The sequence below is a fragment of the Nematolebias whitei genome, chromosome 5 (genome assembly GCF_014905685.2).
Source record: "Nematolebias whitei isolate Nwh7 chromosome 5, NemWhi1, whole genome shotgun sequence".
Taxonomy (NCBI): Eukaryota; Metazoa; Chordata; class Actinopteri; order Cyprinodontiformes; family Rivulidae; genus Nematolebias; species Nematolebias whitei.
Genome location: NC_056502.1, coordinates 13431131 through 13489283, shown reverse-complemented (window position 1 = coordinate 13489283; position 58153 = coordinate 13431131). Strand labels below are relative to the sequence as shown.

Here is a 58153-nt window from a genome sequence, read left to right as displayed (position 1 = left end):
CTTAAGTAGTTTTCTACATTGCTCTTTTTGAACTTGCTGCTCAGTTTCTACAAAACCTCAAATTTCACACCTTTTTTTTTTCACTATTGCTCATCGTGTTTGAGCAGCCACAGAGCCATGCAAACATGACACCTGTCGTCGCTGTGTTTAAATCTCTATTTCCCCTTTATGCATCATTGTGCAAATGGTTATGTTCATGTTCCTGTTTTTTTCTCACCTTTACAGTCCTTTTATGTTCTGCAACATCTGCACAGTTGATGTGGTGACGGGGCCGATGGAAATGTGAGGATCAGCATGTAGGAGTCAAAACAAGATGTTTTTTTTCTGCCTAAAACTATTAAAAAAGAAAAATAAGAACAGTAATACTTGTTTTACATAAAATGGAAGTTGCAGTCAGCCTGATAGGTTTAAGGAGTTTTATGTGAGCTCTTTGGTTTCTAAAGTGCCATCATAGCTTCCTGATATTTGAGGAAAGATGATACCCTCAGTGTGGTTTGTCATATCCACCAGTGCACTGCTGACACACTTTGGTTGAACTTGTCACAATGAATTAGGTCTTAGTGGTTTCATTTTGCAGGGTTAAATGTGTGCACCTGTACAATTCACCATCTAATATTGACAAACACATCACACCAACATCAAAAATCTAATTTCAGATATAAATAAAAAATTAAAGATCAGTTTAAGATGAGTTTGGTTTAAATCATATCTATCTGATAGATTCCAATTTGTAAATGTAAATAATGAATGTTCATCATTTTTTTTTCCATTTACCCTTTATTTATCCAGGCAGTCTCATTGAGCCATGATAACTCATTTTCAAGAGAGACCTGTTTAGGGAGCGGTTTAGGGCCTTGCTCAGGGGCCCAGAGTGGGGCGAATGAGGGTGGAGGCAGGTGTGGGTGTTTCATATTTTCCACTCACATTTTGATGTTGATGGTACCGGGAGGTGAATCTGCGACTTTCCGATCACAAGCCCATCTTCTAACCTCTGCGCCACCACTCCCCCCATCATACACCAAAGTTAGTCATGGAGTTCCTCAAGGTTCAGTGCTTGGACCAATACTCTTTACCTTGTATATGCTTCCATTAGGTAATGTTATTAAACAGCATGGGATAAATTTTCATTGTGATGCTGATGATACACATTTATATTTGTCCATGAAACTGAATTAATCCAATCAGCTACTTAGACTACGAGATTGTCTTAAACACATAAAAACCTGGATGACCCTAAATTTTCTGCTTTTGAACACAGACAAGACTGAAGTTTTAGTTTTTGGAGCATCTTAGGAATTAATTTTTCAGTCTTTCACCCTCCTTGGATGGCATTAATCTGGCCTCCAGCTCTAGTGTTAAAAATCTTGGTGTTATTTTTGATCAGGTCATGTCTTTTATCACCCACATTAAAAACTTTACTAGAACCGCCTTCTTCCACCTGCGTAATATCGCAAAAATTAAAAATATATTATCTAAAAATGATGCAGAAAAACTGGTTCATGCATTTATCACGTCTAGACTGGACTATTGCAATGGTTTATTATCTGGGTGTCCAAATACTTCTTTAAAAAGTCTTCAGCTGATCCAAAATGCTGCTGCCAGAGTCTTAACTGGAGTTAGTAGGAGAGATCATATCTCTCCAGTTTTATCTTCTCCCCATTGGCTCTCTGTCAAATCCAGAATAGAATTCAAAATGTAACTTCTAACCTACAAAGCTCTAAACAACCTAGCTCCATATTATATTTGAGATCTTATTGTTCCATATTTTCCTAACAGAGCACTTCGCTCTCAGACAGCAGGTTTACTTGCGGTTCCTAGAGTTTCAAAAAGCAGAATAAGAGGCAGATCTTTCAGTTATCAGGCTCCTCTCTTGTGGAACCAACTTCCAGTTTCTGTCCATGAGGCTGACACATTGTCCAGTTTTAAGACTGGGCTTAAGAATTTCCTTTTTTAAAAATCCTATAGTTAGGGCTGACTTGTTATGCTGCTATAGACTTCGACTGCTAGAGAACAAACTGAATTCATTTCCTTAAATGAATTGTTAAAATTGAATAGTTTTTAGTTGATACTATTTCTATGTTAACATGTGATTCTTGAAATGCCATTGTGTATCTGTTCCTACCAAACCCAGCCGGTCGAAGCAAATGGCCGCTTGTCCTGAGCCTGGTTCTACTAAAAGTTTCTTCCTCATGAAGGAGTTTTTTCTTTCCACTGTCGCCTTCATGCTTGCTCAAGATGAGAGTTCTGCGATGGAGTTAAATTTAAAGCAGTCTGCTCCTCAGATAAATAATGTTAAATTATTATTTTTATATATGAATGTTTCTGTTCAGTGCCCTGAGACGACTTCTGTTGTGACTTGGTCCTATAGAAATAAACTGAACTGAACTGAGGTTTGGAGAAGGTGAGCCTGTGATCAGAAGATCGCCAGTTCAACTCCTGGTATCAACAACATCAAAATGTGGGTGAGATAGGTGAAGCACCCACACCTGCTTCCACCCTCATTTGCCCCACTTTGGGCCCTTGAGCAAGGCCCTTAACCCCCACCATCTGCTCCTCAGGTGCCCTAGATAGCGGCTCTCTGCTCCACAAAGAGGGCTGTGGTAGCTCGAGGGTCTGTGGTTGCGTCAGAAAGGGCATCCAGCATAAAAATAACTGCCAAGTCTTCGTGCAACTTAGTTTTTGCTGTGGCGACCCCTGAAGAAGGGAGCAGCCGAATGATAAATATACGCTCTGTTGAAAAGTGCATTTTCGAAACTATTAAAAAATCAGCTTGAGGAACTGAAAGAACAAAAACTCTCAAAAGATTCCAGCCTGATAGTTTTGATTCCTAAATTCCTGTTGTGTTTTGAATCACGTTGCTAAAGCTGAATGGAAATGAACATTTTTACAGATAAATGCAGCCTTTAAAATTAAAGTTACTCACTGCTGGATGTTATTCTTCCTATACTGATATATGTGATACATAATAATAAATTATAATAATTATATAAATATAATAAAAAAACAAGTTTATTTTACTACCTTGGGAATTATGTGTAAAATGTCCTATATTGTATCACACTGAAACAATTTCCATTATTCATCTGCTGAACACTCTTGCACAGTGACTGCTGGATATGGGCACCAGTGACCCCATGACCCAGAAAGGAAGAAGCAGGTAAAAGATAATGGATGGATGGATCTGCTGAACACTTAAAAACTGTTTTATTCCCTTTCAAATATTCTTTTGTAGGTTATTTATTTATGACAGATATTATATAACATACACTTTCTTTTTAGTCATATGAAGGCTGAATGTTTCAAGCTTCACAAACATCATGACTTTATGTTTTAAATCAAAACGAAAGTTAAAATGCTTATGCAGAGTTAGTGAGGAGGTTCTGTTCTTCCACATCTGGTTTCAATATTACAGGAGGAGGGAAATGACCGTTTTTTTTTTTACTCTGATTTGAATTGCATTGTAGTTAGTTAGATTTTAACCCCTTATTTTATTAAGGTGTGTGTGTGTGTGGGGGGGGGGGGGGGGGGGTCATATCTTAGATCTTATTACTGTTTTTCTTTTACACACATTTTAATACTTTTGTTGGATGTAACTGGGACCCTGTGTACACAATTTCATTCACACCACATGTGGATGTGGTGTGAATGGCAAATAAAAAACCTTGAATCCTTGAACCCTTGGAGTGGTGGCACAGAACTTAGAGAAGACAAGCCAGTGATTGCAGGTTTGAATCCCTGGACCATTACAACAATATTTGGGTGGGAAGGTGAAGCTCCCACATCTGCATCCACCCTCATTTGTCACACGTGAGCTCTTGAGCAAGGCCCTTAACACCCTTCCCACAGCTGCTCCCCTGGCACTTTAGATGGCAGCCCTCTGCTCCACACATGTAGGCTGAGGTAGCTCGGTGGTAAGGAAAGACATCTGGCGTAATACAGCTGCCAAATCATTTGCTGTGGTGACACCTGAGGAAGACAGCCAAAAGGGAGAAACATAAATAAACCCAAAAACTTAGCTTGTAGTATAAACTTACTTTTGTGTACACCTTATTTATATGCTTTTTTTTTGTCATTTAGATTTGATCGTCACAATGTTCTTTTTTTTTAATTCAAAATCAATTTACTGAATTGCTCCAGCATCAACGTGTGGCATGGAGGCTGCACAGTTGCAGAAAGAAAAGCTTTGCAGAGAGTGGTGAAGGCTGCACAGAAGTCTGTTGAGTCGGTCTCCCCACCATCACAGACATCTACACCTCTAGATGCAGGAAGAGGGCCACCTGCATCATGAAGGATCCCACTCACCCAGCACACACACTTATTGCCTGGCTCCCCTCAGGAAGGAGGTTGAGGAGCATTAAGCGTAAAACCACTAGACTGAGGAACAGCTTCTACCCTGAAGCTGTTAGACTCATGAATCTCTAACCAGGATAATCACTGTGAAAAATCACATCATGTTGCTGCTGATCTGTTTCATGTTGCTGCTGATCTGTTTCATGTTGCTGTGTTCATGCATGCTCATCTGCGCACACAGACTCATGTTCGTGCTGCTGTTCAACATAATGTTTTTATGCTACTAGTGCTTAGTGCATTATTTAGCTGATATTTCTCTTAGTTCATATCTTAGATCTGTTTTTTCTTCTACATTTTATTGTTGGCTGTAACTGGGACCCTGCCTACATAATTTTGTTCCACCACATGTACCACATGAGATGCGAATGACAAATAATAAGTCTCTCTGACTCTGACAGTGGAGGAAATAGACAAAGGGATCTGAAAGCAGACTCACTTGTACCGTACAATGTCTACACAACTCCAAAACGTGCATTTTACTATAAAACCGCATTCTGACACAGAATCAGCGGCAGCAGCAGTTTAGTATATTTGTAAGAGCGTTGTCATACCAAAACCCAAAAAACACTCACATTAAAACTGTCCCTATTTGTACAACTTCGGGGGAAAGTGAAACTATTAGAAGGGGAAAAAATGTGATTTGTTGAGTTGTATTCTTCACGACAGAAACCACAGCAGTCCTGCAGTGTTCCAGTTGTCGTAGCAAAAACATATTTACACATTTTTTTTTTAACAAGGGTAGTTCTCCACTGAACAAACTACTGACATGACAACAAAGACATTAAGCTTTTCCCACTGATTTTGCAACATCAGTATTAAAATATTCTAAAAATCCAAACTAACTCAGTTGTAATTTTTTTAAATTTGGTTAAAGTTAAAGGGGGTTGTGTTTATTTACAGGTTCCTTTTATTTGGGGTGTTAATTGATATCTGCAATATTTTATTTTTCCAATGTTAGCTTATCTTACTTATACTCAGCCCTTCTGCATCTCTAATCATCTTCTGGATCAAAAACCCTTTCGTGAACTGGACTACAACAGATTCTTGTCATGGATTTTGCACAAGCTATTAATAATTTGAAACTCTGTGGGCCTGATGGAATGAGTCGACAGGCTAGGTTTTAATTGGCTGACATTATTCTTACAGAAAAAAAATTGTTGCATTAATTTTATTTATAAATTCAAAAAACAAGAAACAAGATATTTCATATGGTTTAAAAGCTCTCTGCTGCAAAATAAAACTTTATGTGATGATAGGTTCATGTTTGCAGTAATGCAAATCTTCCACACCCACAAAAACATCTTCTACACAAAACTTTTACTAAACGACAAATTAAATAAAAACGACAATGAAAAGAACAATAGGAAAAGCAGTAATATTTCCTTGATTCAGTTTACTGAGTCAAAACTCATTCAAATGTGGGAATGATTTTACATTTAAAACCTGCACCTTTGCAAAATACGTTCCTATTTGAGGAGTTATATTAAAATGATGAAAAACATGAGCAATATTTGACATGAAAAAGTCCCTTGTTTACAGTTATGACTTGGAGTCACATTTGTTTAAAATTAATAACTAATGTTCTTGGTTCTGGAAAATAAAAGGGGGCATAAAAGAGAAAGTTTTCATTTAGTTTAACAATAGTTCTTTTTTTTCTGTATTTTTTATAATTAGAAAGGACGGAGTGGTGGCGCAGAGGTTACAGAAGGTGGGACTGTGATCGGAAGATCGTTGGTTCAGCTCCTGGTACCGACAACATCAAAATGTGGGTGGGGTAGGTGAAGCACCCACATCTGCCTCCACCCTCATTTGCCCACTCTGGGCTCTTGAGCAAGGCTCTTAGTCTTAACCCCCACCATCTGCTCCCCCGGGCGCCCTAGATAGCAGCTCTCTGCTCCACACAGAGGGCTGTGGTAGCTCGGTGGTCTGCGGTTGCGTCAGGAAGGGCATCCGGTGTAAAAAAAAATAATAATAATAATTTGCCAAGTCTTCTTGCGACTAGTTCACTGTGGCGACCCCTGACAAAGGGAGCAGATGAAACAATAATTTTTTTTTTTTTTTAATTCTAAATCTTATTTTTTCATTTAGCCTTTATTTATACAGGTAGTCTCATTGAGCCACGAGAACTCATTTTCAAGAGAGACCTGTTTAGGGAGCAGATGGGGGTTAAGAACCTTGCTCATGGGCCCAGGGTGGGGCGAATGAGGGTGGGGGCAAGTGTGGGTGCTTCACCTACCCCACCCACATTTCTTGATGTTGTCGATACCTGGGTGTGAACTGGCGATCTTGCGATCACAGGCCCACCTTCTCTAACCTCTGCGCCACCACTCCCCAATAATTAAAATTATAATTCTGCACCGTCTTACAATCTAGCTGGGTTTTTTTTGTTGCTACTTTTCCTTTTAATTATCCTTTTAATTACCATTTTATTTTCATTTGTTAAAAAATAATAATAAATTTGTACGCATCCTTTATGATTGTCTGTTGTTGTTGTCCACTGCTGTCATCACTCTGTTAAAATTCAGATCTCTCTTGTAAATGAGTCCCGAGGCTCAAAGGATTAACCTGTCTAAATAAAGTTAGAATGAATTAGAACATAATACTGACACTTGTCTGGTAACAGCATCGTTCATCTTCAGAACAAGGTTACTTCCTTGTAAACTGAAACTACTGTAGCTCTTGCACTACTAGGAAAAGTATTATCTTCTTACAGTCTGTTTATGCTTACATATCTCATATCAAGATATTCTGTTTTAGTCAAGTCAGATTTATTTATAAAGCACATTTAAAAACAACAGTTTGCTGAACAATAAAAGACAAAGGCAGAGAGTAAAAGAAAAAAAACCCAATAAAACTAATTAATTTAAAAGCATCAGAAGATAATAAGCATAGAACACAGAACAATAACGTACTAAAACAACTCACGCTGGGTTAAACATCTGTGAAAATACGAGTTGTTAAAAGAGATTTAATAATAGGGAAAAGGTCAATCTAATGTTGGGGGCAGATTGTTTCAAAGTTTAGGAGCCACAACTGAAAGAAGCCCGATCACCTCTGAGTTTCAATCTTGTTTTTGGAACAGCCAAAAGCAGCTGATCAGATGATCTAAGTGCCAAGAAGGAACATATGGTTGAAGTAGGTCAGAGATATGAGGGTGTGAAGCTATTTAGGTGTTTATAGGTCAACAGGAGAATTTCAAAATCTATTCTGTGACGTACAGGGAGCCAGTGAAGGGAGGATAAAACTGGTGAAATATGCTCAAACCTATGAATTCCTGTTAAGAGCCGAGCTGCAGCATTCTGGACAATTCTGGATTTTACCTAAATACCAAATCACAATATCAATTTGGTGAAATTATCCTGTCTGTTAATTCAGTTGCTTATTGTTGTTATTGGTTTGGGTACTCAGTTTGGCAAAGCTTTAGTTCATCCTTAAAATGTAATCCGTTTGATCCGATCTGTCCAAAGCTTCAAGATTATTATGTTAAAAGCTGGAGCTGGAATGGGAGGGATTGAAATAATTCTATGATCTACTATTTCTGTAACCTTTGTCTTCTGGTCAGCAGGGCTAAAGCTAACGGATTAATAAAAAAGCACAACAGCAGCAAAACAAGCAAGACACTTCAGAGATATTTTTGAGGCTGTTCCAAAATTCAACATGAAACTGTGTTTCGACCCAGAGAAACATATGTTTTTTTTCCCACTTATATCTCTTTCAGTCTGTTGTGCCAATTAGTTTATCATAATGAGAAGCAGGATGCATCTAACCAAAGGTAATAATGCTTTTGTGAATGGGGTTTCACATTTCTGCTGGTAACAAGCTAAAATTCAAAGGTCCAAAGTAGCAAAGGTTCAGTGTTTTTACATCATGGACTTCACAGCTTTGGTTAGTTTTTTTAAGTGATTGCAGAGAACTTTAAAAATACACACAATGACCCAGCCAAAGAGAATGAAGGTTGCTATTCTCACTATCTTTAAAACATCTTTATGTGGTATTAGCTGCAAAGACACAGAAAGGTACTATAGCACCTTCTGCTGGATGAATTTACATCACAGAAACTGTTAAAACATCGTTTTTTTGAAAGTTTTAATAAAGCAATCATGACAAACTGGAAAAAAAAACAGCAACAGCAATTTACCAATGAAAACTTCAACATTTAGAAATACATTTATCACAACACATTTTTTATGTCTTTTCTGTATTTGTGATTTGTGGAAATGTGTTTTTATCGTATATTTTGTCTTAAAAGTTTTAAAGTGAGTTTTTTTTGTGTGCAGTTTTAAGTTTTTATTTTGTTACAGGACACAACTTGGACAAAAAACTAAGTTTGTTTGACAGCACAGAGGCTCAGAAGAACTCTGTTTAAAAGCATTGAATACAAATTCATGAAAAAAAGTCAAAATATGCCTAAAATACAAATATTTATAATCTTTGATAAACCATTATAGTTAGTTTTAAAACGTGAACGCTAAGAATAGAAAACAGCGTTGCAGAGTTTCATATTACATCAAAAATAATGTGTAGCAGATGAGAATGTCTCAAATAGATTTTTGTTAGAACCTCCTGCTCCGCTAGGGGGCGGTGTTGTACAAACAAGGGGCGTGTTTGTTTCTTACCGTCACCGAAGAAACACGGAAGTGAACTTTAAGTTTAAAAAAAAAAGAACGGCGCAAGGTAAAAAAACTATATTTATTTACGAGTTCTGTACTTTCTGTCTGTTCTTAGATAAATTATTTAACTGGTTGTAGGTTTTGGTAAACATGTGAGGGCGTAATAGACAACTTATTCGGTGTTTCGTTTTAAAGTAAAAGTACGCCTGAGCTGCGTTTGAAGCCATGGCTGACATGGACGAGGAAATGTCAGAGGACACGCTCCCCCTTCGGCAGGACCTCACTTGCCCCGTGTGTCAGGGCATCTTCCAGGACCCCATGTTGTTGCCGTGCACCCACAGCTTCTGCCGGGAGTGTCTGGAGAGGAGCTGGCAGGTCAACAAGAAGTGTCCGGTGTGCAGAAACCCGTCTGACGAGCGACAGGCCATCCCTAACCGCGCGCTCAACGACGCCTCGGCGAGCTTCCTTCGGCAGAAGCGAACCGCCCCGAGCGGAGCCAATGACGAAGAAATTGTCTGTAACCTCCATCTGAAGCCGCTGGCGCTTTACTGTGAGAAGGACGAGGAGCCATTGTGTGCGGATTGTGTGACCCAGCACAATACACACCGACTGTGGTCGCTGAATGATGGCACAAGCATCTGTAAGGTAAAGTGACCGAGTGTGCAAGTTCACACCACACAATATAATCATTCAGACAGATGTTTTAAAACCACGCAGTGCTCCATTAAACAAGTGCCGATGCAGCAGGCCGAGAAGACATTTGTAATTTCATATATTGCACAATTCAATTTCATTTCAGTTTATTTATACAGCGCCAAGTCACAGCAGAAGTCGTCCCAGGGCACTGAACAGAAATATTACGAAATAAGAATACTAACACTATTTATCTGAGGAGCAGACTGCTTTGAATTTAACTCCACTGCAGAACTCTCATCTTGAGCAAGCGTGAAGGTGACTGTGGGAAGGAAAAACTCCCTCATGAGGAAGAAACCTTTAGCAGAACCAGGCTCAGGACAAGTGGTCATCTGCTTTGACCGGCTGGGTTTGATAGGAACAGGAAACGACGACAAATACACAATGTAACAACTGGCCTTCCTAAACGGGAGTAATGAAACCTGCTGAGCAGAAATCCTCCAGTGCTGACTAGATTTGCTGCTGCTGAGCAACTAACACACTTCCTTCACTGTTTGACTCGGTAGAGGAGAGGACTGGTCCTGGGTTAATAAAAGTCAACGGATTATTTGTAAGACTGCAGTAAAAATTTAAACAAGGTTTAGTATTTTGCCATGACAAGAAGTACAAAGAATGGATAAATATAAAATGTTACTATCTGGCAGTTCATAATGAACTATTCTACTGTTATTTAAATTACAATAGGAATTAAATAGACCCGTATTGGATTTATTGTAAGAATTTGTTTTTATTTTTTGCATAATCCCCTGAGGTAACTATTGCTGTGAAGTGGCACTTTATGAATACTGCAAACCAAATTGAACTGATTGGCAGAGAATGATCATGCAATTTAATATGAAGACTGGTTGACCGAAGGTCCATTACGTACCATCAAAGAAGAACCCTTTGCTTGATATTACTTTTTCAGTGTGGATGTGTACTGTATGCTCAGTGTGTTTTCCACTAATGTAGTTTTATGTTAAACTGTCCCTCTTTTTAGTCCACATTCAATACACACAGCACAGACCTGACTTCTTGGTGACATTTGTTTCATTTACCATCCCATCTGAATATAGGATGATCGTAAATTTCAGTGTCACCAAATACTTAAGAGGAGAAAACAGAAAGTTATGCAAAGAAAGAGTTGTTGGTCACAGTTCATTTGAAAATATAAAACTTTTGCTTTCTTATATTCATTTACTTACACACAGTCAATGTTTAACTGGTCTACAGAACCATCAGTTTTATTATATCTACTGTCTTTGACTCAAGTCCCATGGGTCCAGTGAACCATGCCTATGAATGTTTTTTTTTTGTATTTATTTTTTGGACCAAACGCATGCAAATGGACTCCAATAATTGACAATTCTTCAATAAATTGTCTATCCGAATGGAGATTTCAAATATTATTATTTTTTAATTGCTATTCGTTTCATTAATTACGGTATTAGACCTTACACGTTTTTGTCTTCCTTTATTTTATTTGAGTAATTTTAATGGTCAAATACTTGAATTACAACAGGTTCACATTCTTATAATTTGTTCCAACAAAAAGCAAAACCTGAAATTCACCCTTCTTGTTAACTCGAGTAATATTTTAAATGTGAAACACTTTATGCCTGGATCAGAAATAGTTTTTACTCTTCAGCTGTGGTCACTTGTCTAAAGCAACTCGTTCTTTTGTGTACCGTTTGTAGAAGGAGCTTGGCTACAAAGTCCAGATTTTTGAAAAGAAAGTGGAATCATACAAAAAAATGACAAAGAATTTCAACAATGCAGTGGAATATATCAAGGTAAAGTTACTGTCGTGGCTCATGATGCTCATTTTACATTTGTGTGCCTGTGATTAATGATTCACAATGATTGTGTTACAAAGAAAGCAAGAAGACTTGAGAAGATGAATAGGAAATGGAAAATTTTTCACAGACTTTTAGCTTTAGTGTTATATAGTTCATATGTGTTAATGTATCAAACAAGGCAAATAATCTACATTGTTTTAATTTTTTTCTGACTTATTACAGTATCAGGCTGGAGAAGCAGACAAAATTATCAGGGCAGAATTTGAAAGGCTCCACAAGGTGCTTTATGCTGAAGAAAAAAGGCGTCTAAGTGATTTGGCCATTGAGGAGGAGGAGAAGATCAAATCCATACAAAGAATGAATGAACAGATGCAAAAGGACATTGTTAATATAAAACAGCTCATAGAGTCTCTGAAGAAAGAGATGGGCAATGAGGATCTGCCACTTCTGCAGGTAAGCAAAGGCAGCTCACCCCAGTGTTTATTGTGTTAACTTGCATTCCCTGTTCATTTCCAGTCCGGGAAAACTTTAAAAGCTCACCATGAAAACTGCAAACATTCACTATTAAAATCGCTCAATGGCAGGAGACCTCAACGTACCACTTGTTTTATTTTGAGCTAATGTCAATTTCTTTTTTTATGTTGCAGAATTTCCAAAAAATAAAAAGACAGTAAGTCTTCTCAACATTCCTTAATATTCATATAGGAATCATTTAGTTAATTATAATAGAAATCAATACATCCAATATAATGTATATTTAGAAATCATTTGCAATAATTTTTAAATATTGGAATAAAATCAATTTAGGGATTTGCTTAATACAGGTGTCCATTGTATTTGAGCGATATATCCTTGTGTCTGCTGTAGAGCCCAGTGGACTGAACCTGAGCCTGGCTTTGTGTTTGACTCGCTTATGAACATGGGCAAACACGTTGGCGCTTTGAGCTACAACATATGGAAGGACTTGAAAGCTCATGTCCAGTATTGTAAGTATTACACAGTGAGAGGTAATATTTTGTTTTTGTCACAATCCAAATGTAAAGAAAATAAAACATAATTGGAATTATGGTACAAAATATAAGTATTCTGCTGTGTTGTTGTAAAGTTTTTGAAATATTAAAGTATTTTTTATAAGAAACAGTATGACATGGTGTTTTTGTGTGTGTGCAGACCCAGTTGTACTAGACCCAAACTCAGCCTCTCCATGGCTCTCCTTGAATGCTAGTCTCACCACTGTGAAGGAGAGCTCAGAGCGGCTGACGGTTCCTGAGAACGCAGAGCGCTTTGATCCGTGCGTCTTTGTCCTCGGTGCTGAAGGTTACAGTTCTGGCAAATACAAGTGGGACATCATCGTTGGTAACAACCCCAAGTGGATTCTGGGAGTGTGCAAAGAGACTGTGGCTCGTAAGAAGAAGTTTACGCTCTCAACAAGTCGTGGTGTGTGGGCCATTGGCCTGAGTAAAGGAGTGTATACCGCCTTCACTGCACCAGAGCGGACAGAGCTAGTCGTGTCGCAGTGTCCTGAAAGAATTCGCATCAAGCTAAATATAGAAAAGGGAGAAGTGTCATTTTGGGATGGGGGGAGAGAAATTCACTTGGTCACTCTCTCACATAAGTTTGAAGATAGGTTGTATCCAATTTTTGGCCCTGGGCTTCATAATACTCCTATGATTCTGGCTCCTGGAAAAATGGCTGTGCACACGTCATAAAACATTTCACAAAAAGAGGCTTGTTTACCTGAAGCTGAATAGTTTAAAATAAATATTCAAACTTTTTTTTTTTTAGCAAGAAACAACTTGCCAGCTCAACAACACTTTACCAAATAGTTGTGGTTTACAAATATGTAAAACTACTAACAATGATTAGAACAAAAATTGGTCTTAAACAGAAAAACTTAATTTATGCTACAAATGCATAACATGCTTAAAACCCAACTTTAAAAACAACAGCAATTAAAGAAAACCAACATGAAACATGTTCTCTTGTTGTTTTAGAAGTGATGGTAACATTTTCAGAAGGAAATAGCAGAATTTGAGATGTGTTGAAAAGCATTCATTCAACCTTTATTTTTACAGGTCAGTCTCATTGAGTGACGAGGACTCATTTACAAGAGACCTGAAAGCATGACATTGTTTACTGGCCAATAATGATAATGAAGACGTGTTTCTGCTTTTGTGCCTTTGAAACCTTGTTGAACAATGATTTTGCACTTACAAGTGTTATATCCTCCAACATTATTTGATAAAATAGTGTTAAAATATAGTGATGCAGTTTGACAAAATGTTGATAAAAATGTTGTTGGTCATCACTTGTTTATGTGAATCAAAAAGTCTGAAAAATACTAAAAAGCATGTTTTTTAATACAATTGTGGGTGTTGACTTTCTTTAAGTTTCATTGTGTGTGTGTGTGTGTGTGGGGGGGGGGGGGGGGGTGGCGGTACATGTATTTAGTCGTTTTTGCATGTTAAAATTCTTTGATTTAATTAAGATAATTGATATGCAATGCTGTTGTCACTTTTTCCAAGTATGGCCTGGATTCACTCAGACTTACCAGGAAATGTCTGACTATATATATTAAAAAAACAACATTTATTGCTAATATTTGCTATCTCCTTTTTTTTTTTTTCAATTAATCGTGAAATAAATTGTTTTATAATTTTTACCCATTGAAATTATTGTGTGATTATTGCATTTCTGGAAATACTGTAATGCACTTAGGACACCAAATAATATGAAAATTGTTCAAAAGTATTAAAAACAAACTACACTGAGTCATTAACGTAGCTAAGTTAAATTACTAGTCAATCAAACCCTTTTTTTCTACATAGGACTTTTCATTATCATTCTCATTTTAATAAATAGAATAACATTCAGTCAATCAAGAGACAATGGACAACAAACGTAACTTCCGGTGTTCTCTTACGTTATGACGTTTACGTCCAGATGTTAAACGTTATCCCTACAGCCTTTTGTGTTGCTAACCGCGGGCTACAGCTAGCTCCACACCAAAACAAAGCATCGTGCAGAATATTAACAGTAGGAGTCGCTAAAGTCGGTGACATTAAAGTCAAAATATTAATGCGCGGCGTTATGGTCTGTGGATAAGCTGTTACGTCGCTAGCTGACAGATTTTCCTTCTAAAATGCAAATAATATACACTGAGGAATAATTTACGGTGCTCTGCAGCCGCTGACGAATGCGCATCTGGATTCTAGCTAGCGGCTAGCGCTGTGTTGCAGCCTCCGTCCTCTGCTCTGCAGTCAGTTACATTCAATAGCAGCTAGCTAACCTAGCAAGCTGTCAATTTTCAGCTCTCGCCAAAACAGAAGTTAGCCCATGCGGCTGCTTACCCTAAAAGATCCAGCGAAAATGTAAATCATCATGGGCCTTAAGAGACGGGAACTGGTAAGTTCATGTTCATGAAATCTGCTAATTAACAACATAACGGCTTCGAGCAGGTAACGGTTTTCTGTCAGCTAGCTTAGCCTACCCGTTAGCTTTGTTATGATAGTCTGAAGAGAGCCCAGTCGTTTTTTTTCCCCTTTCATTTGACTTACTGCTTTTGACGCGAGAAATGCAATTAGAGACAACTGTGTCTCTGTGCTTCCTTTTGTGATTTTAAGCTTGACAAAAAAATTTTTCCCCATATACTTTTCAGGGGTTGACATAAAGACAATTTCCAGCCAGGTTGTCAGTCCAGCAGAGGTTGTCTGGCAAAATTTTGGGTGCAACCTTTGCAATAAATAAGGCAACAAATCTCTAGAAACATGTGATATAATAAGTATATTGCACTATACACAAAGTTTACTATATACAAATGTTCTCAGTCAGCCATCTTGTGGACTGCTTGGAGTTTCCAAGCTGCTTAGTGCAAGACACAGGAGCTGCTGGAGCGGAATTTCCTCTTTCTCCTCCTTACCCTCTTCCTTGTCATAAGACTTTGCAGGAGAGGCACTTGCAGTATATTTAAAACAGAGATTCAATTCAATTCAGAAATACTTTATTAATCCCAGAGGGAAATTTAAGTGTTGTCATAGCTCATCATCCTGGTTTTATTCAAGAGTTGTTAGATGCTGATTGCTGTGGGAAGGAAGGATCTCCTGCAGCGAATACGAAGAATCTGGCCAAAGATACCAATCTGTCCACCCAGATCCAGCTTGCTGTCAGATCCGGCTGGCCTCTCGGTTCTCCTGGGCAACAGGGCTGCCCGAATGCCCGCCAGAACTCCTCCCAGAGCGATGGCCACTCTGCCGAGCTCCTCGTCACTGCGGACAGCCAACTGTAGGTGCTGAGGGACGATCCTGTCCTTCCGCTGTCATGAGCCATGTTTCCTGCTAGTTCCAGTATCTCAGTGGTCAGGCACTTGAGCGCAGCTGGCAGGTAGATGAGAATTGAAGCAGAAGAAAAATCTGTTGATTGAAATTTTTCTACACAAATGTTACCCAAGCACACTACCCAATCCCAGACATTTGAGAGCTTTTTCCTGCATACAGGTCACTTCTCAAAGGTTTTCATGTAAAGAGGAGAATTCAGTTCAAATTCAAAAATATTTTATTAATTCCAAAGGGAAATTAAATGTAACTCTTTATCCTGGTTTCATTAAAGAGTTGTTATACATGTGGGCAGGAAGAATCTCTTGTAGTGGTCGGTCTTACTGCGGATCTGAAGAAGCCTCTGACTGAAGACACTTGTTGTATGACAGTCTGATGAAGAGGATGCTCAGCATTGTCTATAATGTTTTTCGCTTTATGAAGAGTGCTTCTTTGTACAATCATCTCCAAAGGTTCCCTCCAGAACTGAGCCAGCCTTCTTTATGAGCTTGTTGATCTTTTTAAATATCACTTGCTCTGATGCTGCTACCCCAGCAGATGATAGCAGAAGAGATGGCGCTCTCTATAACAGACTTATAGAAGATATGCAGCATCTTGCTGCAAACACTGAAGGACTTTGGCTTCCTCAAGAAGTGCAGTCTGCTCTGTCCCTTCTTGTAGACGGCTTAACTTGTGTTTCCAGTCAAGTCTGTTCAGGTGAACTCCAATGTATTTATACTTTTTTTTTGCACCTGCTCTGCATCCTTGGCACCTCCTATTCAACTCATTTGGTATTTGGTGCTGTAGTTGAGGTATTATTTGAGCTTTGAGAAGTTAGTCAGCTGCTCCTGTTGTAAAAAAACACCGTCTTGTTATGGTTACACATAGGGGTGCATCAATTGCAGTTTTCTGGCCGATCATCGATTTCTAAAAAGTCTGACCTGCCGATTCCGATTTTGGCTGATACCAATTTTGTTTTATAAGCGACACTGTCAGGTGTTATAAGGTCACAATGCACCTTCAGTTTTCAAACATTATTTTATTGAAAAACATACCCTTGAACAATATCCTAGAAACAGTACAAACTTGTTAAGACTGGCCATGAGGTAGTGCTCTGAAATATAAATAAAGTTTAGACAATTGTTGTTAAAACTAAAAAAAAGTCAGTAAAATCGGTTTCTCGTGTAAGTATCGGCCGATTTCCCAAAATTAAGGAAATCGGGGCCGGTTTATCGGTGCACCCCTAGTTACGCATCATAACAAATGTCCAAAAATAAAGAGATTTCAGTAAAAATCCTTCCAGCTGCACAACATCTGATACCAGAGAAAACATTCATCCAAAAAAAGTGATTTACATCCAGAAAAAAGAGGAATTAAAGCTTTCAAAAGCAATATCAGCACTACTCCAACATGTTGCCACCTTGAGCGGCACAAGTCTAGAAGTATACTGTGCACATGACCTAAAAGTATAAAGTACAATGTTCTTTAATGAAACGTTGAAGTTGTAAGAAAACTTTAACCTGCACCATCTAGTTTCACAAGACCAATGGCATTCTGAAGGAAGAGAGAGGGTTTTGAACAGCTTTTCTGTAGATTACTTTTAACTTTTATATAATTTCATTGTTTTCATTTGAGGGATTATACACCAAACTCTAAATTGTCCCTAGGTGTGAGTGAGAGAGTGATTGGTTGTTTGTCCCCTTTGTCTCTATGTGGCCCTGTGATGGACTGGCGACCTATCCAGGGTGTACCCCACCCCTCGCACAGATTGTTGGATATGGGCACTGGCGACCCCCATGGTCCAAAATGGAAGATTCGGGTAAAGATAATGGATGAATGGATGGATGGAAATCCATTGCGAGGACAGAGAACTTTAATTAATGTCTATTTCACTTGATTGTCCATTGTACAACCATGAGACGAGATCTGATTGTCCAAGATGAAAATAGGTTGTTTTGGGCAACTGGAAATTACTTGTGTTAACGTCTGGGTAATAGCTATACCAGACAGTTGTTTTTATAGATGCTGCTTCAATTCACATCATGATAATTGGACCTTTTGGTAGTGCATTATTTAGGTAGGTCATCCAGATTAGAAATAGCATGTTGCAGTGAGATCAGTCAAAAAGACATTGTGCAACTGAGTGGGGGTGGGGGGGTGGGGTGTTCTTGTTTATGCAACAAGACTGGGTTTCCATCACAAAACTTGCCAAGTTTTGGTTTAGATCTTTTTCAATGGTTAACCTGTTAGTACATACCTGAAAACTGTAGGTCCACACATTTACAACATACAGTATGTGTATCATAATTTATTTATTTATTTATTTTAATGTGTTTTATTCTGTCCCTCTTTTTTCCCATCCTTCAGGCAGTGCCAGTGATGGCCTCCCCCATCCCTGTCTCCGTCCTCATTCTGGCGGTTCTCCTATCATCCGAGTCACCTGTTTGCCTGGCAGGGGACTGCAAGGGCCACAGACAGGTGCTGAGGGGACCTCCAGGTTACGTCACAGATGGACCAGGAAACTACTCTGTCAATGGGAACTGCGAGTGGCTTATCAAAGGTGGAGCAACTCAAAATAGCATGTTGTGCTTTTGGTTGACCTTTTTAGATGGTTTATTTTTAGCAAGAAATTTTAGACTGAGATTAATTACACTGGGAATTTGTCTTCTTTTTCAGCTTCCAGCAACAGTTATCACATAGTTTTAAATTTCACCTTTATGGATACGGAGTGTACATATGACTACTTGTTTGTGTATGATGGTGACTCCTACCAGAGCCCTCTTCTCGCCAGTCTGAGTGGCAACACTTTGCCTGAACCGATTGAAGCAAAGTCTGGCAAGGTGACATAACAGGAAATTCAGTCATTTTTTAGAATTTTCAGTTTTGATTGAAACAACTGTTCACCTATATTTATTTTTCTATTTATTTTTTTCAGATGCTTATCCATCTCTTCAGTGATGCTAATTACAACCTCCTGGGCTTTAATGCAACCTACATCTTCTCACTATGCCCCGGAGCCTGTGGTGGGCATGGCCGCTGTGATTCCACCACATCAAAGTGTCACTGTCATCAGGGTTGGGGTGGACCATCGTGTACAGACCCTCTGTGTTCCCAGGCTTGTTCCTTGAATGGCCAATGTGACAAGGTACAAAGAAAGCAGAAAGTAAAACCATAATTGTCTTTCACTGTAAGTCAGTTGTGAGATTTAGAGTTCTGTTATAGTTCTGCTTTTTCTATTTTGTTTCAGAAAGGAGAGCGCTGTCAGTGTAACCCAGGCTTCTTGGGCCACAATTGCCAGCTTGGTCTCCATGATGACAGTGGGGTAGGCCAGTGGTGGCGTGTGAGTGAAGGAGACCCCCACACACCTCTGAGGACAGGTTCTGCCGGCGTGTACCTGTCCCCAACGGGAGCCATGTATTTGTTTGGTGGTGGGTATAAAACATAGAAAAATATCAATATTGTTTCAATATTTAGAGAACACCCCCACCCCCCCATTTAACATTTATCAGAGTTCCAGGATAAAGCTGTTGTGGTTTGTGTGATTTCTACTGTTTTAAAGTATCTGACTGTACTTTTGAATTTTGAATATTCCTTATCTTCCATGTGCAGGGTTCGACCTAAACAAAGCATTTGGCGACTTAATCAAATACAATTTCACATCCAACCAATGGGAAAGCAGGTCCTATGGCCATTCTCCTGTAAGTGGTTTATAGTTAAAATATAGTGGGTCAAAAATCTAATTGTTGTCTCATAGTGTAAATAAAAACTTTACAGTAATTAGGTTATTTTAGTGCTTGTAAAACTGATACCTAATTTTCTGAAATAACCATCCTTTTTAGTAGCATATGTAAAACATCACAAATTTGAGCTCTCACTTATATTGTTTAATATTTCTGTTATTTCTTTTCTGCTTTCTTTGGCTCTTTTGTATTAGATGGCTCGTCATTCTCACACAGCTGTGGAGTACATGGGTAATATGGTTATTTTTGGAGGAGAACTAGCTAATGGCTCCCTAGCCAGTGATGTTTGGATGTACCGGCCACTCCAAGATGACTGGCAGCAGCTTGGATTTTCCAGTTCACGAGGTGCTCCTAAACTGGCTAATCATGCCGCAGCAGTGGTTGACACTAATCTCTATGTTTTTGGAGGTGAGCTTGATAGCGTTACTTTAATGGCTGTGTATTGTATTTAAACATTAGAGAAATAAGTCTTACCCATATTTATTTTGCAGGTCGCACTGAGGAGGATATGTTTTCCTCGACTCTGTATCGCTTTGGCTTGCAAGGTTCAGGGCGCTGGGAAACAGTTCAGTCCACCGGTGGTAAACCCCCTGCTTCTGCTGGCCACTCCATGGTGTTCCACAGCCCATCCAGGACACTGTTGGTCTATGGAGGTCACAGGCCTACCACTGCCAGGTTCACACATCTTCAAGCAGTCTAAAAATTAAAATACACATTGCTACATGACAGAGTAAAATAAATATATATTTTTTATTTTAAAACACATTTACAGATTTAATAATTTGTGTATGTCTATACATAATATCATAGATTGTTTAACTAGTAGTCAAATGAATATAGATGATATAACTTGATGAGCAGGACATGATTTTTAAAATCATAAACGGGTAAAAAGCAAGTTGTTAACTTAAACATGTTTTTGAATATTAAACTGTCAGACAAAAGGACAGCATCTTTTTATCCACTGTTGAATATTTTTCTTTTTAGGTTTAGTGTACGGGTCAACAACACTGATGTGTTTCATGTGGACCGGCGGTTTTGGACTTCTTTCCGTTCTCGTTTCCCTGCAACTGGGCCCAGAGAGAGAGCTTTCCATTCAGCCACCGTCATAGGCAACTACATGGTGGTTTATGGTGAGAATCAAGAATATTAGCACAAACTAATTTGATTTTTGTGATTTTCTTAATATTTATGTCTTTGGTTTTGCCTTTTTTTTTCTCCCAGGAGGGAATGTTCATATTCATTACCAAGAGGAGAAATGCTATGATGAAGAAATCTTTTTCTATCATTTGGGCTGCCACCAATGGGTGTCATCTGGGACAAGGTGGTCATCCAGTGAGTACTATCTTTTCTTTAACTTGTTGCTTAGATGTTCTTGATACTTATGTGGAATAAGTTCCTACTAAAGGTTTTTTTGTGTGTTTGTGTCTAAGACGGTGACGCTGTGAGGGGCCGGTACTCGCATGTTGCTGCTGTGATGGAGGGACGAGTGCTGCTGGTTGCTGGTGGTTACAGTGGTGTTGCTCGTGGAGACCTTGTGGCTTATAAAGTTCCACTGTTTGTTAGTAGCGATCAAGGTGACAGGGTGAGTTTAGGTGCCTTAAAACAAAAGAATGGAAATTGGTGTCATTTGTGATATTTAGAAATTTGTGAAATTTAAAAGCTTGCAAGTGATTGGATGAAAAGCAAAAGGCATTCAGTGATAATAATTAATTGCATTATACTCCTGTTTTTATATTAACTAATTTATTTTTACCTTTCCAGGATGCTGTTTGTGCTGAAGCCCTTGATGAAAGTATGTGCCTTAAGAACCCAGAGTGCAGTTGGTGTGAAGGCCGCTGTCGAGAGTACCAGCCCACCAACCCGGTAACGTTTCCACCAAAATAGTTTTTTGCTTTACTCTAAGTGATTTAAACATTTGTATAGATCATTAATAGTATACGTTTTCTTTTGTTAGGTCCTTTATTGTGAGATACTTTTTTTCTTTCATTGTTTTTTGTTTAAATGCTAGTCTAGGTTACATTTTCTGTGTATAACTTTTTTTTTTCCTTTCTTTTTTTGCTCCTAGTGTGGCAGCACTGGTTGCTTGGGCCTGGCTCGCTTCCTGTCAGACTGTCAGTCCTGCCTGGTGTTCAGTGGCACTCCAGCATCTCTAGCTCGTGCCCCTGGTGAATTTGGCTGGTGTGTTCAGAATGAGTCCTGCCTCCCAGTGTCAGGTGAGACCTAAGGAGGGAGGAAGGAGGGCAGAATGAAAGAAACAATAAGATGTTGGGAGTTGACATGGGAGGGATTAGACTTCTGTTTGGCGTGATTCTGAGATGGAGTTTAGTGACTTGACTCTACATCCTGCTGAGATTAGACAGGCTACTCAGATTGTTATTTGACCTGCCTGTCCAATCACACACTTCCTTCAGTGCAATAAAGTCTTGTCATTTTACTTTGTGCGACCATGTCACACAGAAGTCGCAAATCAGTCTTTTTAGTACAGTGGTATACTAAAGGAAACTGCTGTATAATTAAACTGTTAAGAGGTCAGATGTGTACTTTGTGTGCTGACCTCTCCCTCTCGGTCTCACAGAGCGAAGTGCGTGCCGTGTGGACCAGATCTCAGGGGCGTACGGCTGGTGGGGGGAGCGTACCCTTTTCCTAACCTCCCTCCACTCCTGTCGCACCGAGAACTATGTCCCGGGACTGCACCTGCTCACCTTCCAGCACCCCCGCAACGACTCCCAGCCTGACAAGGTACGGAGTCCAAATCTTAACTGATCAATGTACTAGTTGTTGTAATTACTTCCCACTATGCTTATACTTAATCCTCCTTCCTTCCTTTAAACATTTTGAACCCACTGAAGTTCTCCATCTTATTATTGCCTCTAATTTATATTTATTTTATGTTTATTATTTTCAAATTTCTTGCCTTGTACTCCGTTTTTCTGTTCTTTTTCTCTGTTTTGCATAGAAAATATTTTTCTCATTTAGATAGTCAAAAATGTGGAACAGTGTATAAAGAATAGAGCTCCTGTTGATGTGTTTCCACTTCCATCTATCCTCCACTGTGTTTCGTCCACTTCCCTCGCCTCCAGGTTTCTATACTCCGCAGTACCAACATCATTCTAAGTCCTACAACAGAAATGGATGTGGCCCTACAGTTCAAGGGCTTCATCCACCCATTGTGGGGGGGACCTCCACCTGCACCCCCTCCCACTGAGACCGTCTCCATGTGGGCTCGCATTCAGAGGCTCCATTTTGAGGCTAGAATTGCATTGGGACCCAATTCCACCCATCAGGTAAAGATGAATGCACCTCAACACTGGAAACAATTTCTCAAATGTAGAAAATAAAAATATCATAATTTGGATCTTTGGAGGTCAAGTATTGATTTGATATTGGGGATAAGTCAGGTTGTATTGGGGAGGTGGTTGGCATTGTGTGCGGGTGTGTAAACTGGTGTAAATGTGTATATCAGAGTGTGTAGTTGGAGGTGAATGACTTTGGGTGTGGGTTTACAACTCTGAAATTTACCAATGGAGTAATGTTGAATATATATAGTTTGTTGGTTTGCTGTTTTTTTTTTCTCATGGACTCATAAGACTCGGAAAACCGTATGGGTGTAAAATGTAACTATAGAGTACTGGAAGAGGGGTAGGATGAAAAAAGTTTTACTTCTTCCTACCCCTTTTCAGACATGTTAAATGAGATTTGTGTGTGTGCTTGTATATGGATATGTGTACATGGATTGGTCAATGGTTTTGACATGTCTGGAATGAATCAATAAAATAAATAAAAAAATATTAAATTGCCGCCTTATTATGGAATTTATACACTATATCTATTATCTATATTATCAGGAGGTAGTGGGTCGATGGGCAGCCCAGCAGGAAAAGGAGTTAAAGCTGCTCGTTCGACCCGATGGAAGTAGACTCTTCTCCAACCTGACCAGGGGAAACCATTACCTTGTTCAAGCTGAGGGCTACCTAAACAATTCTGGCTCAGGGCAGACCAGCGAAATGGCCCTAATCTGGAACAGAACACTACCTGGAGGGAGTGTGAGTAGTGATTTAAACATTTATACTGACAAATCTATTTTAGCTTGTTGTGCCAACTATGCTGGCATGCTTTTTTTTTTAAGAATAGTTTTCTTAGTTACATGAGAAAAATAATAAACTGATTTTGTTTTCCTTAAGGAGATCTCTTTCCTGTTCCTGGAGCCCTACCGCTCAGGATCCTGCTCTGGGTACATGTCGTGTCTGGCCTGTCTGTCTGACCAGTCTTGTGGCTGGTGTCCATCTTTGTCCCGCTGCTTGTTGCGGGACATCCCAGACTTTGAACATTGCCCTGAAACAGAAAAGGGTGAAGGTCAGCGTCATCTGCTGTTGGCACCACAACACTGTACCCTGTGTGAGGAGTACAGAGATTGCTCTGCATGTACTCAGGTACAGCCCAGATGTTATCAAAACAAAATGGATATGCTGCAAATTGTCTGTAGCTTTTTTTTAGTTCTACTAAAGTTCTGTATTTTGGACTGACACTAATTAAATTTTGTTTTATAGGATCCTTTTTGTGAGTGGCAGATAAACTCCAGCAAGAAAGGGGACTATCAGTGCAGCCGGCGGGGCAGGTTAGAAGGATCCATCCGTGATGCAAAGTGGTGTCCTAAAGTGTGCAACCAGTGAGCTGAAAAACTTATTCAAACTTTTGTCATTTCAAATGTTACATGATTTTATCAGAACCAACAACTCACTGCTATTCTCCCTTTTTTGACAAGGAGAAAATCATGCGGTGAGTGCTTGTCTAACTCCAGCCAGTGTGCATGGTGTGAGTCAGCTCAGACCTGCTTCTATTTTGCTGCCTATCTCACAAAATACCCCTATGGAGAATGCAGGGACTGGTATGACAGGTAAAATGTGCTCATTTGCAACACTTTTTTCTTGTATTTTTTGTTTATTGTCTTCCTTTGGTGTGAGAGTTGTTAAACTGAATAACAAAGTACTGCTTCAAATACAGTCTAGATTGCATCTGGAGAGGTGCACAATTATTATGGTACTTCAGATGACAAGTCTTTATTTTTTAATTTAACTTTCTAGTTAAGAGACTTTGTTTTAAAATAAATGTTGCACACTTTTTGTAAAAGAAAAAAACAGTTACACCATGCTCCCATGTAAAACTTGCCTTTGGGTCTGATTATTCATTATTTTAGTACAAATTCAGTTTGCTAAAGCACAGATCATCAGTACAAACTTAGCTTTATCATTTAAAAGCCTGAAGTATGAACTGTACAGTCACTAACACCAGTGATCAGTTTAGTTATTTTGTAACTTGAATACAAGTAGTTTTACAGTTATGTTACTTAAACACGTGTTGTTGGGATTTTTTTTATTGCTAGATAACATAAATGTGGGCCTTTTTACTGTTCTTCCTCATCAGTGTGCACTCGGTTCCCCAGTGTAAGCAGTGTTCCGCTTTAAACGTGTGTACTGACTGTTTGAGAACTTTCCAGTGTGGCTGGTGCGGTGACTACAACAATCCCACAATTGGAAAGTAAGCATGACCAATGACAAACAATATTTGATAAGTAGTGCATACAAAGAAAAGACATGGACTGTAAAAAAAAACAGTATTGGTAACTTAATTAAACACCATTTTAATTATTAGGTATGGATATGAAAAGTGTTTTTTTATTGTGTTTTTTAGATGTTTAAGGGGAGACTGGGCAGGAGTAGATGACCCTTCTGTATACAACTGCAGTGTGGCTGTGGCTGAAGCTAGAGCTGCAAAGTAAGGAGTTTCATTACAATTTATTTCAAGCTGTGTTAAATATTTCTCAAAGAAAAGGAGCTATTAAATCCAAAGTATACAATAGAATTACTGTTTTAGTGTTTATTTCATATTAAAAATCCATTTGAGATAGTGCTTGGTCATGAGGCTTGTTTAGAACTACTAAAATTGTAATTTTAGAAACAGTACGATTTTGTAATTATCTCTAAGACTTGTGAATACATTGTCAAAGTTACTGAACTGTTAATATAAGTGTTGTGTTTTCTAGTAATATCTGCAACTTTTTCTTTCAAACTTTGCTCGTTTAACCTTCAGATATTTTTGTTATGGTGTTGTAGCCCTGAGCCACAGACCTCTGCTCCACCCAGACCCCTAGAAATGGAGATAGAGTTTGAGCACTTTGATGATGAGGAGAAAGATGCAGTCTGGTCCTACTCCACTTGTCCTGATGTAGAAGAATGCAGGCTAGGTCTTCACAACTGCCACCCTTTTGCCACCTGCATCAACACTCCCACCTCTTATGAGTGCCATTGTGAGAGAGGGTACACAGGGGATGGCACGCTGCACTGTAACCAAACGTAAGGGTTTCTGCATCAAAATCTGTTAACACGTTTTTTTTAATGATTTAAATAGAAATGACCTGGTCTTTTATTTTTAACTTAATGTTGCATAAAGCTAGAAAAAATATTTATTTTCTTCCCTTTCTACAGTTGTTACAATGAATGTCGTGAGGGCCAGTGTAGCGGCAGCCCACGTTTTGAGTGTGAATGTTCCCTAGGCTGGACATCTGACCCTGCCACTCTGGTTCTGAGTGGTGTTGAGTGTGATGTAGACTGTGGCTGCAACTTCCATTCCACCTGCATCACTGCTCCAGGAATCTGCGATGAATGCCAGGGTGAGACCATCTGTTTTAAGTTGGTGTTATTTTTCCATCCATCCATCCATTATCTTTTACCCGCTTCTTCCATTTTGGGTCACGGGGGTCGCCGGTGCCCATGTCCAGCAATCACTGTGCGAGGGGCAGGGTACACCCTGGACAGGTCGCAAGTCCATCACAGGGACACATAGAGACAAACGAGACAAACAACCATTCACTCTCTCACTCACACCTAGGGACAATTTAGAGTTACCAATCAGCCTAACATGCATGTTTTTGGTCTGTGGGAGGAAACCGGAGTATCTGGAGAAAACCTACGCATGCATGGAGAGAACATGCAAACTCCACCCAGAAAGGCCCCCTGGACCGGGGTTTGAACCGGGGACCTGCTCGCTGAGAGGCAGCAGCTCTACCAGTTGCGCCACCGTGCAATTTGTAAAAACAGCAGAGGCGAATGTCTCAGCATATTAATATGATGTATTACATCTACATACTGTTTGCACTAATTTATTATTTTCTCTCTCTCTTTCTCAGATTGGACCACAGGGCCTCACTGTGAACATTGCCGTCCAGGCAGCTTTGGCTCAGCTCTGTCTGGGGGTGGCGGATGTGTGCCTTGTGAGTGCAATGGACACGGTGACCCTCTGCAAGGATACTGCCACAACCAGACAGGCCAATGCTATTGCACTCATAACACTCAGGGACCACACTGCGAGTCCTGCCTACTGGGTTATTATGGAGACCCCAGGTAAGGAGAGCTTCTCTGCACATCTCAACAGTAATGTACCCCTTTCATATTTTTGTATGTCTAAAGTGAGTGCTTTAAAAGACTAAACTGTGATTGATTTGGTTTGTTTGATTGGGAGACTGCCATGAAGTGAGGATTCAACACAATCTGCTGGCTTTGTTAAATAGACAACTTTTACTAATTGGCTTGTTTTATGTGAATATTTCAGTGCCCTGATATGACTTCTGCTGTGACTTGGCGCTATATAAATAAATTGAATTGAATTGATTTCAAATTCTGATTCTCCTTAAATGGCTTTTTTATACTTAAAAACAGGAACAATGGCACATGCTACCGTCAGTGCCAGGGCCGCTCCGTCCTGCTCTCCTCCGCCTCCTCCTCAGCCATGCCTCTGTCCTCCTCTTTGGGATGGCGGAGTGGCACAGAAGGGAAAGGAGGACTCTCTCACTGTCTGTGGGTCTTGTCTGTCACTGAGAACTTGGCACCTTGTCTGCCCAGACAGCTCTGCCCACCAATAGCCCTCACTCTGCACCCGGACTCTCACACATACTGTAAAGTAGGTTCAAATATGACTTTTTGATAAACAGAAATCATTATTGGAGTAGCTCTATGGAATACAATTTTCAGTATTCAGTAGATACTGTAAATTACATTAAATTTGCATTATTTTGCAGAGCTCCTATGTCTATGTGTTTGATGGCCTTCCTCGTTTTCTGGGCAATGGAGTTGTACATTCTGATCACAATCTTATTGGAGCGTTTTGTGGCACCACAAGGACTCAACCTATCACAGTACTGGCCACCTCAGGTAGACCTTAAACCTAAACACTTCTGTAGCTCACAACAAAAGAGATAGCTTTGATTCTTTAATTTTGTTCACAATTTCACCTTAATCTATGTATTTACTATTACTTATTTATAGTATGCATGCTATTATGGGCAGTGTAAAGCCATGTGGTTTCTTCTCTTTTGGTCACTAGGTGTGATCTCAGTATACTTTGAAGCCAACGTCTCCTCAAACAAACCACAGGGATTCAATGCGTCTTTCTGGGTACGGCGGTGCCAACAAAACTCTGACGAGGATGAAGAGCGTTCATCTGTGTGTCCTGGTGGAGCCCAGTGTCAGGGTGGAATTTGTCAGTGTCCTCAGGGATACAGGGGTCCACATTGTGATCGGCCCATGTGTCCTCAGGGTTGTGGAGCATCAGAAGGAAGAGGAGTTTGTAATACAGTAAGAGTTGTAACGAGACACATTTTAATTTTTGCTATTTGTAAGTGCTTTAGAAAACATTTTGCAGTTCTGATTTAATAACCTAGAATTTTCAAACATATTAAAAAGAGGATTGTAGATATATGTAACAATATATTTTGCGTTTCGTAGTCTCTAGGAGTATGTGTGTGCTCAGAGAGCTGGGCTGGCTCAGACTGTTCAGTTCCCCGAGATGCCAACAGTTTGATTTGGGAGACACTCTTGGACACTCAGCTGACAATGGTATGGACTAAACTAACAGAATAATTGCTTTATTGCATTTTTAGGTGTAATTAATGATTGACACACCCCATGACGTAATCTCAATGCATACGCTTACGTATGTTTCACAGAACCAGGCCCACAGGTTCCTCCACAGAATGGGACACACTCTGGTGTCTGAACCACAAGGAAACCTCTGGATGTATGGAGGACTTTCTCTGTCAGAGGGGATTCTTGGAAACGTTTACAGGTAGGAGAGTAGTTCTTGAGACTGAGAAAGCTTAAGATACAGGACTGTGAGAGTTGTGTTTAAAGTAGGTAGGATGTTGTAGATCTTTAGGTGCACTCACGAGTAATGTTTTATTGTTTTTGGGGAGTTTCTCTTGCATATACGTTTTTTTCCCCCACTGTTTCGTTTAGATATTCTGTGTTGGAGAATCGTTGGACCCAAATGTTGACAAGCTCTCTGGATGAAGGTTCAATTCCTAGCGCTCGCTATCACCATGCCGCATCACTGCTGTCCGGTTATGAACCTAGCTCCGGAAGCCATGAAGGTGGTTGCAGCCTCATGTTAGTTGTAGGCGGTGTCACTCGGAAAGGTGTTGCTATGGATACCTGGAGTCTTAATCTTAGCAGCTTAGTCTGGAGAGAGCACAAGGTTAGAATTTTAATTTTAGTGGAAATATAAGATATCAAAAAGTCAAGGTTTACCAGCATGAAATGTCATTTTTACTCTTCCTTTGCAGAGCTCAGTGCTGCCCCCGGTGGCAGGTCACACTTTAACTGTACGTCGATCCTCCTCAGTGCTGCTGATTGGGGGGTACTCTCCAGAAAACGGCTTCAATCACAACCTACTGGAGTTCAGCTCCATAACTGGGAATTGGACAATTGCCCCCCACACTGGCACACCACCTACAGGTTTTTACAAGCCTTTTCATAATGCTTGTAAATGCTTCTTACAGTTAATACATAGTTTAGGCACGTTTTAAATTAGACTAAATTAGGCTCAAATTTTAAGTTTACAAAACAAATGGGAAGCTGATTAAAGATGCATCTAATTAATTGTATGTGTGTTCTATAATTAGGTTTATATGGCCACTCGGCAGTGTACCATGAGCAGACTGATGCCATCTATGTGTTTGGAGGCTATCGTTTTCATGTGGAGACCGTGGAGCCATCAGGCGAGCTGTACAGTCTGTATTATCCTAATCTTACCTGGTCTCTCCTGGTTCCATCACAGGGTAATAAGGTAGGAAACTTTTCCCCTTAGCACATATAGACAAGCAAACAATCATATGAAATGTATAAAATTTACTTATATTTTTATGCTGCATTGTTTTCTTGCTCTGTAGCCCTTGTCCCGGTTTTTCCATGCTGCTGCTTTGATTAAAGACACCATGGTCATTGTGGGTGGGAGGACAGAAGCAGAAGACTACAGTAACTCTGTGTCTCTGTACCAGGTCAACTGTAACACCTGGATACAACCAGGTGACTGTCTTAATGTTGTTACAAATTAATTTTGGAACATCATACTACCCAAACCTAATTGCTTTTCATCTTTTTGTTTTCAGTCTCAGCCACAGGAGATCCAGTAAATCGCTCAGTGTCTCTTGCCATGACAAGCTGGGATGGTCGCCTTTTCCTGTCAGGTGGCTTCAATGGCGTCACCCTGGGCAGACTCCTCACTCTCACTGTGCCCTCTGACCCCTGTGGCCTGCTGCCTACACCAGAGGCCTGCAACAGCACTACAGGGAGCTGCATCTGGTGTAGAAGCACCTGTACTTCTTCTGATATTGCTGAAAGGTAACTTATTTGCCAACAGAAATTCGAGTTGTATATAATTATTTTTCCATACTTGAAATTATCTGTAGCTAATTAATTAAATTAATTTGTCTTAATGCCTTGACTCTTCTTCTCCATCAGAATGGGTTGCTTCTCTGCCCAAGCCGCATGTTCACCAACTCCTCGTCAATCAGATCAGTGTCGCAGACTAAAGACCTGCAGTGAATGCCTCGCTCGACATCCTAAAACATTTGCCAGTCCAACACAGGTAAGATATGACAGGCTTGCTCTATCACAGCTAGACATTTACAGTCAACTAATGTATTCTGTACCAAATTTCCCAGTCTGCTTTACAGTGTAAGTGGTGCACAAACTGCCCAGAAGGGGCATGCATCAGCAGTTCTGTCAGCTGTACGTCTGAACACGACTGTCGGATCAACCAGAGAGAGATTTTCTTGTCCAGCAACTGCACTGAGACGAGCTGCGAGGCTTCTGACTGCCCCAAGTGCACTGCTTCTGGAAAATGCATGTGGACTCGGCAGTTCAAACGTACAGGTACAACATCTGTGATGGTGTTGAGGTGTTCCTTTGTAGCTGACACTTAATGTTTATTTAAGAAAAAAACACAAACACATGTGTAACTGAGAATAAATTAATAAAACTACACAATGAAGCATATTCATCAGTAATAATGGTTAGTTGTTTGTTTAGTTCTTTGTAAATGTTTGTGCTAATGTATAATATGATATATAATAAGTAATATATAATATAATATGTATGATATTGCATCATTTTTATGTCTATATTCTGATTTACTTCATTTTGTATATTGCTTTTGTGTGTTGTCTGTTGTTCTGTCTGTACAGCACTTTGGTTGGCCTTGTTGCTGTTTTAAGTGCTCTATAAATAAAATGGTATGGTATGATGCCAAAGTTCATGCTCATTAATCCAGGTATAAATCCAACAATGTTCAGTCAGGTCATCTGGACCGTTTCTTTTGTTGCCAAGACATATTGTCCTTCATCCGAAGGACTTCTTCAGACTGAGGAGACCAAACCAAACTGAATTCCACAAACAGATGTGTTGTTGGGTTCCTCAGATTGAAGAAGTCCTTCGGATGAAGGACAAAACGTCTCGGCAACAAAATAAACCATCCAGATGACCTGATTGAACATTGTTGGATTTATACCTGGATTAATGAGCATGAACTTTGGTGTTCAGAACCACTTTGGCATGGCTGCCTTAGAGGAGTTGACAGGGGAGAGGGTGGGCCCCGGAGGCCATCTTATCACCAACAAACTGTTTTTTTTCTACTCTGGGTGTGAGCTGTTTGTGGGATTCAGTTTGGTTTGGTGGCTCCTCAGACTGAAGAAGTCCTTTGGATGAAGAATGAAATGTCTCAACAACAAAAGAAACCGTCCAGATGACCTGACTGAACATTGTTGACATGATATGTTTTTTTCTTTAGGCGAGACAAGGCGCATCCTGAGTGTAAACCCCACTTATGACTGGACCTGTTTTAGCTACGCTCTGCTCAACGTCTCACCCATGCAGGTGGAGTCATCTCCACCTCTGCCATGCCCTCCACCCTGCCACAGTCTCCACAACTGCTCCCTCTGTCTGGGCTCTAGAGGCTCTGATGGAGGCTGGCAACACTGTGTTTGGAGTATGGCTCTACAGCAGGTAAGTTTGGAGAGACTGTCTTTTCAATTAAATAACACTTTACAAATAAAATAGGACTGGATTGGAAATAAATAAAGGTTCATATCTAGCTTTTTTGTTGTTGTAGTGTATGAGCCCATCCTTTGTGCCTCTTCGTTGTGAAACGGGTCAGTGTGGTCGGCTGCTTTCTGGGGGAGACTTCTGCTCTCCTAACTGCTCCCAGCTCACCCAGTGTTCCCAGTGCATTGCCAGGCCTCAGTGTGGCTGGTGTGCTACAACGGGAGGCAATGGAGCTGGTCACTGTTTACAAGGAGGACTTGATGGTGAGAAAAGTATTTGGTTGGCAGGTTTAAGCAGTTGTGTTTTTTAGAATGTTATCAATTCGGTGTAGATTTTTTGTCACTGTATCTTTTTTTATCATTATTATTTCAGGTGTGAGTGAGGGTGTCTGTCCCCTGAGAAACAGCAGCTGGTCTTTCCTTCATTGTCCAGAGGAGGATGAGTGTGATAATGGCCATCACAACTGCAACAGCACTCAGGACTGCCATGACCTAGCTGAGGGGTACCACTGCACCTGCAAACATGGTTATATACTCAGCAGGTAATAAATTTGGGTTCTGTGATTTATGCTGACTTGACATGTTTACTCAGATCTTCTTTTTTTCTTTTTTTTTTCTGTTTAGTGTTTCTGGTCAGTGTGAGCCAGTGTGTGCCCAAGGCTGTGTGAACGGTACATGTGTGTCTCCAGGAGTTTGCCAGTGTCACTTTGGTTTTGTTGGAGATAATTGCTCCTCTCAGTGCAGTTGCAATAAACATAGTAACTGTGCTGGAGTAAACAAGCCAGACGTTTGTCTCGAGTGCCACAATAACACCATAGTAAGTGTTTTAAATATTTCCAATTACATGTTTTTTTCTCTAATTACTTGTGATAATTGATTTATTTTTTACTTTATTTTAGGGTAAGCATTGTGAGAAGTGTAAGCCTCTGTTTGTGGGATCTGCTAAAGGCGGTGGCACTTGTCGTCCATGTCGGGACTTTTGCAAGGGAAACAGCGTTGTGTGTCTGTCTCGGGATGAGCATAGTAAAGCTCTTGAAAACTCCCGCCTGTTCCCTCTGGACTCCAGCAGTGTACGTATTTTCTGTTTGTGTGTCCTTTACTTGATACAATGTAAAAACAAAGTTTGTTTACTTTGTCTGTAAATGTTATCCATGATCATTGTTTTGACATCTAGTAAGTTAAATCTCTCCATCTTTAATCAGATTCAAAACTGGGTGTCTGAGGGTCCCACAGAAGAAAATGCTGTGTGTGTGAACTGCCAGAACAACAGTGTTGGGGACAAGTGTGAGAGCTGTCTTACTGGCTATTTCTTACTGCAGGGGAAATGTGAGAAGTGAGTAAGACTTGCTGCTGAGCAGGCAATTAATTCCCATCGTAATTATCAATACAAATACATTTTTTCACTCTTAAAAGTTTTATTTGTGTTTAGTATCATTGTCGTGATAGTTTGACATGTGGGGCCAGCCAATAGGGCTGTGTACCTTTCTAAAAAAATCGGTATTGGTACCGGTGTCGGTACCTTCACTTCGGTGTTAGTTCCTGGACGGTTCTTTTTTCGGTACCAATTTTGTAATTACTATTAATTCTAACAAGAATAAAATTACGTTACACATTACAGTACAAATTGTGAGTTTTATTTTTTAACTTTGGTATTTCTAATCCAAGCAGTTTTCTTAAATAAAAATAAACAAATAATTTCCAGTTCAAAAGAACAGTTGCAGGGCAGCACGGTGGCACAACTGGTAGAGCTGCTGCCTCTCAGCGAGCAGGTCCCCGGTTCAAATCCTGGTCCGGAGGCCTTTCTGGGTGGAGTTTGCATGTTCTCTCTGTGCATGTGTGGGTTTTCTCCGGGTTCTCCGGTTTCCTCCCACAGACCAAAAACATGCATGTTAGGCTGATTGGTAACTCTAAATTGTCCCTAGGTGTGAGAGAGTGAATGGCTGTTTTTCTCATTTGTCTCTATGACTGATGGACTTGCAACCTGTCCAGGGTGTACCCCACCCCTTGCACATTGATTGCTGGACATGGGCACCAGCGACCCCCGTGACCCAAAATGGAAGAAGCGGGTAAAAGATAATGGATGGATGAAGAACAGTTGCAAACAACAAGTGACACGTCAGTGTCTAATGCTCACTGCTACACACTGAGGACCTTTTCACTTAGCATCCAAAAAAGTTCAATCTGGTCCTCTGGACATTCAATTCATGAATGTCCAGAGGACCAGATTGAACTTTTTTGGATTTTTCTACCTGGATTATTGAGCATGCATCAGGATATTTTCACTTAGCAGTTTTTCTTCAGAAAAATCAACATGTCTGCTTTCTCTGGACACAAACAAGCCCACTCCTGGCTGATGGTGTCTCCAGTAGTAGGAAATGTTCACTCTGAGGGTGTGGATGATGCTTGTTGCACACACAGATACCTGGTTGTCAGTTTGATAGCACTGACATATTGTCCCTCACATCCCACCAGCAGGTCACTGGATTCACTGAGGTTAGAGTTGATGGCAGACATATGCACCTCTGTGTCTCTGCCTGAATCTTTTCTGTGGTTCTCTGGGGTTTAGGGCTCTTATTATCTCCCTAATTGACATGAGAACACAAAACATCAACAATAACATGGTTGTATTATTGTTGTTCAAAAAACATGATCTAGGCTGAGAGATGAAAGCTTAACTGGTCAGCAAAATCCTTTAAAGTTTACTTACCTCCACCATGGAGCCTCCACTGTAGAAAAAGGAAGCAAACTTTAACAACAAAGTTTGACTGTCCTGTGGCCCCCACTAGAGGATGACACAGGAGTGGATTTTCACTCTTGTCCTGTCCTGGTCCCACAGAAAAAATCCTGTCCTGTCCCAATCCTGGTCCAATGTAAAAAAAAAATAATCCTGTCCTGTCCCACTCCTGGTAACATGACTCCTGCTCCTGTCCTGCTCCTGTTCAGAATCACTCCCACTCCTGTCCTGCTCCTGTTTTTCATTTAATTTTTAGGAAATACATTGAATTTGATTTGATCTTCTACCCATTCCTGTTTAAGTTACTTTGTGTTGTGCAGTTTTATTTCAAAAGATATGGCAACAGGAACAGTTCATCTGTGGTGAAATAGAGACATTTATTTCCTTAATCCAAACAAAAACCTTCACTAAATATCATAAAACAAATAATACATGGCCAGTAGTCCATATAATTTTTCTACGGAGGATCAGCTGCTGAGTCCCTGTTTCTGGCTCTTTTGAAGGTCAGTTACAGTAAAAACAAAAAATCTAAACCAGTACATGGGTCACACCATGTCTGCCTTAGATGAAAGAACCCAAACATAACAAGTTGCATTTTACTAATTTATTGAGCAATTGTTTCCTTTAAACAGTGACATTACTGTCATGTTTTAAATTGTTTAAATAAACAAACAAACAAAAAAATAATAATGTACCAAGCAAGAGGACAAATTAAAATGTTTAAAGGCATTATTATACATTGGACGACGTCCTCAAGAAGTTCAGTCTAGTGGTTGAGGTAACGAGCTCGTTTAGGTGAAGCATGATGTCGTGCATCTCCCCAGACTTCAGAGCATCATTTACAGACTGGATCATTGCAGGTCTGGTGTTCCACCTCATTTCTCCGCAGCTCGACCAGTCCAGAGCCTTGTGTAACCTAAAAGTGAAAGAAGACAGTGCACAAGTCAAAATAGGGTTACAGTGACTACAAATTACAATTTGTTGGCCTTTCTTTTGGAAAAAATATTTTATCAAAAACAAGAGCTTTACAAACAGGGGCGGACTGGGACAATAATCCAGGCCGGGAATTTTGATACCATCCCAGGCCACCACCACCTGATTAACGCAAACCACCAAGACTGAGTTCAATTGAGCGCACTTTGAATGCATGTTGTTTGCACACGTCTAACTGAGTTTTCACTTATTGACTATTTATATGTATTGGCTATTCATATAACAAAAAAAAGGTCTTAATCTCAACGGAACTTTACCTGGTAAAATAAAGTTTAAATAAAATATTGTAATACAAGGATTTTAATATTCAGATAATTTATTGGAGTAATGAAGGGTATACACAAAATATCCTCAATAATCCAGGTAGAAATTCTAAAAAAGTTAAGTCAGGTCCTCTGGACAGATTAAAAAAAAAAAAAACTTGTTGAAACGTTTAGTCTTTAATCCAAAAGACTGTCAGTTTGAGAAGCTGCAACAAACTTAGTTTCAAATAGTCTCTTTTCATAGTGGATCAACCAGTTTGTTGCTGACATCCAGAACTAGCTGTTAACATGATAAAGGAGGACCATCATCAGCCTAACAATGGATCGTTAGTGCTCTAGGCTGTTTGCTATTCACAGGGGGCTGAGAGATACCAGCAATAACAGCATTGTAAGAGGGCTACAGTTGGACACAGAGGCCTCTGTCCCTGTTTAATGATGGATGAGTTCTCATCACAAAGATGGCTTCCTTTACTCCTCTCTCAAACCATAGTTCCTCTCTATCAAGGATGTGCACATCTTCATCCCTGAAAGTGACTGCTGGCCTGCAGATGAGTGTAAACCACAGAGTTCTCCTGGCCTGATGATGTTGCTCTTTGGCCCAGCACAGAAGAGCAACATCTTCAGGCCAAGACTCGGCAGTTTACACTCATCTGCAGGCCAGCAGTCACTTTCAGGGATGAAGATGTGCACATCCTTGATAGAGAGGAACTATGGTTTGAGAGAGGAGTAAAGGAAGCCATCTTTGTGAAAAGAAACCATTGTTAGGGGTTGTTAGGCTGCAGGTCTTCCTTATGTTAACAGCTAGTTCTGGATGTTAACAACAAACTGGTTGATCCACTATGAGAAGAGGCTATTTGAAACTGAGCTTGTTGCAACTCCTCAGACTGAACTTAGTTTTTTGGATTAAAGACAAAAGTTTCAACAAGTTTTTTTTTTATTTGTCCAGAGGACCTGACTTAACTTTTTTAGATACAAAAAAATCTGAATTCCTAGACATTTCAACATTAAACTTTTTTCAGATCCTAACCCATATTATAAAATTTGCAATATTCTTTGTAAAAACTTAAAAACATTTGTTATATTAAGTCAGTGTTGGCCCACTTAGGTCCCTCAAAGTGAAGCTAGCATGTGGATATTAAGCTGTGCTGATAAACTGTGCCAGAGTTCAATTTTTTCAACACAAGTGTTTCTCTTACCTGCTCCATTACGAACAAACATTAATTTATAGCACTTAGCAGCATCCGCGGCCAGAGCTTTTCTCTTTTTTATCCTCTCTCTCTCTGCTCCACCTTTCCTCTTCTTTGGCTGTCTCTGTTGCTCCATTCTACAACTCAGAGATGCACGCACCGCGCGCCAACACCGTCGGGAGCGCGAGTCCTAGGGCGGGGAGGGGGGCGGGCGCAATGTGTGTGTGTGTCTCTGCTCTGTGAGTGACACACAGAAAAGGAAGGGAGGGGGCCGGCCCGGCCGGGGGATGTGCCAGGCTTTCTCCGTCGCTGCAGTGCAGCGTGAGACCTGAGCCCAGGCAAAAGTGAATTGTTTATTTAAAATAATAAAGTCCGTGCGACCCGAACCGAGCCTTTAGTCCCGTTCCTCGGCAACCAGGCCACCGGGAAGTGTCCCGTCGCTCCCGATGGCCAGTCCGCCTCTGTTTACAAATGAAATTAAGTCAAGAAAATGTGACATTTGCAAATATAAATTACAGAAGCTCAATGTTTCTTTATTTATTTCACTTATCATATTTTATAATTATTTAAGCAACCTCACCTGGCAGACATTACAAGATTTTATGTATCTTACCTGCTCTTTTGAAGTGTGTGACAAGGGTCTTTGTGTCCAAAGCTGTTTAACAGCTTGCTTCCAGAGCTAACAGCTTCCTGTGTTAGGTAGAAAAATACAATAAAATTAAAGACAAACAAAAAGCTTAGTGCTACTTCTTGTGCCATGCTTTCTAAAACAGTTATTGGATAAAGTATTTACTTATGTAGGTAAACATACATTTTTTAAAACCTGTTAAAATACACCATAATGCAGGAAATATCAGCTACTTTATTAAAAAAGTTATGGGGGAGGACCCACAGACCTCGCACCAATATGTCCCCCCTACAATAACAGTTATTATAATGTATATGTAACCAGCCTTTCATATAAAAACTGGGATATTTTTACCGGAGAATGCGTGCACTTTAACCAGGAAGAGTTCGAGGGGGGGGTTACAATACAAACAGCAACAGATAATGAAGATTTTAACCTAAAAACACACATAACAAAGCAGAGCATAATTTTTAAGTTAAAAGGGACAGGGTAGAGAAAAATGCGCTGTTTGAGTCTGTTCATTTACTGACGGTAAACAAAGTCCGACTCCCCGCAGCTGAGACTAAAGTTTAAAGCAGCACAGCACCAACACACAACTCTCATGAAGTTCAGGGTTATTTAATACTTTCTACCTGTTCTGTGAGTGACAGACAGTTACTTCTTACCTTGCGTTGCAAACTATTTTCAGACTCGGCCGTTTCGCTCGCTGCTCCTCCCCCTCTCGGTGTAAAGCTACGGCTCGAACACTTGACTCCTGGGAAATGTAGTTCTTTTGACTTGTGTTAAAGTGAAGGCTTACTGAAAGAAAACTACAAAATAGCTGCGCCCGTGTTTTTTTTTTCCATTTTCATTTTTGGTTATTGATCGGTTCCCGCTCCTGTTTGCTCCCGTTAGCTTTCAGTCCGGTCACGTCCCGGTCACGTGAGTTATAATGAGGTTGACTCCGGTCCTGCCAGAATCCGGCCGGAATCACATGACCGGCGGTACTCCCAAAAAAATGTCATCCTCTAGCCCCCACCTCACTGTTCTTTTGTCTGCTTCTGTCCTCACATCTGGGTCCGAGGCTCCTGTGAGGAAAACATAAACAAACGGTGAACATTAGGCAAACTTTTTAAGCAGCTGATCCGATGGATGAGCACAGTTTTACAAGCTAAGCTTCATCTGTTACTGTCAATCTTTAGTTAGCTTCTGAGTTTAGCTAGTTACATAGATAAAATAAATTTGCACACTAATATCTTTAAGTTAGCGTTACATGGATTCTAGTTTTAATTCACCGCGATGTACATACATGTTAAGCTGCAGTAACGTTAACAAACATAAACTTACCAGCTGAAACACACACATAGCTCCGTCCTCGGAGTTCTTTGATGAAGAGGAGTCGGGCTGTGGAATGTTGATTCAGTCCGTTTAACACACACAGACTGACTTTAATGCTGAGAGGAGGAGGGGAGGCTGCTGTTCGTCCCTCTTCTTGCAGAAAAACACAGAGCAACTTTCTGCTCATAAGCAGAAAGTTGCATGTGTTGTCGAAGCCGTTCGACAACACATGCGCTGCACATGTGAACCCCGTCTGTAAGCATAACCAGCACCATAGACAAACAAGCTGTAGGGCAGCTCTATACAGTTCTGGGTGTAAACACATAGTCTTTTGTCATATGTCTGCGTTTTACCTGCCAGCGTGCTGAAACCACGTAACACGTTACAGCCAATACCAAAACTTGACACCGAAAAAAGAGTGACGTTTCAATCCATACACCGACCGACGCAGTGTGGTCGGTGCTATGAAAGAACCTTGGTTCGGTACTCAGCCCTACCAGCCAGAGGCAATAAGCATAACCAGCAGCACCACTAATGCTGCAAAAGGGCAGTCTAGATCTATTGGAGTACTTAAATATTGCATTGCTTAAATCCTGTTTTCTCGTCATTGCAGGTGTCAATGTAATGGTCATGCAGACAGATGTAATGAACACGATGGAACAAACTGCCCCTGTCAAAACAACACAGAGACCTCATCCTGCCTCAGCAGCCCTCAGAATGATAGAAAAGACTGCTACAGGCACCAGGTAAGAGATGGGAATTAATTATTTTGTAGAATTTTGACAATGTTTTCTGTAAACGTTATAATGTGTTGTTTAGGTAACATGTGCTGTTACATTATTTAAAGTTGGAGGGAAATGTTACTGGAATAAGTTCAAATTGTGTTTGTTTTTCCATTTAGTGTGCCAAGTGCAAAGACTCCTTTAATGGCAACCCAGTGAATGGGCATCAGTGCTACCGTCAGTTTAATGTGGACACAGAGTACTGCTTTGATCCCACATCCCAAACAAACTGCTTCCATGACCCCACTATTCGCAACCTTCCCAAGGGTCGCACTGTGTTCTTTGCTGCACAGCCAAAGTTTACAAATGTGGACATTCGGGTCACCATTGATGTTACCTTTGGAGAAGTGGAGGTGTATGTGTCTAACTCACACGACACCTTTGTTGTTGATGTGAACAGCTACACAGGATTTCACACTATCAAAATAGATGAGGAATCAGTGAAAACTGGAGCATCTACAGTAGATAAGGATTCCCCTCCGTCCCCTATTAAAGTGTTTGCCAATGCCTCGTCCAATCTGGGAGGTCCCATGCTTTCCCAGAACCCACAGCAGCTACAAGCCAAACCTTCAGGACCAGAAAGAGAAATCAGAGAGGAACGCGCTGAAGGACTCATCACCTACATAACTGTCTTAAAACCACAGACAGTGCTGATTGTTCGAGGAGTTCGAGATCGTGTGGTCATCACTTTCCCTCATGAGGTGCACTCCCTGAAATCTAGCCGCTTTTACATCGCTCTCAGAGGCGTGGGAACCAATGAAAGACAGGGCGAGTCCCAGGGCCTGCTGTTTTTGCGACAAGACCAGGCCCACATTGACCTCTTTGTCTTCTTCTCAGTTTTCTTCTCCTGTTTTTTCCTTTTCTTGTCTGTCTGTGTTCTCTTGTGGAAGGTTAAGCAGTTCCTGGACTTCCGTCGAGAGCAGCGTCGTCACATTCAGGAGATGACTAAAATGGCATCCAGACCATTTGCTAAACTTACCATATACCTTGAACCGGAGGAGCCTCAGCTCATCTATCTGCCTTCAGCTGGTGGAGGGGTCGGTGGCAGCACTGTGTCACTTACTCATGCCCGCACAGGAAAGATAGGTGGAGTAGTAGTGGGGCAAAGGGGCAGAGCAGTACCAGTCTCCTATAAACATGACCCGAGCTCTGGGCCTACAGCCCACCATCACCATCTCACGTTGAGCGGAGGAGGCAACAGCGGACAGCACCTACCACTGCACTACCTGAACACCCATCACTATGCCAGCACTACAGCTGGAACTCAAGCCTCTCATCAACACCATCCATCCACATACTCTGGCTACCAGCACTTCTGTCGCTCCGACCCTTTCCTCTCACAGCTCATGGGCTTTTCCTATTCCTCCTTCAAAGTGGGGCCCATCACTCTTGAGCCCACAGAGGATGGAATGGCTGGAGTAGCCACCGTCCTCTTCCAGCTGCCTGGGGGTGTCTTGGCTCCAAACCGTGCCTGCTTGGGCTCTGCACTGGTTACTCTGCGCCAGAATCTGCAGGAATATTGTGGTCATGGCAACGGAGGGGGGCATCCAGGGGTAGGTGCAGGGCGTAAAGGGCTGCTAGGACATCAGCACCTGACCACTATGGCTATGTAGGAATGCAAGAAGCAGATAAGTATAAAATATTGCAGAGAAAAGACAGATGTAAAGTGTTACAAATATAAGAAATAATTTTTCAAAGAAACAGTGGAAAAAAAGGCAAAGTCCAAAAGAAGTAGGTATTGTACATGAGAGTCAGTAAACCATTTTTCAACATGAGTGTACATACACTGTATGATGTAAAGTGTCTTTTATTATATGATGTATTGCTAAACTGTATTTCAGGCTTCACATGACCAAATCAGCTGTCTCTAGAATGAAGTACAGTACAACAGTTATCAGCAAAATAATTGCAGAAAATGATCACTAAAGAGGTAGGAGCACACTAAAGCTGGACTCATTAAAATTATACTCACTGAAAAAGAATCGTGGATAAGAAACAAAGTTTCGTGCTTTGAAACCAACATGTGCTTTACACCCAAAAAAGTGATATACAATCAAGAATGCTATTTAAAAATGGTGTACTTTAGGACATAATTTGCAAACTTAATTGTTAGCACAGTGCAGGAAAAACTAACTGTTGCTTGTGACATGGTTTTCCATCAGTATTAGTGATTTTATCATTGTATCTCAGTATATGGTAGACTTTACGCTTAATTACATGAATTCTGTTACAAAGACTCCTCCGTATGTTGTTGCATATTTATTCAGATGATATGTTGCATTTTTTGTCTCATCTGCCTTCACTTCTTGCCTTGTTTTTAAGCCAGTGGGCTAATCTTAACGCTTTTGTTGGAAGTGTGCGTGTGTAGTGCAGCTCCTTGAGTAAGTAAAAACAATATTTTGAATTGTGTTTAAGGAGCTGCATTTTGTATTTGCCAAGTAACACTACCATTTCAGAACATGTATGTTGAAAAGGCAGTTTGAGAAATGTTACTGTATCGGGGGGTGAAGAAGTGTTAACTGAGAAAATTCTCCTGGTGAGAGATTTCTGTGTATTTTCGGAGCATTTTCTGACTGATTTTTTTTTTGTTTACTGTTTTGTGTTTGAGTTATTTCTTCTGTTTTATTTTGCACTGCATGAAGCCAGTGGCCCTGTTATCCACACGAATCATTCTCTTGAGCATGCATTTTAAAAGATTAAACTGACTAAAGGGCTGCTGGCTTCTTATCAAATAAAACTTTTTCCCTTTTATTACTGTAACTGCAAACTAAAGTTCAAACAAATCCTGTCAATATTTAAAACAACCCTCCACAAATAAGCATTACCACTTTTTTGTCTTGTATTTTTGTTGTGTATGTTTTTTTTAACATACGTTATTTTTGTACATAACATGTTTGTTTGTTTGTTTTCAAAGAAGGGAACAGTATTGTGCAGAAGACTGATTGATGATTTAGTGTCCAGAGTCAGCTGAAATAAAATCTGTGAAACATTACTGTGTTTTGGTTTTATAATTTTTAATACTTCAGAAATGAGAGAGGGGGGGTGTATGTTGAGAATAAAGCAAGAGTACACCAGGCTAGGTATTTCAAAGACAATTTGATTTTGAATGTCCAAGTGCTTTTTTTTTTTTTTTTTTTTCAACATAGTCAAGCAATTTTATTGAAAACTTAAAAAATGGCCAATGCATAATATAAAACAAACTTGTTATATATATATCTGGGTTGGGATAAAGGAATCCGTTCACTTCATGGTTGGGCTGAAGTGTTTTTAAACCTAATTTCACTTTTCTTAAAATTTAATTTCGAATAATCAAATATTTATTCTATTTTTTTATGTACCGGGTATTAATCGACAGGACATCCTTGTAAAATAGATTAATAATAGTCTCAATGGATTTATTTTCTGGACGAATAAAGGATACTGTCCCTTTAATTTAACCAGGAAGTGTTCTTAAAATATGATTGGTCAGAGCTGTTTGACCACAACCAATGGAATTGGCGGATCTTCTCCTGTGTTTTTTTTTTTTTTTTTTTAACAGAACTCTCATAGAAATGTACGGTATAGCTCAGCGGAAGGATATCTTCAACACCAACAAAAAGCCTCGTTGCATCGCCCATGTTATAATTGTAAGTATGCTCTTTATATGAAGCTGAAGCTTAACATGTAAGGACTGCGTCAGCACAACAAATGTCCCGTAACTAAATTAGCCTTGCGTTGATTGTTTGACTGTCGCTTAGCTAAGATGCTAACGATTCATTGCTAACAAACAAATCGGAGTAGCGTATCGTAACGCTTGTTTATGACCTCACAATGTGTTTTGTGCCCTGTTTGTTCATTTGGTTCGCAGCACGCTTAAAAGACGAAATCTTGATGGTGATTAAATGAAAATGAAGTCAGCTGAGAAGAAAGAAACGCGAGGAGAGGAAGATCACGATACAACCGCAGTCAAAACTGAATGCCAATTAGAGCAGGAGACTGCTGAAGATGATGAAGGCTCTTCTGATGAAGAATACACCATCAATGGAGATGATCTTAATATTTTGATAAAGGAAGAGCCGGAGTCATGGGAGATCGATGAGGATAACTGTGTGAAAATTACGCTTGATGCCGACACTGTCTCTCAGGATCCGCAGGGACTCATAAAAGACGAGCTTAGCTGTAGCTATGATGATCTGCTGGAATATGAATCCAGTGAAGCTGCTGTCAAGGAGGAGACAGAGTCATTCATTAAAGAGGAGTCACCGAGTGAAGAGGAGGCTGAGGAAGAGGATGCAGATGACATCGACGAAGATTTTGAGGACGACGACGAGGTTATCCCCACAGGTGAAAAACATACCTGCTCACAAAATAATAACATTTTTCTTTCTTCTTTTTTTTTTTCAATCTTAATGCACTTTTCTATGATATCCACATAAGCACGTACAGAAGACAGAACTGCAAAAGCCATATGTTGCGACTTTGGTTGAGTTTAGGAGGGAAAAAAAAGAATGCATATTAATTTTTCATTGTATATCCTATAGAGAGCTAGCAATTAAAAAAAAGAAATCAAGTAGTTAATTATTATTCTAGCCACCCTCCCTCCTCAAAAAAAAAACTAAGAAATATTTGCATTTTTCTCAGCCAAAATTTTAAACAACTTGAAGAAAACAGAACTGTAAAAAGGCATTACTCAAACTGTAAGTTTATTTATTTACCATACCATTTTATTTATAGAGCACTTAAAACGGTGACAAGGCCAACCAAAGTGCTGTACAGACAGAACAACAGGTAACACACAAGGCAACATACAAAATGAAGTAAATCAGATTATAGACATAAAAATGATGCAGATAATAAATATGACGACTAACCTGTGTGAAGAAAACAGATTCAAAACACAGATCATCTGGTGTTGAAAACCACTGAATAGTAGCCGGTTTTTAAACGGGATTTGAAAACCGATAGGGAGGGGGCCTGTCTGACAAGCAGAGGGAACTCGTTCCAAAGTCTTGGTCCTGCTACAGAGAAGGCCCTGTCACCTCTGTGTTTAAGACGAGTTCCTGGATCTGTGAGGAGCAACTGGTCCGCTGACGTCAGGGAACATGGTGGGACATACGGTTGTAGCAGATTAGAGAGATGGGGGGAAACTGTTCAGCGATTTATAGACATACAGTAGTATTTTGAACTGGATTCGAAGGTGAACCGGCAACCAGTGCAGTGAGTCCAAAACTGGTGTAATGTGCTCTCTTTTGCCTGTACTGGTTAAAAATCAGGCTGCTGCATTCTGGACCAGTTGTAGTCGTGCAATGGAGTTCTGACTGATACCAAACAGGAGCGAATTGCAGTAATCAAGCCTAGATGTAATGAATGCATGTATTACTGTCTCCAGGTTATTTTTGGACAATATGGGCTTCAGTTTAGACAGCCGCCTCAGCTGGAAGAAACATGATTTAACAATCATGTTTACGTGACTGTTAAGTTTCAGGGAAGGGTCCATTATCACTCCCAGCTTAGTGACTCTTTATTTTTCTGATAGGGCTAGAGTGGAAAGGTCGATGCAGTGGTTTGTGATAGTGTCGTTGGGAGGGAACAACATGACTTCAGACTTCTTTTCATTGAAACTTAAGAAATTTAAAGCCATCCGGTCCCTGATGTCAGCCAGGCAGTCGAGCAGAGGTTGAATAGAGCATGTGCCATTGTGTCTTAGGGGGAAGTAAATTTGACAGTCATCGGCATAGAAGTGGAATGTTGTGTTTCCGGAAAATAGCACCAAGTGGCAGCAGGTATAAAGAGAATAGGAGGGGACCCAGGATGGACCCCTGCGGAACCCCCCATTTAAGCTCTGCCGCTGCAGAACTAAAATCCTTGATGGAGACACAAAAGGATCTGTCAGCGAGGTAGGATCTGAATCAATTGAGGGCTGACCCTGTGATGCCCACCCACTGCTCCAACCTAGCAATTAGGATCTCATGGTCGATGATGTCAAAGGCGGCTGTGAGGTCCAATAGGACAAGCAGCACAGAATAACCGGTTTTTATGGATCTGAAGATGTCATTACAAACCTTCAGTAGGGCAGTTTCAGTGCTATGGAGAGGTTTAAAGCCAGATTGGAATAGCTCTAAGATGGCTTGATCCTCCGGGAAGCACTTCAATTGGCACTCAACTATTTTCAACTCAACTATTTAGACTGGTAATCTCATTGAGAAAGGCAGTCACATTTACAAGATAGATCTTTAACACAGACACATACTGTCAGTTACATGAAATAATACAACAACAATCATAAAACATTATTTCGAGAACAGGTCTGAAATTATGATTTCTCCATAAACATAGTTTTAAAATGTCCCACAGGAATAAAACTGGATAGTTTCAGATCTTGTTACAGTGTATTCCAGGAGGATGGAGCAGATCAGGAGGCCATTTTTTCCGAGTTATGTACAAACTGAGGGGACACTGAAAGAAATCCTGAGAACATAGGTTGTGATTGAACGGTCTTTGTGACATCAGAATATACCAGTAGGTAAGGACTAAAGACGCAACAGGCTGAAAATGGATTTGTACATGAAAGTGTAGCAGTGTCTGCAGATAGATAATGATGTCCCATTTACCATTGCATATAGGGTACAGTGGTGTGTGAGAGGTTTACATTTTGTTATGAATCACAAAGCTCCATGACAAATAATATCCAGCTTGTGCAGGGAGGTACTTGTAGTGTTCAGATAAATAATATCCCTATAGTCCAGCAGTGGAAGGAAGGTTGCAGACACAAGATATTTACAGGCCATAAAGGATTAAATATTTCTAAGAAAATATCCTAATTTTATTTTTAATTTTATTAAAATGTGGTCGGTATGATATTGAAGGAAAGCTCTTTATCACTGACAATGCTGGGGTATTTATACGTTTGTACAAACTGTTGCTATGCCATTTAAAAGGCAGTATAGTTTGTGTGTTTTGTTTGTTTTTTTGTCTGCAAACCGCATGTATTTCTTTTGTCAACATTAACGAGTTTGAGTTGAAGGGGATCTAATTGAACTGAATCAAATGTAGACTGCAGGCACTCAAGAACAAATGATGCATACATAGCATGACAATAGTCAACAGTGTCATCAGCAAATTAATACATACTGATACCAGTATTCAACCTATTCAACCTCTGCTCGACTGCCTGGCTGACATCAGTGACTGGATGGCTTTAAATTTCTTAAGTTTCAATGAAAAGAAGTCTGAAGTCATGTTGTTCCCTCCCAACGACACAATCACAAACCACTGTATCGACCTCTCCGCTCTAACCCTGTCAGAAAAACAAAGAGTCACTAATCTGGGAGTGATAATGGACCCTTCCCTGAAACTTAACAGTCACGTAAACATGATTGCTAAATCATGTTTCTTCCAACTGAAGCAGCTGTCTAAACTGAAGCCCATATTGTCCAAAAATAACCTGGAGACAGTAATACATGCATTCATTACATCTAGGCTTAATTACTGAAATTCACTCCTGTTTGGTATCAGTCAGACCTCCATTGCATGACTACAACTTGTCCAGAATGTAGCAGCCCAATTTTTAACCAGTACATGCAAAAGAGAGCACATTACACCAGTTTTGGCCTCACTGCACTGGTTGCCGGTTCACTTTCGAATCCAGTTCAAAATACTCATGTATGTCTACAAATCACTGAACAGTTTCGTCCCCCCCCCCTCCCCCCCAATCTCTCTAATCTGCTACAACCGTATGTCCCACCACGTTCCCTGACGTCAGCGGACCAGTTGCTCCTCACAGTTCCAGGAACTCGTCTTAAGCGCAGAGGTGACAGGGCCTTCTCTGTAGCAGGACCAAGACTTTGGAACGAGTTACCTCTGCTTGTCAGACAGGCCCCCTCCCTCTCAGTTTTCAAGTCCCGTTAAAAACCCACTACTATTCAGTAGCATTCAACACCAGAGGATCTGTGTTTTGAACCTGTATGCTCCACACAGGTTAGTCGTCATATTTATTATCTGCATCATTTTTATGTCTATATTTCTGATTTACTTCATTTTGTATTTTGCTTTGTTTGTTACCTGTTGTTCTGTCTGTACAGCATTTTGGTTGGCCTTGTTGCTGTTTTAAGTGCTCTATAAATAAAATGGTATAGTATGGTATCAAAAACCTTTTAGTTTAGATTGAAAACATTATAGGACCCAGAATCGTGCCTTGTGGGACACCTTTCATGATTTGCAAATAATCTGATGACAGACCATTGTGTTATACATATTGTTGATGAACAGACAGTTTGTAAAACATCTGACTGTTTGCTCTGAACGACCAATCTCTAAACGTTTCTGACAGAGGATGGAATGATCTACAGTTAAAAGCTGTAGACAAGTCAATGAAGAGCACAGCACTGTGATCTTTGTCGTCCAGGGCTTCTACACTATCATTTAGCACTTTGGTGAAGGCTGTTACAATGCTGTGTTGTTTTCTAAAACCAGACTGCAGACTAGATAAAATGTTTGATAAAACCAGGTATGGTAATCTTTTATTTTATTTTTAAAGGTATGTCATTAACTACTCTTTCCAGGATTTTAGCTAAAATGTAAAGTTTAGAAATTAGCCAGTAATTATTTAGAACAGTTTAATCACCACCTTTTAGAAGTTGAAGAACAAAAGCTGTTTTCCACACTCCTGGAATTACATTGAAAATATTCCAAATTGCAACTTATACCAACGCTATGAATCCGCTACATAAAAATTGCTTAGACCTAAAATACATGCGCTATAAACTAAATAAATGCGTGTCTTATCACAGTAAAAAGAAATAAATACATACAGCATAGTAACTATCGATATGATAATTGCACGTTATATAGTCAGAAAATGCCACTAAAGCCTGATGTAAAAGGAATAAATCAGTAATATTTTCAAAACATGACTGTGTTAAGAATGGGATAAAGACTTTCAGAAATGGTAGATTTCTATAAATTTAGTGTTGATGACGAGATGATTTTATTTAGATTTTTTTCCTTGCACATAAATCCTTCCCCCTCTGCTCTGTTAGTTGTTTCCTTATCACTGATGAGTCCCACCACTGTTGTCAACAGCATCCTCAGCAAATCTAATGAGCTGATTTGTGCTGAATTTGGCAGAAAAGTTGTGTGTCAGCCAAATAAAGGACACAGGACTGAGCACGCATCCCTGAGGGGCCTCTGTACTCAGTTTGATGGTGCGTGATGTCTTACTGTTGACATTTACTGTCTGTTGGTTTTATGTTGGGCAGTTCATAACACAGTCAGCCTCAGAGAGAGATGGGTTTTCAGTTTGAACAGAAAGTGCTTTACTGTAAGTGGCTGCGGAATGATTTTGTTGAAGAAAAGTCGGTTAACTCAATACTGACATATTTCTTCTTTTCTTAATGCAATATAAGATGATATGTAATGATTGGATCATTTTGTGGACCAGCTGACACAATAAGCAAACAGTAGGGGGTTTCAGAAAAGGTGGGAGGCAGGCTTTAATTCATCTCATAACTAGGCTTTAAAAACATACTATTATGGCAGAGGTCAGCAACAAAAGCGTTACAGACCACTGGAGAGACAAAGAGGTTTGTAAAATTTGCTAATTCAATAGCAGCGTTTCAATACATGACCAAGAGTATTACAGCTTTGTGTTTATTTTCACTTCTATATAGTGATAGCAGTTAGATGCCCTCAGAAATAACTTGCATAATGTTCTTAAATGTTCAGCATAAATAGTGAAGCAATGTAGTGTTATACTTCTGCCGTGTTTTTACACCAAATTAACAAACAAACCTTTTTGATTTGGACTCTAACTGTGAAAGTACTGCACTGTAGTCATAAAATCACAAATTAAGGATAGTTTACTATGTTTTGTGCGGACTGAAAGCTCTTGATTGTGTCCTGTTTAATAATGCATTATTATTAACATCTGAATCAAGCTGCAGAATTAAAATTGGTGAATTTCCACTTCTTCACTGCATACATTTGTAATTATTTAATATTTATACTAGTGTTGATTTTGTCTTCTGAACCGTATAAAAACTGAGAATAATACAGATATTTCATTAGCGTTATTGTTCCCGTATTCACTATAAATATATATTTTTCTACATGTATTTATAAATCTGTATTTCTTTATTTATAGGCTTGTTTTTACAAGATTGTTACAAAAACAAGGTTCTATATTAAATATCCAACTATTTTGGTACATAGAACTTCCATCCAACGGCTAATTTATAGGGCAGCACGGTGGCGCAACTGGTAGAGCTGCTGCCTCTCAGCGAGCAGGTCCCAGGTTCAAATCCCGGTCCAGGGGCCTCTCTGGGTGGAGTTTGCATGTTCTCTTAGTGCTTGCGTGGATTTTCTTCGGGTACTCCGGTTTCCGCCCACAGACCAAAAACATGCATGTTAGTCTGATTGGTAACTCTAAATTGTCCCTAGGTATGAGTGAGAGAGTGAATGGTTGTTTGTCTCTCTGTGGCCCTGTGATGGACTTGCGACCCGTCCAGGGTGTACCCCGCCCATCTCACAGTGATTGCTGGACATGGGCACCGGCAACCCCCGTGACCCAAAATGGAAGAAGTGGGTAAAAGATAATGGATGGATGGTTAATTTATAAATCTTTGATGAAATTTTCAAGAAAGCTAAAATGGTTGTAAAAATATCAGGTTTTTAAAACTTGTTATATTGGAGAGAAAAGTATAGAAACATTTTGTTTGTGCATTTTCTCTTTTTTTGTCTCCTATGTAGAGTCATCATCTGAGTTCTTCCCATGTCCTCACTGCACTATCTCCTTCACTAACATGGATTACTTGGAGAAACACGTGAAGTGGGTTCATCAGAAAGAGTACCTTGATAATCTCAAAAAGAGCCTCCCAAACCACACACTAAACTTCAACCACAAACACACCTGCTTAATCTGCAGCAGCACCTTCAAATGCAAAGCTCACCTCGGCATCCATATGCATGAAGTCCACCCGTCTGCCCCTCCCCGCAGGCTTCACCCTTGTCCAACTTGTGCACGTAGCTTCCAATACCTCAAGAATCTGAAGAATCACTGTCAGCGCTGGCACAACATGTCTGTGATCACTAGAGGAGGTCATCTCAGTTGTGCTGACTGTGGGAAGAGTTTTCAAGCCACCTGGGGTCAGGGACGACATCTGTGTCATGATCCAGATGGAGCTGAATCTGAGGACAGGCCAATCTGTTTGGATACTAGTTTACAGTGTTCAAAGTGTGGCAAAAAGTTACGAACGCCTCAAAGTCTGGAGGATCACATGCGCACCCACACGGGGGACCGGCCGTTTATCTGCAAAGACTGCGGCAGGCGGTTTGGGGAGCGCAGCAGTTGGCGGCAGCACCTGAAAATCCACCTTGGTGAAAAGCCATTTAAATGTGAGGTGTGCGGCAAGGCCTTTATAAGGTCACACCACCTCAAGTCGCACTTAACCACACACTCTGGCAAGAAGGAATACTCTTGTCCTGAATGTGGGAAGGAGTTTGGATTCAAGTCGAGCCTGGATCTTCATGTGAGGACGCATTCAAGTGAGAGACCTTTCAACTGCAACGTATGTGGGAAGAACTTCAACACTCGAAGAAACCTGAGGGTTCACACCAAACTTCACAACAATGAGAAAGCTCACAAGTGTGGGGAGTGTGGGCTGGAAATTAGAGATCTCGGTGCATTAAAGGTACACTTACGGTCCCACACCGGAGAAAGGCCTTACCACTGCACAGTGTGTGGTAACCGGTTCATTCGCCTGGCACACCTAAGAAATCACCAGCGGATCCACTCAGGTGAGAGACCGTATAAATGCGACGAGTGCGACAAGAGTTTCACTCAGTCTGGTGACTTGGTGAAGCATAAGAGGATACACTCCGGGGAAAAGCCTTATGAATGTCCAGAGTGCCACCGCTGCTACACTTCCTCTGGCGACCTGGGCAAGCATAGGAGGAGTCACACTAACCTGCGCCCTTACACATGCACGGAATGTGATAAAACCTTTCGTTTGTCAGGCCATTTGAAAACCCACATGATGACCCACACCGGAGAAAAGCCGTTTTCTTGCCCCATTTGCCTTCGTAGGTTTGCCCGCTCTCACCATCTTTCTGGACACGTTGCAAAATGTCGCTGAGCTTAGATACATAGCACTTAAAGTGGACATATTGACAGCTGTATACTGTATAACACAACATTTTTTTTTATTGTTTGAAAATATGAACTAACGTTTAATAACTATTTATAAACATTCTCTAAAACCGTTAAGAACTCAGTGTTTAAATTAAAAATAGATATCGATTAAGAATATTGCATGTTACTATTTACGCTACTGTTTGTGTACTTTATGCCTGGTGTCATTCTGAACTGTTTTCTAAAACACTGTCTTGATGAAGGCCTGAAGATAAAATATGAAGTAGTTTTGTTGGATGTCATGAATGATTGTTCTACACTAAGTTATCTGTAAAACTCAAATAAATAGTTTGATAAATCCACAAAGACCAGTTTTTACCAGCCACATAATATGCTTCTATTAAACTGCTTAATACAAGAGATTTATTACATAACTCAAGTTCAGAGAGTAGTTAAAAATGAACCAAATTTATTATTTTTTATTTATTTATTTATTGCTTGTTATGGGTGTGTTTGTGATACAAAGTGTGCCTGTCAGATGATTTACTCAAGTAGTGTTCAAGTCACACAAGTGTTAAAATATTTATTTTCCTTAGTTGTGTCAGACCTCACATTTAAAGTTTGACGCTGGCAGCCACACAGGGGACGGGTTATGTTATTCACCCTCTAACGTGAGGCTAAAGCTGTACAAGCACAAATCTAGAGCTATTGTAGTGTAGGTAATTGTTGAGGTTTTTAATCTTGTGAAAGGAAAGTGGTGTTAAATCCATTTATCTACAAAAAGAAAAAAATAATAGAGGCAACCTCAAGAGAAAGTAGTATATGGAAAAAAACTTGAAGCCAACAATCCCTAACCAAATCTGACATACAGTATAGGGACAAAAACATAAAGATAAAACTAAAATAGATAAAACTGGGGAAAACTAGCAAGAAAGCACAAGCTGTAGTAAGGTCGACAGATCGGCGGGTCTGCAGACTCAGACATCCTCCATTATAAATTTAACATAAAACAAGAATGTTTAGCTGTTTGATAAAGGAGTCAGTGGGTCCACTGCTTGTCATTACGCTGGTGCATGATCCAGCAGAACGTATTTAATAATTGGACGGAACTGGCTAATTGGATTGGAATCTGGATCTGGATTGGATTTAGGATTGGGACTTGTTTTTATTTTTTTGTACAGCAACCTAAAGGTGACCGTTGTTGGCACTACATAAATAAACTGAACTGAATCCAGTTCACCTGTGCATGCTTCTTACCTGTGCAGCTGGATCTTGAGGGTGACCACGTGGCAGACGTCCTACAGCATGCCGGCCACCGTGACGTCCGGTGCATCTGTGTCACATGAGCAGCGAGGAAGAAGATTCACTGACTTTCTTTAATAATTTAGAAAATAGTGTTATCTTGAAATCAAAAACAGTCCAAAGTGAGGATACCTTGCTGAAACTGAGCAGGTCATCCGGCGTGTGCTCTGTTATGTGAAAACTACCTGCTCTGTGGGCCAGTGGGTAACGATGCACTCAGTGAAGCAGCAACACAGGTAAGCCACATCTTCTTTTTTTTGTACTCTATTAATCCCCAATGAGGAAATTAATTATCTGCATATTTCCCGTTGCACATGTGAAGCAGAGGGTTGCCATTTAAGGTGCCCCAGGAGCAGCTGGGGGGTTAAGGGCCTTGCTCATGGGCCCAAAGTGGGGCAAATGAGGGTGGAGGCAGGTGAGGGTGTTTCACCTTTTCCACCCACATTTTGATGTCGGTCTGGGGAGTTGACGGGCGACCCTCTGATCACAGGCCCACCCTCTGTCACCACTCCCCCATATATAGTTTTTGCAACTATTTTAATTTTGTACAGCCGATTTTCAGAAATGCAATTTTGTTCTCGCAAATTCTATTAATTAAAAAGTTGCTTTTGTTTGCTTTTTTTTAAAAATTTTCCCCAGCTATTCCCTTTTCAGGGATCACCACAGAAAGTCATCCTCCTCCATTTCACTCTGTCCTCACTCCAACTACCTCCATGTCCTCTCTAACTGTATCCATATCTGTCTTTTTCCTGGCAGCTGCATTTCTAACCTCTTTCTACCACTGTCCCTCCTCTGGACATGTCCAAACCATTTCAGTCTGGCCTCTCTAACTTTATCTCCCAGTCCTTCAACCTCTGCTGTACCACTGATCATCTCATTCCTAATCTTATCCATTCTTGTCACTCCTAAGGAGAATCTCAACATCTTCATTTCTGCCACTTCCAGTTCTTTCTCTTGTAGAAAACAGACAGTGCATGTATCCCCAAAAAATTGTCCCAGATAACTCAAATGAGTCAAGACCCATTAAGTGTAGTTCCTTCTGCATTAGATTTGCTGCAGTGTCCCTAAAACCACATGCAATGACATAAAATATTTCTGGAATATTTAAATTTAATGATTAAAGCTCTCTTGTGCAAAATCTATTTTTAAGACATTTAATTTAGACAGGTGCTTAAATGCCCTAATAGACCAAAAAAAAAAAATGCTTACAGATTGGGAGGATTCATTCATCTCCTTCTGAGGACTTGCTGTCTGCTGACATTACATGTAGACTCGTATCTTCATGCAGGAGAAGTGAACTATAAAGACACTATAGGTGCAGAAGTCCCAAGCACAAAACTCAGTATAAACCTTTTTCCAAACAAGAAAGAGAGTAAGCAATGTGTGATTCCTTAAATGTGTTTGTAATCTTATTAGTCAAGTGTTGCTGACTGCATTAAAAAGAAAATACGTTTGTTTTTTTAATCTAACAAACAGTTTGATTTTTTTTTTTTTACGAGGACATTTCCATACAAGCGGAAGATTTAAATTCCTTTTTCGGTGATTATTTACACCAGATAAAGTTTTCAATCATACCAAAGCTTCTGTGGCTGCTGCAGATTTTATTTGGGATTTAATGAAACTTTAAATGTAACTTTTGAAACTAATAATGCTACAGATGAATAAAACAATCAAAAGTGTTTATATTTTCTTCATTGTACTGTAAAGCATAATAATAATAATATTCTGCATTAGTTTAGTTTTTTTCCCTTTTCATGTGATTAGGTATTAAATTCTGTTCAAAATTAAAACCTTATTTTGCTAGAATGCATCATCCAACAAAGAACTGTTGATCTACGTTTTTTGAAATATTGTGATTGGTTGCAAAAGTCTTTAATCTGATATCTAATATATATTTTATTCTGTAGATTGTTAATATAGTTTAAATTATACTTGGTACTTTGTTTACTTGTGTTAGCAAAAAAAAAAAAAAGACCTGGATTAGACATTTAAAGGCCAGTTTCTATTCACTTTTACAAACGGTAACATAAAATGTTTTCATAAACAACAGTAAACCTTGTTTTTCCATGTCAGACATCTAAATTAATTAAAAAAATGAAACACCTTTCTACTTTTGATTAAAATAAAACTGAATCTAAAAGCGATATGTACGAAACAAAGAGAATGGTTATTTTTATTGTCGCTTTGTTTTGTCCATTTTTTGCTCATTGTGTGTTTTGCGCTTCTTTTCCTCGTTGGATTGGAATATCTACCTTCCTTTAGTGGTCCAGTCATGTGAGGAAAATCCTGCTAACACTCATACACACCCAGGATATGCATCACTTAGACAAGGCCCACAACTAAACCTGTCTCTGTCAATTCAGTGGGAATTGGTCTATTATTTTTATGTCCGCAATTACAGAGACAGAGCCGTAACTACGACTCCAGCACAGATAACAAAGATATATTTAGGAGTAAATAATATTGACTGTACCTTTGTTTAAAGCGGGAATCAATACTTCTTAAAGTGTGTCCATTTTTCATTTAGCTGCGTCATGTCTGTGTGGAGGAGGGGCGGAGGGGAGATGAATGGGTGGATTCTCTAATTCCCCCTGTTGCAGTTATCATAATTGTTGAACAGCCACGGTTTTTAAAGATCCGGCTCGGGGAGAGGCAGGCCACACAAAGAAAGTTAATAGATTTGGAAAATTGAGATGGATTGCACAGGAGCCATTTTTGGAACGTTCCAGCGGCGTGGCAGGCAAATGGACAAATATGATGGAGGGATGAGGAGGTGGATGGGGAAAGCGCCGCTTGCTGCACACAAACAAACAGAGGCTGAGAATGGATCCTGACGAATAAAGGTGTTAGTCTTTACTTTTTCCCCATGCAGTCGTCACAGTCTGAGCTAGATACATTCGTGTCTCAGGCCTACATTAACCGGGGCCTGATTGAAACGGCAGTAGTTCCTCTTTTGAGGCACCAGGGGGAAATGAATAGCTGTGGAAAGGAGGCTTCAGGGAATAGTCAACCTCAGAAAATGTCACAAACCTAAAAGTTAGAGCCATAGAATGAGCCTTTGTTCAGCACTGCATGTAGAGAATATTATGTCCCAACATTATTACCTCCACCTTCATAAACAGTGCTGCTCCAGCTGATAGTGCATCCAGTGTGGGACCTCTGACCCTCTCATTTGTCAGCTTTTAGGCTCCGTAAAGGATGTTCTACAGCAGTTATTTATCCACAGGGGCCTACATTTGTTTCCATCCGTTTTGATATCGGTCATTGTTTTCACATTTGATGCATTCGGGCTTTCCTCTGCTCCTCAGAAATCTTCCCCATATCCAATTTTCACCTATCCTGTGTCCAATTTTCCCTAATAATCAGATGATTACAGTATGATGCTTTCCTTCCCTCTTTTCCACTGTCCTACACTTTCCCTCCCCTGCTCCTATTTTCCCTTGATTCCATTTCATTCCCCTTCCTGCAGCGTGACATACGTTACATGAATGTTTACTGAGGCGGTGCGTTTCGTCTGCAGATGTAGGTGCGCTACACTGGCTAAGATGTTTCTACAAATCAACAAATCAAAAGCCTTACATTTATTTACCCTCTCCTGTCCCAAAGCTGAATGAGAGATGCTTTTTTTCTTCTTCTTTCAATTTGTTTGCTTTGACAGACAGCTGATAGTGTTTTATGGTTGCAGTCTGAGAATTAAATTACCGCACATTGAATCTTATAAAAGTCCATTCGGGAGGGTTTTTCTTTTAGTGATGTAATCGAGCCACCCAATCTTCCTTGTATTTACTGTCTGTATCTTTGTCAATTTGGCAGAGGAACACATCGTGCGCGTCGGTGCTGGGTGTCGCCGGTGTCGTCACGCTGCAGTGGTTTTGGTGTTGGCTGGCCTCCGAGGTCAGCGTGTGGGAAGAGACGGTGGCTCTGCGGCTCTGGCCCTGTCCCTTTGGGCTCCTGCGGGCCCACATCCACGTCTCTTATTCACAAGCTGGGTCAGCACACGGGTCAATATGCACAGTTTGACTCAGACTGGTGTGTGTGGGCGTAGATGAAACTGGGTATGTGGGGGGATCCTTATTTCTCTCCCTCTCAAGTCCAAATGTGCCTAAAAGCATGGCTCGCACAAAAGGAGTGCGAGAGAAAACGCTATTAAATTGTGCTGCATTTAGTGCCGAGAGTGGGCTGCCAAGTTGCACATAAAAGGAGGGAAAGACGCTGTTTATTCCCCGATTAGTTTCATCGCATTGACAGTTTGGTGAAGAGGTGAGGAAGATTTCTCTCCCCCTCAGCCATCTCTGAGAAACTCAACCGGTCTGGAGTTGTTCCGCGCTGAGCCAGCAGCAATTGTGGCAACTGCCGGAGTGGATATCTCGCAAGCCACGACCTCCCTCCTCCTCTCGTCCAACTGTAACCTCTTGCTCCGTCTGTCTCTTTAGTGGAGGAATAGAGATGTGGAGGGCAAGAGGGACTGACAGTGAGCGCTCCCCTGCTCAGTAAATATGAACTGCACCCAGCAGACAGACTCATTCATCACAGGGGAAAGAGGGGGAAGAGAGGGTGGGGAGGCGGCGCGGAGGGACGCAGAAAAGACTAAGAGAAATGTCCAAAAGCTGGTGAGAGGGAGGGAGGAAAAGGAAGCAGATGGAAAGAGGATGGAAGAAAGGAAAGTGTCGTGGGTGAAGCGAGTGGGAAGAAGAGATAACAGGCCGAAAAGAAGGGAGAGATTCTTGGATGATTAAAGGATAAATAAAAGATGGCAGATGTGCATTGGGAGGAGAAAAGCTCAAACAAGGGAACACTGATGAAATGGGGGGGGGGTGAATTTTATATCTCATCACCAAGAGATCTGGTGTGATCGCAGGCCGTAAGCGTCTTGTTTCAACGGCCATATTAGTTCTGCAGCCCTGCAGTGTGAATGTCTGCGTCTGACTTCTTCTCTTTCAACTGCATGACCTTGAATATGCACTTTGAAGGACATGCTCTGGAGTTG

At 40.3% G+C, this 58153-nt stretch overlaps 3 protein-coding genes across 3 annotated transcripts; all 3 read left to right on the top strand.

The window, feature by feature from the left end:
• Positions 1–9185: 9185 nt before the first annotated feature.
• On the top strand, positions 9186–13257 carry trim35-28 (tripartite motif containing 35-28). Its single transcript, XM_037676862.1, has 6 exons — positions 9186–9605; positions 11330–11425; positions 11654–11884; positions 12079–12101; positions 12299–12417; positions 12602–13257. The coding sequence occupies exons 1-6, from the start codon at positions 9186–9188 to the stop codon at positions 13138–13140; spliced, it is 1428 nt and encodes a 475-aa protein (XP_037532790.1). The 3' UTR covers positions 13141–13257.
• A 1444-nt stretch (positions 13258–14701) lies between these two features.
• megf8 (multiple EGF-like-domains 8) lies at positions 14702–41954 on the top strand. The gene is made up of 44 exons (XM_037676176.1): positions 14702–14836; positions 18109–18301; positions 18418–18581; positions 18677–18886; positions 18989–19169; positions 19351–19439; positions 19676–19889; positions 19973–20156; positions 20469–20614; positions 20706–20816; positions 20915–21066; positions 21246–21347; positions 21550–21697; positions 22060–22223; positions 22565–22768; positions 23330–23527; positions 23666–23914; positions 24032–24150; positions 24247–24378; positions 24906–25019; positions 25173–25256; positions 25595–25834; positions 25967–26151; positions 26668–26881; positions 27197–27437; positions 27556–27688; positions 27861–28111; positions 28262–28372; positions 28483–28601; positions 28772–29009; positions 29098–29269; positions 29437–29600; positions 29704–29839; positions 29923–30154; positions 30275–30401; positions 30478–30688; positions 31602–31816; positions 31923–32118; positions 32228–32396; positions 32479–32671; positions 32754–32924; positions 33057–33187; positions 39590–39722; positions 39878–41954. Exons 1-44 carry the CDS (start codon positions 14813–14815, stop codon positions 41369–41371), a joined length of 8658 nt encoding a protein of 2885 aa, XP_037532104.1. The 5' UTR covers positions 14702–14812; the 3' UTR covers positions 41372–41954.
• A 1321-nt stretch (positions 41955–43275) lies between these two features.
• On the top strand, positions 43276–51868 carry LOC119409681 (zinc finger protein 436). The gene is made up of 3 exons (XM_037676583.1): positions 43276–43384; positions 43606–44081; positions 50484–51868. The coding sequence occupies exons 2-3, from the start codon at positions 43640–43642 to the stop codon at positions 51866–51868; spliced, it is 1827 nt and encodes a 608-aa protein (XP_037532511.1). The 5' UTR covers positions 43276–43384; positions 43606–43639.
• The last annotated feature ends 6285 nt before the right edge of the window (positions 51869–58153 follow it).

Coding starts and splice junctions, on each gene's coding strand:
- trim35-28 (XM_037676862.1), top strand. CDS start 9,186: ATGGCTGACATGGACGAGGAAATGTCAGAGGACACGCTCCCCCTTCGG. Junction 9,606..11,329: donor ATGGCACAAGCATCTGTAAG/GTAAAGTGACCG, acceptor TACCGTTTGTAG/AAGGAGCTTGGCTACAAAGT. Junction 11,885..12,078: donor AGGATCTGCCACTTCTGCAG/GTAAGCAAAGGC, acceptor TTTATGTTGCAG/AATTTCCAAAAAATAAAAAG.
- megf8 (XM_037676176.1), top strand. CDS start 14,813: ATGGGCCTTAAGAGACGGGAACTG. Junction 19,890..19,972: donor TAATCTCTATGTTTTTGGAG/GTGAGCTTGATA, acceptor TTTATTTTGCAG/GTCGCACTGAGGAGGATATG. Junction 21,698..22,059: donor GTCCTGCCTCCCAGTGTCAG/GTGAGACCTAAG, acceptor TCGGTCTCACAG/AGCGAAGTGCGTGCCGTGTG.
- LOC119409681 (XM_037676583.1), top strand. CDS start 43,640: ATGAAAATGAAGTCAGCTGAGAAGAAAGAAACGCGAGGAGAGGAAGAT. Junction 44,082..50,483: donor CGACGAGGTTATCCCCACAG/GTGAAAAACATA, acceptor TCTCCTATGTAG/AGTCATCATCTGAGTTCTTC.